At 38.1% G+C, this 72,089-nt stretch overlaps 3 protein-coding genes across 4 annotated transcripts in view; 1 reads left to right on the top strand and 2 right to left on the bottom strand.

Annotated features, from left to right (window-relative positions):
- LOC107779294 (early nodulin-like protein 18) overlaps positions 1-420 on the bottom strand; it is a 4,105-nt gene extending 3,685 nt beyond the window's left edge. The window contains exon 1 of the mRNA XM_016599686.2: positions 139-420. Coding sequence (XP_016455172.1) covers positions 139-343 — 205 coding nt within the window. The 5' untranslated portion in view covers positions 344-420. The remainder of the gene's footprint in view (positions 1-138) is intronic.
- An 18,104-nt stretch (positions 421-18,524) lies between these two features.
- LOC107794315 (BEACH domain-containing protein C2) lies at positions 18,525-49,940 on the top strand. The gene is made up of 31 exons (XM_016616797.2): positions 18,525-20,779; positions 21,350-22,134; positions 22,615-23,319; positions 24,011-24,145; positions 24,856-24,960; positions 25,320-25,433; positions 26,367-26,443; positions 27,313-27,394; positions 28,362-28,679; positions 29,311-29,933; positions 36,547-36,631; positions 36,786-36,980; positions 37,418-37,963; positions 38,074-38,217; positions 38,298-38,774; positions 39,435-39,580; positions 40,293-40,362; positions 40,453-40,536; positions 40,775-40,831; positions 41,875-41,943; positions 42,017-42,103; positions 42,182-42,298; positions 43,743-43,892; positions 44,308-44,392; positions 44,485-44,605; positions 44,799-44,895; positions 44,983-45,096; positions 45,918-46,287; positions 47,047-47,828; positions 48,099-48,221; positions 49,378-49,940. Exons 1-31 carry the CDS (start codon positions 18,877-18,879, stop codon positions 49,450-49,452), a joined length of 8,841 nt encoding a protein of 2,946 aa, XP_016472283.2. The 5' UTR covers positions 18,525-18,876; the 3' UTR covers positions 49,453-49,940.
- Positions 49,941-50,245: 305 nt separating this feature from the next.
- LOC107794316 (cytochrome P450 704C1-like) lies at positions 50,246-53,166 on the bottom strand. Of its 2 annotated transcripts, none has more exons than XM_016616798.2 (6): positions 52,727-53,159; positions 51,892-52,107; positions 51,514-51,804; positions 51,111-51,440; positions 50,818-51,021; positions 50,246-50,729 (listed from the first exon to the last, which is right to left on the bottom strand). In XM_016616798.2, exons 1-6 carry the CDS (start codon positions 53,063-53,065, stop codon positions 50,550-50,552), a joined length of 1,560 nt encoding a protein of 519 aa, XP_016472284.2. In that variant the 5' UTR covers positions 53,066-53,159; the 3' UTR covers positions 50,246-50,549. The 2 variants fall into 2 exon arrangements, with proteins under 2 accessions (XP_016472284.2, XP_016472285.2); XM_016616799.2 differs by having other exon boundaries at positions 50,310-50,729; positions 51,111-51,434; positions 52,727-53,166.
- Positions 53,167-72,089: the final 18,923 nt, after the last annotated feature.

Raw genomic sequence — 72,089 nt, 5'->3', positions numbered from 1 at the left:
AAGTCAAAAGCAAAGCAGATCAAATATTTAAATTTCCATCCATCTCATCTCCCCACTGTTTCATACAGATTCGACTAAACCCATCAAACAAGAAACGGCAACGACCAAAAAGGGTGCTAAAAAATATCAAGAACTTACTCAGATAATCACCAAGATTAAAAGTCTGTTTAGCAGCCCAAGCAGAGTAATCAGCGGAAGTCTTTTTAGTGTTGATGTTGTAGAACCAACCAGCTGGACCACCAACTGTGTGGTTTGTGTATTTTGCAGTTGACTGTGAAGCTGCCAAATTGAAGAACAGAGCTACGGCTACAAAGAAGACCATGGAATCCACCGCCATGGCCATGTGCGAGAAATGGGCACAGTTGTGTTGGTACTCAGGTTTGACGATCTGGGATTAGTTGCATTTACTCGTGACATAGGTAAGGTATAATATAAAGAAGAAATAGCACCGGTAAGGGGTCACGTGATCCGTTAATACGGTATAAATCTTGTATATACATATAATATATATTTGTGCATATATATGACACCCCTTAAATATTTTAATTGTGTCCCCCTAAAATAAAGAGTACAATATAATTTATATTTAATAGCAAATTGATTTATCTTTTACTTTTATCCCTTTTTTTTCCAATACACAATAGTCATGTTGGATTTCATATGCCTAGGCCCACATTGGACTTTTGTTGGCACACGGTAGACCATTTGATTAGATCGAGTTTTTTATTTTTTGCGGTAATTCCCCATATAAAGTCCATTTGTACTTTATCAATATTTTTCAAGATTTAGTTTGGGAGAAAGGTGTATTGCATATAGTGGTTGGGGATTGAATTAAGGCATGATTGTGCTAGTGTGATTCTTTCTGCTATGTTAATAAACCTAGTCTTCTAGGAAGGCAGTCTTGCCCTCATTTTGTCTATAATAAAGTGGTATTCAGCGAGTATTGAAATTTTGGTTAGGATTGGGATCCCAAATAAATTCCAAAAGAGTCACTTTTTTTAACTCTCAAGTTGTTAGTATTATCCTTAATCATGTTTGGGGAGTAGTTGTTTGAGAAAAAGGATTTTTGATTTTGTAGTATTTATACATTGGCCTATAGGCTACAAAAATAGTTTAGACCTATTTTTATGGCTTGACATTATTTGTTATTTGCTTTGGCCATTAATGTTAGGTCATCCGCGAAAAACATGTGTGAGAAATGGGAGCTTCTTCTTCATGTAGCAATAGGATTCCAATTGTGTATATCTACTTGGTGATTAATAAATCTAAAGAATATCTCCATACAAAGTATAGCGATATATATGATCACCTTACCTAATTCCTCGACTTGGTTAAAAGAGATTGGAGATTGTACCATTAACTAGGACCGCTATTGAGCTAGTGGAGATACAGTTTAGTAAGATTTGAAGAATTTAGGGGGAAAATTAAAGTATATGAGTGTACTATAGATGAACGACCATTCAAGGCGATCAACGGTTTTTTCAAGATTGATTTATAAAATCATTTGACCATGTTTTCCTTTTAACTTCTTTAAATTGGAGACCAACTCCTAGATAATGATTGCATCATCGGAGGCTCTTCTATGTTTCATGAAGCTAATTTGGAAAGGACTAATAATATATTCTAGAAATGACTTGAGAGGATTTGCAAAGATTTTGGTAACCGTCTTATAGATAGTATTACAAAGGTTAATGGGCCTAATTTTTTTTTGATATTGTTAGCATTTAGAATTTTTGGAATTAGTAAAAGGTAGATTTTAGGATAACTGTCAGCTATGTGCATTTATAAGTAGCTCATTACAAAAATTGGTCAATTCATAAAATATTACTAATATTGGCCAATTAGCTATCTGTAGCCAAAAAATATCAAATTTTTGCTTTCTTTTGAGTGAATATTATTAGAATAGACTGGGTACAACTTAAGGAGCTTGAATCTCCATTTTGGGATGATTTGGTGAAGTTTTGAGGTGGTTTGAATTGAAAATTCGAAGTAAAAATTGAACATGAAAAAAGTGATGTGTGTATCACAACGTATATCATTTACGTATCACATATGTATCATATTTGTATCAATTGTGTATCACATGTATATCCATATATACATGTATGTGAGATACATGTGTCGCAAAAGAATTTTTGAACTCGATTTAATTGCGAATTTTGATATAAAACCAGTCCAAATTACGTTCAATCTTCCTCAAATTTGTATATTGACTTATCTATATGTTTTCAGTGAATTTCAACTATACCCATTGAAGTTCTTTTTTGCTTAGCTTTTTGGAATATTGTATATATATATTTTTTGTATTTCATCACCTTATTTGATACCTCATCCATGAAATTTCCTTTCCGTCTGGCATCTAATGTTACTAATCATGTTTAAAAATATGGAAAGTAACTTTTGCATATGATTGTTTGAGAGAAAGAACCTTATTTATTTGGTTTTTCAATTTTTATATGTACTTGGCTAGTTTTGGTAAGCCTATGACTAATGGCTAGAGATTGGTAAATTGAGACTTATTTGGGACATTTGTGTAAGTATCCCTAAATTTTATTAATGTCATTTGAGATTTGTTGAGTGTTAAAAATTCTATAAAGATTCTTGACAGATTGTCTAATAATATGTCACTACTTTTTGGGGGAAAAAAGGGATGAAGGCCATCCGGCCCAGGAGCTTTAAGAGGTTTAAAGGAGAATAGTGCCCTTGTAATTTCACTATCTAATAACGGTTTGTCTAATGTTGTTAGATCATACTTATAGTGACTATAGGGTTTGTTTTTATGCTATTCCAATCACTACTCAAGTGAGAGATAGTGAAAGTATAATTAAAATAATTGCAAACATGTGACATGATCACGTGCTGATCATTTAGCCACTTGCTAGCATCATCCTTAAAGTAGGTGATTTTATTTCTCCTCGTCCTATTTGATGCAGATATATGAAAAAATCTTGATTTGGCATCTCCTTTATTAAGCCACGTTATCCTAGACCTCATCTCCTCAATTCTAAGAATGTCATTATAATTTTTTTGAGACTATCCTCTAGTATATAAGGAAAATCGCTGTTAGGGTAATTTCTAGAGTTTTAGATCTCTTAAAGTCTTGCTAAAATTCTATTTTTCTTACCAAAAATATCTCCGAAAGTCTTGTCTTTCCACGATTTAATGCTAGTTGTGAAATTCTAACTAGCATTGCAATAGTCTATTCTATTCCCATTCTTACTAACTAGATTTTGGAAGTCAGGGTGTCTACACCAGAAAATTTCCAAACGAAAAGGTTGTCTATAATCTTGTCTACCTCTACGGATTAACTCTATAAAGGGTTATGGTATGAGTATGTTTTAGGTAGGTGGATTACTGAATATTTTGGAAATAGTTCAAGTCATTCCTCATTTCCTTAAATTTTGTTTAGTCGTTCCATGGTGAGCCCCTTTCTCCTCTTCCTATGATTTGACCACGTATATTTGCAACCCTTATAGCCAATGTCTATTAGATTGCAATTACTAATTTTTGACCAAAGAAAGTAAGCTCTATTACTGTTTATAGGCCTCTCCCCGAATTTTTCATTCGATCCCATAATATCATTAAAGTCACCTCCTACCATCCACGGGCCTTTATAGTTTTTGTAGATATTTTTTATGTTTTCCCATATAATATTCCTATTAAATTTGTCAGTGCTAGCATATATGGATGAAAATAACCAATATTTACGAATAAGAAATACCTCAATTGTTGCATATATTTCTTGGTTCCTACGGACAAAATTATGAATAGTGACCATATTATGATTCCATATTACCACCATACCGCCTGCTTGATCTTTTGCGGGTACTTCTATCATCTTTGAGAAACCAAAATTACTAAGCATTTGAGCATGGTTTGCCATCCTAGTTTTCAGTAGTGTAAACATGCATGGCCTATGAGTGTCAATCATCTCTTAGAGTCATCACTGTTTCTCCTAATCTCCTAGAGTCATCATTGTTTCCTCCCTTAATGTTCCAAATAATGAAGTTAGTTGGACGATTCATGGTTAGATTCAAATTCATGCTTGCTGGGTCCCCATTCTCCCTCACCCTCGGTAGAAAGTCAGGGATACTCCTTAGCGATGGATTAGAACCATGGATTGATTGCCCACCGTTGGGTCTTGGGTGGCCTGATGTCCAATAAGCACTTGTATAATGTTAGAGGGCAGTTGAGTACATGCCTCTTCTCTTGCATCTCCGTGAAGAGGTAAACCTTTACTTCATCTAGGTTTGAGAACTTCAGAACCTGTTCCAAGCCTAGGTTGGAGGGTTCTCTTATTTCCTCAATCGCTGACTCTTCTTGTTCTGGTTCCCACACCATCTGTGGCTGAGGTGGTGTTGGTTGTTTCTCCATCGGTGATGTTGTTTTATCCTAGGCTTGTTGTGGACTCCCCTATGGCATGAAGAAGGGCTTTAGTTGTGAGAGGATTTCTTATGAAAATAAGAGAATGTTCATAAGTAGATTTTGGGGTTGTACAAGATTGAAATGATGCGGCATGTTCCATTGATTCCCCATTGCATGCATCAAGTGTGGGTTCAGAGATGGTGCTAGTGGGTGTAAGATATTGTTCACCCATACTTGGTTTAGGTAGTTGTTCATTGCGAGCCTCGTCAATTCAGTTATCAACTGTGCTAGGTAGTGGGTGTTTTGGAGGATAACTATCGTCTCTTGACCATTTATTTGGAGATTGAACGAGATTTCATGTCCCAGCAGTCTTGTCTCCATCCATGAAAGGGGCCAGTAGTCTTGTGCATGAGGTGGTTGGACATTGATGATTGGTGAATTTTCCATTTGTGGGGGGAAAGGAGGTAAATTTTTCATATTTTGAGCTCTTTGATGCCTCAGAATCTGAATTAATCTATGTCTTCTCCTTAAAGTGGAGGGGATTCATGGCATTTTGTATTAGTTGGTGGTTTTTAAGGAGGTTAATGGCATGCGTGGCATTGGATTCACCAGTGGTAGAAAGAGTATTAGTAGCTAGGGCAATAATTGGGTTTTCAATTTGCTATCATTTGAATGGGCCGACGTATATTTTATAACTTGATCTTCTAAAGATTTGGCTTCCATTTCGTGTTGTAGAGGAGATGCCATTTGTTTGTTTGTCAATTAAGTTTTGGATGGACACTTGTAAAGCATGAACGGGGGTCCCTCTTCTAGACCTAAGAAAGATATCTTTTCTTTGATAATTTGGTTTCTAGGATAATTAGTGTATGAGGAATATTTTAATTTAGTTATTAGGAACGGTAGAGTCATAATTAGTTGGTGAGATAATCTTATTATTAGGGGTGCTTTTATGCATGCCACTATTTGTAAGATGTTAACCAATGACACGTTTATTTCTAACGTGTCCATATTATCCGAACAGGTATCCATGTGCTCATGTCTAGGAGAATAAATATTTTTATTTGGATTTTGATTTTCAGTGATTTCACACAAAATCATATGCTCGTTTTCTAAGAGAGAGAAGTTTTTTTGGACTGGGATAGTGGTATTTCCTGTGGACAAATTAACTAGAGCCTTTTCAATGATATTTCTTTGTTTTCTAATAAGATCTTTAGACTTGTATTGCAAGACTTGAGTATCCAGATACTTACATGTATTGACATTAAATAATTTTACAGTGATAACTGAGCTACTATGATTTTCCATTAATTTGTTGAAACTTTTCGAATTGCCCTTTAGAAGCTGCTTCTTCCCTTTGTTAAAAGATACAATTTCCACTCCCCATCAACATCTTCTATTATTGTGGTTGACTGATCATTATTTGGAGATATTTTGTCCCTATTTTCCTTTGAACATAAGTGCATTGGGCTTGTGTATAACCCAGTCTTCCATAGTTTTTTGCATAGGAAATTTTCGCCTTTGTAGTGAATGTATTGTTTATGGCGACCAATGTGGATAAACGGTTGGACTGGAAATTTTAATAGTAATTCAACACAAAGCCTAACATGACGACCGCGTACTGTGGTTGATGTGCATGCATCAATCTTTAATACACGCCCTATGGCATTCCCGATTTTTTCTAAAATTTTCCCATCGTAAAATTCAATCGACAGTTGTGATAATCTAATCCATACCGCTAAGATTGTTAATTTCTCATTGGTAGCTACAAAGTTTGGTTTCCATTTTATGATTAATAGATAGTGGTCGTTAATGAACCATGGCCCCCTATGAAGGGCCTTTTCCATTTTTTTTTCTTATTAAATTTGATGATGTAGTAGTCTTTATGAGAATGCCTTTGAGGGATGCCGCAACTCTTGGATCTTCCTTTTTAGATAATAATATAGTATACGCTTTCCGAAGAGTTTCACATTTATAGAGAATTTTCAAGGTTCATAAGTTCTCTGCCTGCCTTCCTCGGTTAGGGATATTATTTTAATTCCTCGTGCGTTAGACTCCATTAAATGTTCAAACGATCCATCTTTTGAGAAATTTTCTGCCAATGACATTTGAGATAGGTTCAGAGTACTTGTAAAATTCATTGGGTCTGAGATAGGTTTTTCCCTGCTCGAGATCAGATGATTTTAAAAGAATTGTGTTTGAAGGTTCAAAAAACTTTTTCCAACTTCGTAGAGTTAACTTTTTCTCTTTTCACATCTATGAAATATGAATGAGATACACATTGTTTTCCTTTTTTATAATCAGTTCAACGCAGCTTAATACACATCAATTTAAAAAAAGTTAATGTAAGTTACTATATCTTACTTACTCTACCATTGTCCAATCGCAACGTTGACTCTTTGAACTTTAACACTATTTTTATATAAATACTTTAGCAACAGCTCGTAAAAGATTGTGTTTACAAAAATCCTCTTGTAATAATCCATGAGAAAAAAATTAATGTGTGATACCAAAAATAGTGAATCTTGTTGGTGCATCTCAATGATTTATGAAATTCAAGATAAACCTTCAAAATTTTAAGTTAGATATCATTATTGTCAATACTGTTAATGTCACGACCCAAAATCCTTCAAAAGAAGTCGTGATGGCACCTAGTCTCTAAACTAGGTAAGCTTAGCTTTTACTGAAATAACATTAGCATTTACTGACTTCAAATTAAATATTTCTCAATAAATCATAATTCCCTAAAACCAGTGGTATAAGTCATGAGCCTTTCTAAGAGTAGTTATATAAAATAAATACAACACTATTCCAAAATGAAAAGGAATCAATGGAATGTAAATACAAACGAAAGTAACTCTGAGGCCTGCGAACGCAGCAACAGGTTACCGTGAGTCTCCACCGCGACCATCCGCACAATTACTATCGATCAATACCTGAATCTGTACACAAAAATGTACAGAAGTGTAGTATGAACACACCACGGCGGTGCCCAGTAAGTATCAAGACTAACCTCGGTGGGGTAGTGACGAGGAACAGTCCAGACACCTACTGGTCAAATGAAATAAACAAGATATGATAGTGAAATATCGAGATAAAGATAACGAGATAATATCAACAGCGGAGAGAAATCAAAATACAAATAGTAGAAACGATAAAGGGAATCATGGATGGAAACGAAATATAACCAAATAAATTAATAGCAACATAGCTGGAATACAAACAAGTAAAAAAATATACTTAAACAAGAAAGGTGATGTCAGCTCAATAAATCATATGATTTCTGATGCACAATTCCAGCGATCTCAAACTCGATCTCTCATATCATAATCTCAATTACCAAACCTTTAGCACACTCGGCACCTTGTGCCCACATATTACTATCTCTCTTTGTACAACAACGTTCTGATGTTACTCAGTACATAGGGTCCATAACCAATGCAATTAAGATGTTTAAGGAGTCTCATTTACATAACATAAATTAGAGTACAACTTCTAATCCAATTAGGAACTCAACAAGAAAAGATGAAGTTATTTTTAGAAATTATTTGAATAAAAAAGTATCATTTTCAATTAAAATACAACATCGAATGAATTATTACTTTTAACATGGGATTTAATAAATTACAACTTAGTAAAAAATTCTTTTTAAGTAGAATACAATCTCAGACGATTTAAGGAAATTTAATTGAAAAACTAATTGAAATTTGGTTTAAGAAAATTTAATTGAAAAACTAATTGCATAAAAAATGTAGAAATTATTGAAATTTGAGGTATTGAAATATATATATAAATACGGCGAGGTATTGACAACACTCTGGGTTCCACACAAAGAATCACATCAGTAAGGGGATCTAAACCGTTAGAACACTTGAATTGATAGTGCACCAAATAAACACATCAAACAGAAAGTGCACGACATCACCCTTCATGTATTTACACTCACAGAATATCGACAGGGGATCTTCCGGGATCCCGTCCTGTAGTCCCAAACGTAAATACTCGGGGATATCTTAGTATCCTCAGTATATGAGCTAGGGATCTCTTGGTATCCTCAATATATGTGCTAGGGATCTCTTGGTATCCCGAGGATCTGTTGGTATCCTCAATATATGTGCTGGGGACCTCTTGGTATCTAGAGAATCTCTTGGTATCCTCAATATATGTGCTGAGGGTCTCTTGGTATCCTCAATATATGTGATCGAGATCTCTTGGTATCCTCAATATATGTGATCGAGATCTCTTGGTATCCTCAATATATGTGCTGAGGATCTCTTGGTATCCTCAATATATGTGCTGAGGATCTCTTGGTATTCTCAATATATGTGTTGGGGATCTCTTGGTATCCCCACCCAAACAATAGAAACAATACATCCCGATAAGGGAATCAACAGTATGAACAATAATATTCCGGCAAGGGAATCAACAATATGAACAATAACATTCCGGCAAGGGAATCAACAACAATCCAACAATCCAATCATAAAGAAATTCCACCACCAAGAGTATGATTACATAACAACAAGAGAATCACGGAGAAACCCAGAAGCACAATAACCTTAACAAAACAACAAGACATAATAAACACGTGATAACGACACCGGTAACCACAACAATTGGACATGTAACATACTTGCACGAAAGTCATAGATGAACTCACAATCAAGAAGTATCAAAACAATAAGGAAGGCAATTACTTCAATTAAGGCAATTAAGGGTCAATGTAACACGTAAGAATTAGAGGAAAGCTAACAACGTCATATGGAGCCTATAGAGGCAATTTAAGCAATTAACAAATCCAATCATAATGTGATACTTTTTACATAATGGACATAAGGACCTAAGAACCCTAGAGCAAATTTCCCACAAATAAGTCTGAGCACACACTCGTTACCTCGCATGCACGGACTACAATTAGCATAGATGACTCAAATCCTAAGAGGAAGTCCCCACACAAGGTTAGACAAGATAATTACCTCAATCCGACCAATTCAATACTCAATTTAGCTTTTCTTTTACCGATTCATCAACGTTCGGCTCAATCTAGCCAAAAACGACTTGAATACATCAAACAATGCAAGAGAAAACGATTTTAATTGACAAAACTATGATTCTTATACAATTTACAAAAAGTCAACAAAAGTTAACTCCCCGGGACCGAACCTCAAAATTTGACAAAATTTACAAAAACTGGACACCCACTCCGCTACGAGTTCATCCATATAAAAATTATCTAATTCTGATACCATTTGGTCATTCCAATCATCATTTTATATTTTTGAAAGATTTCACACTTTTTCCTAAATTTTCCTTTAGATTCTCATGAATTTGATGTTAAATCTAATATATATAATCACAAAATATAGTTGAAAATTGATTAGAGTCACTTAGCCAATAATTTGGAGAAGTTTGGGACCTTGGAAAATCGTCTACGGAGGTGTAGGGTTTGAGAAAGTTGAAAAATGGGTGAAAAGCTCGTCTAAAATCTCACTTAACAAGCCTCAGATGTCGCATTTGCGACCCAGGGTTCGCAATTGCGAACTCTCGCAAATTGCGAACAAAGCAGGGCTGGCAGAAGTCGCATTTGCGACAAAAAGTTCGTATTTGCGATGAAAAAGTTCGCATTTGTGAACACACCAAAAACCAACAATTTGTCCGACACGAAAATGAGCATAACTTCCTCATACGATGTCCAAATTTGATAATTCTTTTTCCTATGGCTCCATAATTTCGATACGGAGCTAATGGTTTAAACAAAACTGATTTTGGATCTCATTTGCTCAATGTGGTATTATTTTTTCTTGAAGAAACGACGATGAAGCATCCAAAAACAAGCGCAACATAGCCTAAACCTATCTGAAATTCACCCAAGCCCTCGGGGCTCCAAACAAAATATGCACGCAAGTCTAAAAATATCATACAGACTTGCTCGTGCGATCAAATCATTAAAATAACATAAAAACTACGAATTTAACCTCAAAACTCATGATTTTCTAACTTTTCAACCAGACGTCCAAATCACGTCAAATCAATTCTGGTTCTCACCAAATTTTACATATAGGACTTAAATATCATAACAAACTTGTACCGGGCTCTGGAATTAAAATACGAGTCCGATACCAATAAGTTCAAACATTAATTTATTTCTTTATTTTCTTTAATAACCAGCACAACAATTTTCTTCAAAAATTATTTTCTAAGGTTAGAGACGTCGGAATTCAATTCCGGGTATATGCCCAAGTTTCATATTTTACCGTGGACCTCCCGGGATCATCGGGACACAAATCCGGGTCCGTTTACCAGAAATGTTGACTAAAGTCAACTAAAAACCAAATTTTAACTCTCGAAATTACTATATTTTTTTTATATTTTCACATAAAAGCTTTCCGGTTTCATGCCCAGACTGCACACGCAAATCGATAAACATAATATGAAGCTGCCCGTGATCTCAAACTGCCGAACCGGACGCAATTGCTCAAAACGACCAGTTGAGTTGTTACATCCTCCTCCACTTAAACATGCGTTCGTCCTCGAACGTCCCCGGAGTCGTTCCAAAGCCATCGAACCACTGCATGATCTCCTCATACATACACCCAGGGGTGATTCCCTATCATCCAACCTATGCATAATTGACGATGCAGCTTTACTAAAAGGTCTCATCTCCTCCTTAGTACATAACCTTAGAACAAAACCCAAACCTCAACATCCGAAATTCATCATAAGACCCGAATTCCACATCACCACACTGAACACACCCAAACAAGCTGAATCGAGCCAAAAATTCCAATCCAAAATACAATCACATGCTGTTCCACACAACTCACATACTCGAAGCAATAACCTCTGACAGTCTGACCACCATAGCTGCTCAGATAACATCTTGGATGCCGACAATATACTTCACATTGAATACAACCTTGTTCCGGACTTCCACAACACTACCCATGATAAAGAGACATACGGAAACTCACCCGCCCATGAAGTCAACAAGTCACGAAGCTCTCCTGCCCGCCAAGGGCAATTGCCCAAATCTTAGCAGAAACACCCTCTCACTTCCAAACACTCCCCACCCCCAATGCTATAGCACTAAACTCAGGGCTAAGAACCCCATCTCAGACAATACAAGTAATCCAGCTAACAACTCATCACGAAACCACACATATTCTTACACTACACAATTCGTACACCAAATCAGCAATAACTCAATTATGCAGCACAAATAAAAGAAAATAAAGTAGAATAATTATCTAACAAGTACAACATATGTGATAACAAAAGTATAGGTTTTTCATCAATCGTCCCACAGAGGGAAGACACGACACCAAATAAACACAAGGAAAGGGTATCCCACATAACATCCGTTGTGGCGTGCAGCCCACTCCCAAATACTCATCAAGCCAAAATGCTCGGGCTCACTGAACATATGAATACTGATATTAAGTACAACAGAGTGCACAAATATAACTGTGGTAAAAAATAAAAGTGCTAGAACATGAAAGAAACAAGCACAACTAAGGGGTAATGAACAAATCAACATCACGAGGGCTATCTTGCCCGTATTACCATAAGGTCTGAAGAGAATTACAACATGCGTGGGGAATAATCATACAACCTCACCGCCTAACACAACATAAAAGAGTAGCACATAACATAGGCTATGGGCACAAATAATATCCATTCTGCTCGGTAACATAACCATAATGACAATCTCACTGGAGCGCTCAAACTTGATCTGATACAAAATACATATTCTTATTGAGCTTTCAAATAGCCCCAACCCAAATCCTGATTATTTCCAGATAGGTAAATATCCTTTCCAAAAATCCACAGTGACCTATCAATCATGCATGTTATTAATTACCTCATCCTCAACGTTTCTTCACAATCCGCTAGTAGAAAATGGTCCACATATGAGGGCATCTAGCCCAAAACCTCAGGAATACCAAAACTTCCATACTCAAACTCCACTACGCAAATCAAATGGTTGATATAACACTTACACCATATCATTCTACTGAAGCACTAATATAGAGTTTTTGGCCGCATAACAAAACATTAACCTCGAAAGCCTCAAAACCCAATAATCATCATGCTACCAGCCATGCACCCACAAACTGAAACTCAAGGTCATTTCCAACAATGCACACCCTTCACATATGATAGCCAACAAGGTCAACACTCTATTAATTTTTGATACCTATTCAGGAGAAAGTCACAATGTACCACATATTCCTTACGCCCATAGCAGCTAGCCGACTCAAGTCATTGCCCAAACCATCAAGAACCCTCCGAGATCCACCCGCATGCAAGTAAGCCATCAGGACTGCATCTCCCCAACTCAACTGAGTCACACAATTTGTCCAATCCAAGAATGCTGGTACAAATGTCAGTAGAGAATTCCTAGTCAAAGGACCAATCACTTCATCGCTATGCTGACCCGACACCACAGAGCTAACCCATTTCTTCGAATAGTTGATATGAAATGATCCCAATTAAAGACCGAATATCGTCCCGTGCAAGATCTCAGACCTTAGTCACATACAAATTCCGGGAACCTACCAACACCACACCTATATATACCTCAGGCCGAAAATGACGCAAGTCTGACTATGCAATCTGAATGTCGTTGATGGACTCCTCCACTTGGTGCGAATCCATAGAAACAACGTCTGATGATCTGCAGAACTAACCTTCACAACTCGTACAACACAAATCACAAGGTACTCCAATACCACCAACTATACTCAATCAACACCCACCACACTTCTATTGCACCTCCATATAAACAACTGAATAGTCTCTTAATACCTCTGTATCTCCAGTCTGGACAACACGTTGAGAAAATGTCTGAACATCCCTGACTCCCTCGTAGCCTATCTGTAGCATCACGAACCACTAGCGCATAGCGGACACTAAGAGCGTAATATTACATACGAGTGAACGTAAAAGAACATAAGTTATATGCTTCGAGCTGAATCAATATCACACGATAAAGAATGAAGAATGTGAGATTACCCTAATAGTTCTATAGCCTCTCGAAGATAAGTACAGACGTCTCTGTACCGATTCGCAAGAGTCTACTAAACCTGCTTATGACTCGTAGCACCTATGAACCTAGAGCTCTGATACCAACTTGTCACGACCCGAAATCCCTCAAAAGGAGTCGTGATGGCACCTAGTTTCTAAACTAGGTAAACCTAGTATTTACTGAAATAACATTAGCATTTACTGACTTCAAATTAAATAACTCTCAATAAATCCCAATTCCCCAAAATCGGTGGTACAAGTCATGAGCCTTTCTAAGAGTAGTTATATAAAATAAATACAACACTGTTCCAGAACGAGAAGGAATTAATGGAACGTAAATACAAATGAAGGTGACTTCGAGGCCTGCGAACGCAGCAATAGGTTACTGTGAGTCTCCACTACGACCATCCGCATAGCCACTATCGATCAATACCTGGATCTGTACACAAAAATATACAGAAGTGTAGTATGAGCACACCACGGCGGTGCCCAGTAAGTATCAAGACTAACCTCGGTGGGGTAGTGACGAGGAACAGACCACACACCTACTGGTCAAATGAAATAAACAAGATATGATAGTAAAATATCGAGATAAAGATAACGAGTTAATATCAACAAAGGAGAGAAATCAAAATACAAATAGTAGAAACGATAAAGGGAATCATGGATGGAAACAAAAAATAACCAAATAAATTAATACCAACATAGCTGGAACACAAACAAGTAAAAAAATGTACTCAAATAAGAAAGGCGATGTCAACTCAATAAATCATATCATTTCTGATGCACAATTCCAGTCATCTCAAACTCGATGTCTCATATCATAATCTCAATTACCAAACCTCTAGCACACTCGGTACCTTGTGTCCACGTATTTCTATCTCTCTTTGCACAACATCGTTCTCATGTTACTCAGTACATAGGGTCCATAAGCAATGCAATTAAGATGCTCAAGGAATCTCATTTACATAACATAAAGTAGAGTACAACTTCTAAGCCAATTAGGAACTCAACAAGAAAAGATGAAGTTATTTTTAGAAATCATTTGAATAAAAAAAGTATCATTTTCAATTAAAATATAACATCGAATGAATTAGTACTTTTAACATGGGATTTAATAAATTACAACTTAGTAAAAATTCCCTTTTAAGTAGAATACAACCTCAGGACGATTTAAGGAAATTTAATTGAAAAACTAATTGAATCAAAAATGTAGAAATTATTGAGATTTGAGGTATTGAAATATATATATATATATATATAAATACGGCGAGGTATTGACAACACTATGGGTTCTAACACAAAGAATCACAACAGTAAGGGGATCTAAACCGTTAGAACACTTGAATTGATAGCAACAAATAAACACAGCAAACAGAAAGTGCACGACATCACCCTTCGTGTGTTTACACTCATAGAATATCGACGGGGGATCTCCCGGGATCCCGTCCTGTAGTCCCAAATGTAAATGCTCGGGGATCTCTTAGTATCCTCAGTATATGAGCTAGAGATCTCTTGGTATCCCGATGATCTCTTGGTATCCTCAATATATGTGCTGGGGAAATCTTGGTATCCTCAATATATGTGCTGGGGATCTTTTGGTATCCTCAATATATGTGCTGGAGATTTCTTGGTATCCCGAGGATCTCTTGGTATCCTCAATATATGTGCTGAGGATCTCTTAGTATCCTCAATATATGTGTTGGGGATCTCTTGGTATCTCCACCCAAACAATAGAAATAATACATCCCGGCAAGAGAATCAACAGTATGAACAATAACATCCCAGCAAGGGAATCAACAATATGAACAATAACATCCCGGAAAGGGAATCAACAACAATCCAATCATAAGGAAATTCCACCACCAAGAGTATGATTACATAGCAACAAGAGAATCACAGAGAAACCAAGAAGCACAATAACCTTAACAAAACAACAAGACATAATAAGCACGTGATAGCTACACCGGTAACTACAACAATTGGACATGTAACATACTTGCACGAAAGTCATAGATGAACTCACAATCAAGAAGTATCAAAATAATAAGGAAGACAATCACTTCAATTAAGGCAATTAAGGGTCAATGTAACATGTAAGAATTAGAGGAAAGCTAACAACGTCATACGGAGCATATAGAGGCAATTTAAGCAATTAACAAATCCAATCATAACGTGATACTTTTTACATAATGGACATAAGGACCTAAGAACCCTAGAGTAAATTTCCCACAAATAAGTCCGAGCACACACTCGTTACCTCGCATGCACAGACTACAATTAGCATAGATGACTCAAATCATAAGGGGAAGTCCCCCACACAAGGTTAGACAAGATACTTACCTCAATCCGACCAATTCAATACTCAATTTAGCTTTTCTTTTACCGATTCATCAACGCTCAGATCAATCTAGCCAAAAACGACTTGAATACATCAAACAATGCAAGAGAAAATGATTTCAATTGACAAAACTATGATTCTTATACAATTTGCAAAAAGTCAACAAAAGTTAACTCCCCGGGCCTGCACCTCGGAACTTGACAAAATTTACAAAAACCGAACACCCATTCCCCTACGAGTTCACCCATACAAAAATTATCTAATTTCGATACCATTTGATCATTCAAATCATCATTTTACATTTTTGAAAGATTTCACAATTTTCCCCAAATTTTCCTTTAGATTCTCATGAATTTGATGTTCAATCTAAGATATAATCACAAAATATAGTTGAAAATTGATTAGAGTCACTTACCCGATGATTTGGAGAAGTTTGAGATCTTGAAAAATCGCCTATGGAGGTGTAGGGTTTGATAAAGTTGAAAAATGGGTGAAAATCCCGTCTAAAATCTCACTTAAGAGGCCTCAAATGTCGCATTTGCGAATTACGAACCCTCGCAAATTGCGAACAAAGCAGACCTGGCAGAAGTCGCATTTACGAACTGGGCATCGCAAATGCGATGAAAAAGTTCGTATTTGCGAACACACTAGAAACCAACAATTTTTCCCGACACGAAAATGAGCATAACTTCCCCATACGATGTCCAAATTCGATGATTCTTTTTCCTATAGCTCCGTAATTTTGATACGGATCTAATAGTTTAAACAAAACTGAATTTGGATCTTATTTGCTCAATGTGGTGTTATTTTTGCTTGAAGAAACGACGATGAAGCATAAAAAAACAAGCGCAACATAGCCTAAACCTATCCGAAATTCACTCAAGCCCTCGGGGCTCCAAACTAAATATGCACGCAAGTCTAAAAATATCATACATACTTGCTCGTATGATCAAATCATTAAAATAACATAAAAACTACAAATTTAACATCAAATCTCATGATTTTCTAACTTTTCAACCGGATGTCCAAATCACGTCAAATCAATTCTGGTTCCCACCAAATTTTACAGATAGGACTTAAATATTATAACAAACTTGTACCGGAGTTCAAACATTAATTCATTTCTTTATTTCCTTTAAAAACCAGCACAACAATTTTTTTCAAAAATTATTTTCTAAGGCTAGAGACCTCGGAATTCAATTCCGTGCATACGCCAAGTCCCATATTTTACCGTCGACCTCCCGGGATCATCGGGACATAGATCCGAGTCCGTTTACCAAAAATGTTGACCAAAGTCAACTAAAAACCAAATTTTAACTCTAGAAATTACTATATTTTTCATATTTTCACATAAAAGCTTTTCGATTTCACGTCCGGACTGCACACGCAAGTCGATAAACATAATATGAAGCTGCTCGTGACCTCAAATTACCGAACCGGACGCAATTGCTCAAAACAACCAGTTGGGTCGTTACAGTTAAATCTCATACATTTCGATTAAGGATTTTATAAATATTATTTAAGCATACAAAAACAATGCTATCAAAAAAATAAGTGGCCAAGTTTTTAACTACTTGAATTTCAACTGTTTTATTTTGACCAGACAAGTTAGTTCAAGTTTGTTATGATTAATGCTCAATTAAGGGCATACAAATACGAGAAAATAAAAGATAAATAGGTGATAGTACGTTGCTAGCACCACTGTATTTTTTTTATGCACACGAGGAAGTTATATTTTTCAAGAAATTTCACTCCTCCCTAAGCGTTAGTGTTTAACTTTTGGCCTTGTTAAAATTTTTTGTGCGATACAACCTCGATGCTATACACTTGCCAGAACTTGGTCTCGTATTCTCCCGCTTCTTCCTTGTTCTCCTTCTTCTTCCTTGTTCTCCTTCTTCTTCTTACAATAAATTACGGACACACAACTAAATTTGTTGAGTTGGAAAAAAAAAGTTGTTAAGACGATAAGACAGATTTATTGATTTTTGAAGGCCTGAGTTAAAACTAATCATTCAATATTTTTAGGATTGGTATTAAAAGACGTGAATATCAAATTTTGAGAAAAAACGTATTTTATGTGCAATTTTTTGTGATTTTTCAAGACTTACGAACAATTTATTCTAAAGTTATAATACAATTTGGGCCAAAGTCCTAATGTTCGTTAGGACCTCTGCAAGGCGTGTATAAAATATTTTTGTCCATCCATCAGATTCTTGGTAATCTGTCAGGACATTTTTGCAATAAACTTTTGGTGATCCATCATGAGTTATGACAGATCAACTCTATCATAAATTCCTTGTATTCCGCTTACGATATTTTTAGACTAAATTCATAGTGATCCACCATGAATTGTAGCAAAGCAAGTATTCTTGTTATCCCTCAGGAATTTCAAACGCTATTATCATATACTCCATCTATCCTAATTTATGCGGCAGAGTTAGAATTTCGAGAGTCAAATTTTTTTTTCTTTGATCGTGATTATTTTATATGCCTTTTAGATATTTTGAATTATTAATTATCGTAACTTATAGTGCTTGTTAAGTAATTTTCAAATATATAAATTTTATGTTTAATTTATGATCAAAATTAAGAAATTGGTGTTTCGCCACATAAATTGGAGTAGAGGGAGTAACTTATTTAAGCGGGGTCTCCCTACTAGTGTTCCTCTCTTCGTTTTGGATGAGCTAATAAAATTTTGACCAATCAAAAAATTGAAGATATAAGGAATGTACAATTAGTCAAAGAAAAGAGAAAAGAAAAGAAAAAGAAAGGAAGCATAAAAGATTATGCAAATGGGCTGGATATTTGACTAGGCAAACCCTTGGATTAGCAAATGGGCTGTTTAAGCAAAACCCGTAACCATCATCACCAGCTTCAGTTGGCTGGCTCGGCCTTTTATCTCGCGCTCAACTCTCCTCCTATTTCGCTTCCATTCCCCCCACTCCTCGCTGATTCTTCATTTTCTTGATCCTTCAATTCCAGATATTGGATCAACTTTCTGAAAAAGGTAAAATCTTGATTACCATTTTTGTTTCCCCTTCTGCGTTTATTGAAAACAAAAAAATGTGCATGTCTCAAGTTTCCCCATCGTTATAGTTATGATACTATTTACAAGATTGTACTTTTGAGGCATTTGGGTTTTCAGAATGGAAGAGGAGAAACCCAAAAATGAAGTTGGTGGTGATAATGTAGATAATATTGTACATAATAATGTAGTCTTGAAAGGGGTTGATTCTCCTTCAGCTCCTATGGTAGATGATGAGCTATTTGACAATGTTTCATTGAAAGATCAAGATAAAATTGTTGGGGACTTAAGTCATTCTCCAAGATCTGATCATTTAAGATTGTCTGAGGACAAGTTTGAATTTTCTGTAGGAAAAATCCCATCTGGGGTTGATTCTGTTGACATTGAGGTGCACCATGATAGCCAATTTGATGAAACTAGACAGTCATCTTCTTCGGTTGATTCGGGTTTGTATTCTTATGGGGATAGTGCATATTCTCCATTTGGATCACCCCCTAAACCTAAGCCTAAACAGGCAGTGCCTAATGTGGAACCTGAACTCTTGCATTTAGTGGACTCTGCTATTATGGGAAAGCCTGAAGGCTTGGACAAGCTGAAAAATGTTGTGAGTGGTGTCGAGAGTTTTGGGAATGGAGAGGATGACGCTGATTCTATTGCATTCTTGGTAGTTGATTCACTTCTTGCCACCATGGGAGGGGTTGAGTCTTTTGAGGATGATGAGGATAATAATCCACCAAGCGTAATGTTGAACTCTAGGGCAGCCATTGTGGCGGCTGAACTCGTTCCTTGGCTTCCTTCCATTGGGGACATTGCAGGTCTCATGTCGCCCAGGACTCGCATGGTTAAGGGTTTGCTTGCTATCTTGCGTGCTTGCACTAGAAACCGAGCAATGTGCTCTACAGCTGGTTTGTTGCGTGTCCTGCTGCAATCGGCTGAAAAGATTTTTAGTCAGGATCTTGCTACTTCAGAGCCAACAATTTCAAGATGGGATGGGACTCCTTTATGTCTATGCATTCAACACTTATCTGCACATTCTCTTAGTGTAAGGGATCTGCATAGTTGGTTTCAAGTAGTCACAAAAACACTTGCAACTAAGTGGGCAGCTCGTTTATTGCTTTCCTTGGAGAAGGCCATGAGTGGGAAAGAGTCGAGCGGTCCAGCATGTACCTTTGAATTTGATGGTGAAAGCTCTGGCTTGCTGGGTCCAGGGGAGAGTCGCTGGCCTTTTACTAATGGATATGCATTTGCTACATGGATCTACATTGAGTCCTTTGCTGACACTTTAAATACAGCAACTGCTGCAGCTGCAATTGCTGCCGCTGCAGCTGCCACATCAGGAAAATCATCTGCAATGTCAGCTGCTGCTGCAGCCAGTGCACTGGCTGGAGAAGGCACAGCTCACATGCCACGGCTCTTCAGTTTCCTGTCAGCTGATAATCAAGGAATTGAAGCATATTTTCACGCCCAATTTTTGGTAGTTGAAAGCGGTAGTGGGAAAGGAAGGAAGTCTTCTTTGCATTTCACTCATGCGTTCAAGCCACAGTGTTGGTACTTTATTGGTCTTGAACACTCTTGTAAGCAAGGCCTCCTTGGGAAAGCAGAGAGTGAACTGAGGCTGTACATAGATGGATCCTTGTACGAGAGTCGACCATTTGACTTTCCCCGGATATCCAAGCCACTTGCATTCTGCTGTATTGGGACTAATCCACCCCCAACTATGGCTGGTTTACAACGTCGTCGTCGTCAGTGCCCTTTGTTTGCTGAGATGGGCCCTGTATACATTTTTAAGGAACCAATTGGGCCAGAGAAAATGGCACGTTTGGCGTCTAGGGGAGGAGATGTGCTTTCTTCTTTTGGTCATGGAGCTGGCTCGCCGTGGTTAGCAACAAATGACTATGTGCAAAAGTTGGCTGAAGAAAGTTCTCTTCTTGATGCTGAAATCTCTGGATACCTTCATCTCCTTTATCATCCTGGCTTGCTCAGTGGCCGTTTTTGTCCAGATGCTTCTCCTTCTGGTTCAGCAGGTTTGACAATTCTGTTACATTTACAGCACATATCAATTTGAATTCTGATGTCCATTATCTTCTAGATTATCACTACAACGCTTGATGCTTTAGAGTTTCTACCACTGATCCTATAAACTTTACACCTAGACCACCTTATGTATTTCCCTGCCTATGTTCATTTAACTATGCGTATATTTTAGATGGGGGTCAAAAGGTTTGGGCAGAGGTAGCAGTATCGTGTTGAGGGGAAATTCTTTGCGTGATTGTGTTGTTCACACTCATATCTTTCTCCTCCTACTAAATAATGGAAGTTTTAAGTTTCATATTCTAGAGCCTCCTATTTAATAATGGAACTTTTAAGTTTCATATTCTTATTTGATCATTTTGGACAGTGCTTGACAAATATTTTCTGTATACTAATTAAATATGTAACCCCCCTCCCCCTTCTCTGTCTTTCTTTTATTTGGTAAAAGATAAGTCAGGGAGCAAAGTTTGTCCTTCACATGTTTATTTTGTCTCTTTTTAATTGTAGCTTGAAGAATGTAACAGTTGTCAATCTGTTATTGTTAATAATTCTGAATTCTTCAGGTATGCTTCGAAGACCTGCAGAAATTCTTGGGCAAGTCCATGTTGCAACAAGAATGCGCCCAACGGAAGCTCTTTGGGCACTGGCATATGGAGGCCCCATGTCCTTACTTCCTTTGGCAGTGAGTAATGTGCAAGAGAATAGCTTGGAACCTCAGCAAGGCGACCTTTCTTTATCATTAGCCACAACTGCTCTTGCCGCTCCCATATTCAGAATTATCTCTAGAGCCGTTGAACATCCTGGAAACAATGAAGAGCTGAGCCGCAGAAAAGGGCCAGAAGTCCTGTCAAGAATCTTGAACTACCTTCTACAAACTTTGTCTTCCCTTGATGTTGCAAAGCGTGATGGAGTTGGGGATGAGGCACTTGTAGCAGCAGTTGTTTCATTGTGCCAATCACAAAAGCAAAACCACACACTCAAAGTGCAGCTTTTCAGTATGCTTCTACTGGATCTGAGGATTTGGAGCTTATGCAGTTATGGTCTTCAGAAGAAGCTTCTCTCTTCACTTGCAGATATGGTTTTCACTGAGTCATCTGTAATGCGAGATGCTAATGCCATTCAGATGCTTCTAGATGGCTGCAGGAGATGTTATTGGACTATTTGTGAAGGTGACTCTGCCGATACATTTATGAATGAGAAAACACGTCCTGTGGGTGAAGTAAATGCTTTGGTCGATGAACTCTTAGTTGTTATTGAACTCTTAGTTGTGGCTGCCCCTCCTTCGCTAGCTACAGATGATATCCGTTGTTTGCTTGGTTTCATGGTGGATTGTCCACAACCAAATCAGGTAATGTGCATGTTTTTCTTATACAAGTATAGTGAGTGTTGAGGAAATTTCTAGGCTAGTTAAGTTTCTTGTTGATCTTTAAAGGAAAGCTTAGATACCATTTCAAATACTCCCTGCAACTGCTCTATGTATCATCATGCTCAAAGCCTCCAACTAATATTGAAAACATGGGAGACAATGGATCCCCTTGTCTCAATCCTTTTATTCGACCTATTCATTTAACTTCCATTCATTTAGTTACAGTTCTTAGTGATGTTATGCTTTTTTTCCCTCCCTTACTGGATAGGTATCGATATTGGTATGAATCATAGGTTGTATGGCTTGAAAAATATGTCACATTTCTTCCTTTTGCTCACTGGGGAATGGAATCTTAGTCTTAAAAGAGAAATTTCTTGATACTTTCATTTTTTTAGTTGATATTTTCCATCAGATGTGCCAGACTTTCTACTTGAATCTACTAATATAATTTGGTTCTCTCAGGTTGCCAGGGTGCTACATCTCATGTACAGGTTGGTTGTACAGCCAAATATGTCCAGGGCTCAAACCTTTGCTGATGCTTTTTTATCTTCTGGTGGTATAGAAACACTTCTTGTCCTATTGCAGCGCGAAGTAAAGATTGGTGATTGTGATGATTTATCCTCTTTCGATCATGATGATACTGTTGCATCAGCCCAGGAAACTGAATTGGATACTGAGACGCATTGTCCCACAGAAAGTAGTCAAGTTGGTGAAACTGGATTAACAAAAGAAAGAGAGACAAATTTAAGTGAAATGGATTCTATATCTGAGTCCTCCAATGTTGCGGGTGCCACAATTTCTACTGGGTCTAATATCGAGAGGATGCAGTCCATCCCAGAGAATGGATTTCTAAAAAACCTGGGTGGTATAAGCTTTTCGATAAGTGCTGAAAATGCACGGAATAATGCATACAATGTTGACAAAAGTGATGAAATTGTGCTTGGAATTATTAACCTTTTGGGTGCTTTAGTTTCATCAGGCTATCTGAAATTTGGTACGCATGCTCCCCCAGATGTGACAAACAACCTTTTGGGGTTGCTGGAAGGAGGGGGTACCATGTTTGATGATAAGGTTTCCCTTCTACTTTTTGCGCTACAAAAGGCCTTCCAAGCAGCACCAAATAGACTCATGACTGGCAGAGTATACACAGCTTTATTGGGTGCCTCGGTATTAATATGCTTTTCCTCTTGATTTGCTGCTTCCTCAGAAACTCTGTTCCTGCACTTCTTCTATTCTGTTTTGGATAATTTCTTTTTGTGGAAATCCTCTTAGGATTTTTCTAGGAAAATTTCCTTTCTTTGCTGTGTTTCAATAAGATAGTTACTGCGTTCTCGTAGGATCTGATTCTCAAGTAAATGAAAGAAACTCAGTGCATTATCTTCTGACAGTTTATGTGCTGGAGTATCAATGTCACCAATAGGGTTTAAACAAAAAGAAATCAAATGAATATAATCTGCGTATCAATATTATACTATTCACCTCATGGGTAATAATTCCACATTTTTAATCACGCGATATTGATGTGAAAATTCAGTCTAGACCTTTCTTATTCGTACAATTAATAGTTTAAGTTTTTCTTTTCCGGGAAAACCAGTTTTAGGGTATCTAGACATGGTTTATGCTATGATCAGTATAGGTGTTCTTGAATATCTTGGTTGGGCTCATTTAATCCTTTTTATGATTAGTTTTGTTGAAAGCCTCATTGTTTGATTTTTTGAATTTCCTCTCTGTTACTTATTCAGATAGTCACTTTATCTATAGATGCTAGAGTGTTTGGGCTATACTATCTACTATTGAGTTTTCTGTGCTTAAGCAATGTATCACAGATAAATCTGAAGCCTTTTCGCTCCTGATGTAGATAAATGCCTCGTCAACAGATGATGGATTGAACTTCTATGATTCTGGGCATCGGTTTGAGCATATCCAACTTTTATTGATTCTTTTACGGTCACTTCCATATGCACCAAAGCAATTGCAAAGCCGAGCACTGCAGGTACTGAATTGTGCCCCGTTTTTCCTAACAGCTTATTGTGCCTTATCTTCTTTGTGCTGAAATGGGTGTAGGCTCTTGGCACTTCATTACCATGGGATGCGGTGTTTTAATTTTTTTTTTACTGGTTTTAGATGATTTTTAAAGTGAGGACTTGGTTATCGGTTGGTTCCAAGTTCTTAATTGAATATTTAACATCAAACTTCTACATCGGAACTATTTCTGTAGAATAAGGCAAATATAACATTGGTTCTGACACTTCTAGATGAACAAGGATCTTTGTGAGTGGTGAGGCAATTAGGTTATAGGCTGTCATATTGAGTTTCACAGTTAGGACAACAACTATGCCTCAAGTAAGTTTCACAGTTATTTATATAAAAATTGTTGCATGGTTAGTTAAATGTACAAGTTCTGTTTTGATGGAAGAATCAATGCAATCAGCTAATAAGTGTTTTTTTATAAAGTAAAATTTTACTAAATGAAGGGCAAACGGACGCCCGTATACAAGATGTAAACCAAAAAGTAGAAAACCTTACAGAAAGATATGGTTTTCTACGAACAACACCCCAATCTTCTATACAAACAGGAATGGGTGCACCAAAAAGAAATAAGGATACGACGCTTCATGTCAATTTATTGCTTTCTTATATTGTCCTTGTTGTTTCTCTTCCTCTCCTACCTCTCTCTCACTTCAATTTTCTGTTTGGTTTCAGGATCTTCTGATTATGGCATGCAGTCATCCCGAAAACAGAATCAATCTAACCAAAATGGATGAATGGCCTGAGTGGATATTGGAGATCCTGATATCTAACTATGAGGTCGATTTCTTATGCTATTTCACAAAGAATTACTTTGCTTTCTTTCTGGAAGTCATGTGAAGAGTGATACAAATACATTTCGGTTTTGTTTTTCATTTTGATACTTTTTGTGCATGTTGCCACCTCGTTTTGCATTTCTTCTCATGCATCTGTATACGGGATTAGTTTTCCATGTGGTCACTGGTAGACTTTTTACCCTTCGCTAACTTGAAAGTGAGGCTCGTAGGTGGAGCTACTAAATGTCTTTTCTGATACGTCTTTTCCCTGTGATGTAGTAGTTAGAGTGAACTTTTCATTGTCAGCAGAGGCTAAAAGAAATGTAAATTCTGACTTTAATTCTTATGATCATTCTATGACAGACAGGAGCAAGTAAGAATGCAAACCCAGGAAGCTTGAGAGATATAGAAGACCTCATACACAACTTTCTTATAATTGTGTTAGAGCACTCAATGCGTCAGAAGGATGGATGGCAGGTAAATTTTGTGAACCAGTCTCCTTTCTCATGTGACATCATTCTGCTCGGTTTGTGCTGCATTTTAAAAAAACATTGAGGACATAAGTGTAGCACCAGTAAGATGCTAACTAACAGAGTGTATTCACTAAGATGGAGAAGAATGGAGTGAATGATTCTATCTGAGAGGTGAGCTAGCAACTAATAATAATGATTGTAGGAATAAGATGTCTTATTGAGAGCTGAATGGATTTGTTGTAGTCTTGGAATGATTGTGTCAGTCCTTGATTCTTCAGACATTTTTTGTTCTTTCTAGTTATATTTATAGTACTGCACTAATTTCATTTTTTATCAACTCACATGCTTGTTCAAATTAAGACAGCTAACTTGGGATATAGAGAAGATGGGGAATTGGCACAAGTGAGAGGTATTAGTACTGTCAAAATATTAGAGATGATAAGAACATGTAAAACGATATGGAGAAGCAGCATGCGTAATGCCAAAATTGCTTTCCTTGTGCAAACTAGAGGAGTTTTGCTTGGAACAGGCACAAACCCCTTTTTATCACTCGAAAACCAAACCCCTCATGTGGGTTCTTGACTTGCTTATACTCACTAATCTATCCACTTACATAAATGAATATCTAACACCTTCATATTTGCAATACCACAATGAGCAAATGGGATTGACTACTTTGAAATCAATAAGTACTTGATGACTGCTCTTTCTGATTTTTGATTATGAGTCATCTCCTGGCCTGATTTCCTTTTGTTTTAGGTGTTAGATTTCTTGGTGTTTTATGTCATTTGCTGATTGACCTAAGAAGAATGAGGAGGCTTCAGTAACTTATTATAACTATTTTTCATATTGCTCTTTCTTTTGTCCCTTGCACTGATCGTTCTTCTATTTTAATATTTTGCATCGAACATTTCTTTTGATAAATTTTTTTGGACAGGATATTGAAGCTACAATTCATTGTGCAGAATGGCTCTCGATGGTGGGTGGTTCTAGCACAGGAGACCAGAGAATCAGGTACTAGACTTGACAAGTTTATTGAGTAGCTCTCAGTGTTTGGTTTTTCTCTAGTGATTTTTCTCTTGAAAAGGTCATTTCTTTCAAAATGCTATATGTTTTGTGTAGACTATCCCCTTTTTCCTGCATAAATCTACTCTATATTGAATTATTTAGTATGTTATTAGATGTGCTTCATGCATTAAGTTGCTCTGGTTATTGCAATTTTCAATCAGTTTAAATGAAGTACATGGAAATTTTGGTTTTTTGGCTTATTTCACTGCTGCTTACTGGATATCATATATGGTTTAGCTTTCTATTCCTTTCGGTTTTCATCAATATCTCGATGTTTCCATTGTCAGAAATTCTGCATCGACAATACATATTTGAAAACAAGCGTTTTGTAAAAATTGTATAAAATTTGCTTTCCAATTATATCCTGGCCTAAGTTCTAGTACCTGCCATACTGTAAGACAGACTAAATTAAAAGAAAATAGCATGCTTGGCTGTTAATAACAGCGTCATGTTGACGTGCATGGTGAAGTTTATTCTAGTTGTTAAAAAAAAAAACGTGACTTCGTACAGACCTAATCTTCGGAGAGCTGAAAAGCATTATGTCTTCAGGACCTTGACTATGATCTTTAGAGAATGGAAACTTGGCTGTATCGACTTTTTTGACTTTCAGTGTGTTTGTCCCATCTATGATTAGCTTAAGTTGTTACTAAATCAGGGAACATAGCCTGTCTAGGCTATATTTCCTTTGAAGGACCATTTCAATTTTCATGTGTCTTGTGTGGTGAGTGGTGTCTAAAGACAACATCTTATGTTCTATCAAAAGCAATTTTGGGGTTCTCATTAGTTTTCAATTTTGCTCATCTATTCGTCCCAAGACGTGAAGAGTCACTGCCCATTTTCAAAAGAAGGCTGTTGGGCAGCTTGCTGGATTTTGCTGCACGGGAGTTGCAGGTTCAGGTAACCTTGTTCTTCAAGCTTTGCTCTCTATGGTGAAAACTGAAGATGGAACTTAATATTCCTTTTGTCTTTTTGCTAATGATTTTCTATCTTCCATATGATATCAGAAATACCTGCTGCAGTGTGATTTTTGAACAGGGTAAAAGCAAGTTACTACTCGAGGCCAAGTTTGTGCTACTTGAGATGTTAATAGAAATGTGCTAGTGTTGTCTGTTTCAAAATTTCTGGCTTTTATTGTATATTCTTACATTTGTGCCCAGAGAGACTTTTCTTTTTGTTTTAATTTCTTGGATTAACTGGGTGATACCCGTGTGTTCTTCATTTTTATTTGTAGATTTTTGTTTGAGAACAACCAGAAAAGCACCAGCAGAGTTGGGGGAGGGGTGTGGGAAAAAGGGGGGATGCATGTTGAGCTCTCTATATTTTTTAATTGAAGTCTGAATTTCGCACAAATTTGGTTTCCTTTGTAGTTAGCTTGGGCATTGGTGTCACCTTGATCCTTTCGAAATGTTTTTATTTCAAAATCAACTTTGTTTTCATTCCTTGGTGGCAGTCCCGATTTTTGTTAAATTCTGAGTAATTTTCTGTTTGATAAGTAAGGGTAACTATACTAATGATGCACAACGAGAAACACAGGAAACCTCTAAGAAGAATTTGTTTGGGCGGAGAGAGAGCATTTGCATGTCCAGCTCTCTCTATATGCTTTAATGTAAAGTATGAATATAGCACAAATATGGTTGCTTGCTTGTTAGCTTGGTGTCACTGTGCTCCTTTCTAAAATTATTACTATAGCAAAATTTGTTTTAGCCCCTTGACGACAGTTAAATTTTGTGTTATTTTCGGAGTAAATTCATCCTAAACTTTTCCTTTGACAAGTCAAAGTAACTTTTTAATTGCATCCTAATGTTGACGTTAACATTTGCGGAAACTACAACAATGTCTACATCCAGCTTTTCTTTTTCCACAGACTCAAGTTATTGCGGCAGCAGCCGCTGGTGTGGCAGCTGAAGGGTTGTCCGCTAAGGATGCTAAGATGGGAGCAGAAAATGCGGCTCAACTTTCTGTTGCCTTGGTGGAGAATGCCATTGTGATTTTAATGCTTGTTGAAGACCATCTGAGGCTGCAGAGCAAACTTTACAGGACTTCACGTGTTCCTGCTGGTTCTGTTTCCCCTCTGTCAAATGTTGTGCCTGTAGGTAGTCAGTCTGCAAGTGCTGTTGGTGGAGATCCTCCTGAAACTGTAGCTGAACGTAAATCCAATGGCTCTGGGAGACTTTCACTCGATGTATGTACTTATTGACTTATGCTTGAGTGTGAATAATTCCTCTTCTTCTAGTACTACGTGTTCATATCAGTCCGCAGATCTTCTATTTTTCTTTTTCCACCGCCTGTAATGTGCATATTTTCCTGGCAGTCCTGTTGGAGTTATTCTGCTTCTATGTGTCTGTATCTCTAGATGTTCTCTATTTCCTGCGTCTTCTATAAACTATTATCAGTTGTGACTGTGGTTGCTGCATTTTCACTTACACTACATGTAATTATTTCGGAAAACGCCAGTCTCACTGGTAATTGGGTTAAGAATGCAGGCGTAGTCCTCAGTCATGCTTATAAGGCTCTCTAGCTTATTTGTCGGGAGACCATGTTAGGTGTTTGTAACAGTTTACGATATTATATTTGGTTTCTTCTTCATTGGACTTAGCCACTGTATTTCTTGTTCCACTGTATTTCTTTTTAAATACTGCTGTAACTGTGCTTTGCTTGAGCTGAGGGGCTATTGGAACAGCCTCTTTACCTTCTCTAGGGGTAAGGTTGCGTGCACACTACTCTCCCCAGACCTCACTTGTGGGATTACACTGGGTTTGTTGTTGTTGTCTTCATTGGACTTAGTTTACTGAGTAATTGCTGATCTCTACTAGGTTCTTGCATCAATGGCCGATCCTAATGGACAGATATCTGCAACTGTGATGGAACGACTCGCTGCAGCAGCAGCTGCTGAACCTTATGAATCTGTTTCTTGTGCATTTGTGTCTTATGGCAGCTGTGCCTTGGATTTAGCTGAGGGGTGGAAATACAGGAGTCGATTATGGTATGGAGTTGGCCTTCCCTCAAACACCTCAGTAATTGGTGGTGGTGGCAGTGGTTGGGAAGCTTGGAATTTTGCATTGGAAAAAGATGCTGATGGAAACTGGATTGAACTTCCTTTAATAAAGAAGTCGGTTGCAATGCTAGAAGCACTGTTGTTAGATGAGTCTGGACTGGGTGGTGGTCTTGGTATTGGAGGAGGATCAGGTACTGGAATGGGAGGCATGGCAGCACTATACCAATTGTTAGACAGTGACCAGCCTTTTCTTTGCATGCTGCGCATGGTGCTTGTCTCATTAAGGGAAGAAGATGATGGTGTAAATCAGATGTTAATGAGGCATGGAAACACGGAAGATGGGAAATCAGAGGGTTTCCGTAGACAGACTAGCAATCTTTCTATTTTAGACGTTAATGCTCGTATACCATCAAGAAAACCACGATCCTCATTGTTGTGGAGGTATGCATATGCTGACCCTTTTTGAGAGCTACTCAATTCTCCTCTTCTTTCTTTTTGGTTTTGTTTCTCTTTTTAATTATTTATTATTTTTTGCATATGCACAAGACTTCTGGTAATGGTACTGTATAGAAAGAAATATTAGTACTGATATATTCTTCATAAAAAAAAAGTAAAAGTACTGAAATATTCTGAGAACAAGGGAGGAGCTAGGTATAAGTAAAGGGGTTCAATTGAATCCACTTCGAAGGAATATTAAACTTGGAAATTGGTTATATATAAACGGTTGAATCCCCTTGAAAAAAGGGAAGATTCTAGTGAAGTGGTAATGGGGTTCAAAAGTTGCTTTAGGTCACAAGTTCAGATCCCAACTGTGACGTTTTAGAATTTTTTGAATCCCCTTATATCAACTTCTTGCTCAGCCACCACTGAGAACATATTTTCTTATTTTCTTGCTTCTGTCCAATTCAGAGCACTTGGGTAGAAACAATATCATGTCACTTTGATCATTTCTATATTTTTTTCCAGCCCTCAGTTATATCTGTGAGAATATACGGGAGAAAATATGATTGATATTATTCACATATGTTAAACATGATACAATGAGCCCTATATATATATACATAACATATCCTACTCCTAATACATATGGGATTAGGGTTACATAACTATTCTAAAACTCCCCCTCAAGCTGGTGCATATAAATCATATGTACCGAGCTTGTTACATATGTAGTTAATACGAGGACCAGTGAGAGGTTTGGTGAAAATATCTGCAAGCTAATCATTCGACTTCATAAACTTTGTAGCAATATCTCCCGAGAGTATCTTTTCTCTAACAAAGTGACAGTCAATCTCAATGGGTTTAGTTCTCTCATGGAACACTGGATTTGACGCAATATGAAGAGCAACTTGATTATCACACACAAGTTCCATTTGACTAATCTCACCAAATTTCAACTCCTTGAGCAACTGTTTGATCCAAATTAGCTCACATGTCGCCATAGCCATTGCTCGATATTCTGCTTCTGTACTAGACCGAGCAACCACATTTTGTTTCTTGCCCTTCCAAGATACCAAATTTCCTCCTACTAAGACACAATATCCAGAAGTAGAACGTCTATCAGAAGGTGATCCTGCCCAATCAGCATCTGAGTATCCAACGATCTGCTCATGACCTCGATCCTCAAACAATAAACCTTTGCCTGGAGTTGATTTTATATACCGAAGAATGCGAACAACTGCATCCCAATGACTATCACACGGAGAATCCATAAACTGACTCACAACACTCACAGGAAAGGAAATGTCAGGTCTTGTCACTGTAAGGTAATTTAATTTACCAACCAACCGCCTATATCTTGCAGAATCGCTAAGAGGCTCCCCTTGTCCTGGTAGAAGTTTAGAATTCGGATCCATCGGAGTGTCAACAGGTCTACAACCTGTCATTCCTGTCTCCTCAAGAATATCTAAGGCATACTTTCGTTGTGAGATCACAATACCTGAGCTAGACTGAGCGACCTCAATACCCAGAAAATACTTTAGTTTGCCCAGATCCTTAGTCTGAAAGTGTTGAAAGAGATGTTGCTTCAATTTAGTAATACCATCCTAGTCATTGCCGGTAATAACAATGTCGTCAACATAGACCACCAGATAAATACAGAGACTCGAAGCAAAATGCCGATAGAATACAGAGTGATCAGCTTCACTCCGAATCATGCCAAATTTCTGGATAACTGTGCTGAACTTACCAAACCAGGCTCGAGGAGACTGCTTTAGACCATAAAGTGACCGGCGCAAGCGACATACAAGGCCACGAGACTCCCCCTGAGCAACAAACCCAGGTGGTTGCTCCATATAAACTTTATCCTCAAGGCCACCGTGTAAAAAGGCATTCTTAATGTCCAGCTGATAGAGGGGCCAATGGCGAACAACAACCATGGATAGAAAAAGGCGGACTGATGCTATCTTAGCCACGGGAGAGAAGGTATCACTGTAATCGTGCCCAAATATCTGAGTATATCCCCTGGCAACAAGACGAGCCTTAAGACGATCAACCTTACCATCTGGACCAACCTTGACTGCATACACCCAACGACAACCAACAGTAGATTTACCTGAAGAAAGAGGGACGAGCTCCCAAGTACCACTCGTATGTAAAGCAGACATCTCGTCAATCATAGCCTGTCGCCATCCTGGATGAGACAATGCTTCACCTGTAGACTTAGGGATGGAAACAAAGGACAAAGAATATAGAAAAGCATAATAAGATGATGACAAACGATGATAACTTAAACCAACATAATGGGGATTAGGATTAAGGGTGGTCCGTATACCTTTCCGAAGTGCAATCGGTATACTAGGAAGAGACAAGTCCGCAGTAGGAGCAGGGTCAGGTGCAGGACGTGAATCAGCTGGGCCTGATGCTGGGTGCGGACGACGATGATATGTCAAGAGTGGTGTTCCTGTGGCAGGGAGTCTAGGAGGAGCCACACTAGACTCTCCAACGGTAGGAATGGGTAAGACTTCTGTAGCGGAAGGTGAAGGAGGAGCTATAGTAGACTCGGGTAAGACTTCTGTGGCGGAAGGTGAAGGAGGAGCTATAGTAGACTCCTTAAAAGTTGGTATAGGTAAGACCTCAGATATATCAAGGTGGTCAGAATGGTCATAAGAGGTAAAGAAAGGTTTAGACTCAAAAAATGTGACGTCAGAGGACATAAAGTACCTACGAAGATCAGGTGAGTAACAACGATATCCCTTCTAAACTCGAGAATAACCAAGGAAGACACACTTGAGAGCATGAAGAGCTAACTTATCCTTCCCAGGGGCTAAGTTATGAACGAAACAAGTACTCCCAAAAGCACGAGGGGGAACATAGTATAAGGGTGACTGGGGAAACAATATTGCATACGGAATCTGATTCTGGATGGGAGATGAAGGCATCCGATTAACCAAATAACAAGCTGTGAGAACTGCATCGCCCCAAAAACGCAACGGAACATGAGATTCAATGAGAAGTGTGCGAGCAGTCTCAATGATGTGCCTATTCTTTCTCTCTGCAACCCCATTTTGCTGAGGGGTATAAGGACAAGAGGTCTGATGAATAATTTCTTGAGAAGTCATAAACTGCTGAAATTGAGAGGATAAATATTCTAAGGCATTATCACTGCGAAAAGTGCGAATGGTAACACCAAATTGATTTTTAATTTCAGCACAAAAATTCTGGAATATAGAAAACAACTCCGAATGATCTTTCATTAAGAAAATCCAAGTACATCTTGAATGATCGTCAATGAAACTAACAAAATAACGAAATCCCAAGGTTGAATTGACTCTACTAGGACCCCATATATCAGAATGAACTAAAGAAAAAACAGACTCTGCATGACTCTCAATACTACGAGGAAAGGAGGCTCGGGTATGTTTCCCGAGCTGACATGACTCACATTCTAATGTAGATAAACTAGACAAACTAGGCACCATCTTTTGAAGCTTGGATAAACTTGGATGTCCTAAACGTCTGTGAATTAGGTCCGGAGGATCTGTAACTAGACATGCTTCAGAGGAATTGAGTGGGTTAAGGTAGTAAAGGCCTTCTGATTCAAGTCCTGTTCCAATCGTCTGTCCCGTACTGCGGTCCTGCATAATAAAAGAATCATCAATAAAATATATACCACAATGGAGGGCACGAGTCAAACGACTAACAGATGCAAGATTAAAAGGACAGCCAGGGACATAAAGAACAGAATCTAGAGTGACAGAGGGTAGGGGATTCGCTTGTCCAACACCTTTTGCTTTAGTTTGAGACCCATTGGCTAAAGTAACAGTGGGAAGAGACTGTGAATACGCAATATTTGACAAAAGTGATTTATTACCAGAGATATGATCAGAAACGGATGAGTCCACGACCCATTGTCCAAGAGTACTAGACTGAGAAACACAAGCAAAAGAATTACCAGCAACAGAAGTATCAGTCTGAGCAACAGATGCTACTTGTGGAGATGTCTGCTTACTTGCTCGATATTGAAGGAACTCATTATACTCCCCTTCAGATAAAGAAAATCCCTGTTTACCTGTAGTCTCGGTCTGACCAACATAAGCATTTTTGGGTGGGCGACCATGTAAAGAATAGCACACGTCACGAGTGTGTCCAAGTTTATGATAATAAGAGCACTTGGGTCTAGATCTTCCAAAACGACCTCCTCCTCGTCTATTCTCCATAGTTTGAGATGCCCGATTGTCCACTGACTGGGATACGAGGACAGATGAGTCAAGTGTCTGTGATGAGCTCACTAGGGGACTTGGTGCTGCAGCAAGGCGAAGTAATCGAGAAAATAATTCATCAACTGTGGGGACAGTCGGACTAGCCAAAATCTGGTCACGTACTGAATCAAGGTCATTAGGGAGTCCAGCGAGTGTAAGAACTAGAAACATCTTCTGTCGTTGCTCTTGTTGCTTTTCAATACTAGCAGAAACTGGCATCAACGTCTCAAATTCTTCCATGACTGCCTGTACTTGTCCCAAGTACGTAGACATATCCAATTCCTATTTCTTCAAGCTTGTCATTCGCGATATTACATCATAGAAACGGGATATATTATTAGTGTATAAATTACGAGCCTTTTCCCAAACTAAATAACATGTCTGGAATGGACGGAACAAGAGCATCAATTTGGAATCAATCGATCGCAACAGGATACTACATAACTGAGCATCGACCTTCTCCCAAAGTGTTTTGGCCTTTTCATCACCTTCGCTAGCCTTTTTTGTTAAATGATGTTGAACTCCTTGACCTTTACACCACAACTCGACAGACGAAGCCCAAGGTAAGTAGTTTGAACCTCCCATTAAAGGTTCTGAGGTAATCATAACACCGGAACTGCCAGAACCCAGGTTTTTAGACCCGAAAGCATTGACTCCCAAAGACATCATTGGATTATCACCAAATAACAGAAAGAATTAACTGACAACTCGCTGAAACAGATGAAGGAAACACTGTTTTTGCCGGAAAATTACTGTAGCTGACGGAAAAAGTCAGTGTAGTCACCGGAAAAAGGTAGTGGTCGGACTCAAACGAAAAAGGTATCAAACGAAAAAGGTATGGATAGACTCGGAATTACTAGGCAATCCGACTGTCCAACTGGAAGATTTTCAAAAAATGGCCGGAACAGTGTTCACGCGCCGGCGCGTGGGGTGTGTATGTCGGATCTCGCCGGGAAGTTCTGGCGTGTGAGGGCGCGTGTAAGGGAGTTTTCCGGTGGGGTTTGGTCGCCGGAGCCTGAGGAGTCTTGTGGTGGTGTTGGTTTTTTACATACACCAACAGAAATTGATGTGATTACGGGCAGCCTTCTAAGTCGCCGGAAAATTGCACGGCGACGAGGTGTTTCTTCCCGGAAGTTGCTGGAATGATGCACAACGATAGGTTTCTCACTAAAGCTCAATACACGGGAGAAAATATGATATTATTCACATATGTTAAACATGATACAATGAGCCCTATATATATACATAACATATCCTACTCCTAATACATATGGGATTATGGTTACATAACTATTCTAACAATATCCATCTATTCAGAACATTGCATTCTTAATAAAGGTTGTTAGCGTGTTAAAGAGTTTAACGTTAATGTTGAGTTGCGTTCTTACAGAAATGTTCGAATGTCAAGTGTTAGCATGAAGTTAGTTCTTCATTGGTTAATTATGAGATGCAAGTGTATCTCACACCTATAAATAGGTGTATCTTTATTTCATTATAACCAGTGTTAACTTCATTTCTTCACATGGTATCAAAGTCTACGATTTTGGTAGAACCCGCTCAATGTTTTCGTCTCTCCGGTGACATCAGCTCCTATCTCCGATGAGTGGCTGCTCTATCTTTCTAGTGGCCATTCCGACAGCGCCACGGCTCTCTCGGCAGCACTCTAGTGTCCTTTCTGTTGACCTTTTGGTCCATGACCATTCCAGCGGCGCACGCCTCTGGCCAATTTTTTTGACAATCCAGAAGTTTTTTCTATCAACCCCAATACTTGTTGGCTTCTCTAATGTCAGAAAAAACCTTCTGGATTGCCATTTATCTATGTCAATACTCATTGGCATTAGCTTCTAGCTTTTGGTAATGTCAACATGTTAGTATTTTTCTTTTGGTTTTTCTTTTTTTGCTGGTGTCCATTGCCAATTTTAAGTTTCTCCGACAAGATTGGCATCCACTTTACTTGATATTCTCCTTTTGTATTAGCCTATTTCTTGAGTGGTGTTGTGTCGGTACTTATGGCCGTGTGATTATATTTCTTCATCATAGTTAGACTAACATTTTGGGCACCATAGGGTGTGGCCTAATAGTCAATGAAATAGGTCAAAACCATAGAGACCAGGGTTCAAATTCCAACAGAGACAAAGGACAAAGAACACTAGGTGATTTCTTCCCATCTGCCTAAGCCTTGGTGGACATAGTTACCCTTACCCGTGACTACATGTTACAAAAAATTAGTAAATTAGATTATCTTTTATGCTAGCTGTCAGCGCGACCAGATGTTTGTTTAGTAGTATTATTTTATTCTAACTTCCCAGTTTATGCTAATTGGTATCCCACTCATACTCATTTTCTCTGGACAGTGTGCTTTCACCAATTCTCAACATGCCTATTTCTGAGTCCAAAAGACAGAGAGTGTTGGTTGCCTCCTGTGTTATGTTCTCTGAGGTTAGTATTATATCTATCTAGAATACCTGTCTGAGTCAACAATTTATACAGATGTTTAAGATAGAACTCTGTCGTTCTTATAGTTTAGCTGTACACTTTTGTTTCTGGTGCTTTCAGTATTTTGATTCATGTTTCTGTCACCTGTATGTTGCAGGTCTGGCATGCTGTTGGTAGGGATCGAACTCCTCTAAGGAAGCAATATCTAGAGGTTATCTTACCACCTTTTATTGCAGCCTTAAGGAGGTGGCGACCCCTCTTGGCAGGAATTCATGAACTGGCAACTGCAGATGGTTCAAATCCTTTTGTTGTTGATGACCGAGCATTGGCTGCAGATGCCTTGCCCCTTGAGGTAGATATATTAGACTTCCATGTGCATAGTGATGGAATTTCAGCTCTAGATTTTACTGTAATCTTTTTGTGGAGTTGGAGTTTTTAGAATGAATGTTGAATAAAATGACATGGTCGTTACAGCTATCCATAATTGTTCATGTATTTTCTTAATTGATTAGGATCTTTTCACATCCAGCTTAAGGCTTTGTGGTTGGCTTTCTGTTCTGTCGCTATCCATGTCTGCAGTTTCTATTTTGTCCGTCACATAAATTAATCTCTTTTATTTCTGTAACCGCAGATTAATAAATTCCACTTTCGTTTATACAGTCTCTCTCTCTTCAGCCAAAGAAACATTTTGCAAATGCTGCTGCATTTTGTTAGTCAGTTGCATCTATGAACTTACTAAAGTCTTCTGTATATGTTAATCTCCAAGAACTTAGATATTCTTTTATCCAGGCTGCTCTTTCTATGATCTCCCCTAGCTGGGCTGCTGCTTTTGCATCTCCACCTGCTGCTATGGCACTGGCAATGCTAGCTGCTGGCGCTGCTGGAGGAGAAGCTCCAGCACCAGCAACAACCACACATCTCAAGCGGGATTCTTCATTGCTAGAGCGCAAAGCGGCTAGACTTCATACATTTTCAAGTTTTCAGAAACCGATAGAGGCACCTAGCAAATCTCCAGCTATTCCCAAGGACAAGGCGGCAGCAAAAGCAGCGGCATTGGCTGCTGCACGAGACCTTGAACGCAATGCAAAGATAGGATCAGGAAGAGGTCTCAGCGCAGTGGCAATGGCTACATCTGCACAGCGACGGAGTAGAAGCGACATGGAACGCGTGAAGAGATGGAATGTTTCTGAAGCCATGGGAACAGCCTGGATGGAATGTTTGCAGTCAGTTGATACTAAATCAGTCTATGGGAAAGATTTTAATGCTCTGTCTTACAAATTCATTGCTGTCCTTGTTGGAAGTTTAGCTTTAGCGAGAAACATGCAAAGATCAGAGGTCCTCTTCATATATATGCCACTAGTTTTTTTCTTTGATAGGTCCATACAACTGTCATTATCATTGTTGAGGTTCATTATATGATTCCTTGTGTGGCTATGTGGTTATAGGTTGAGAGGCGGACACAAGTGAACGTAATTGCTCAGCATCGCTTGTATACTGGAATACGCCAATGGAGAAAACTTATCCGTAGCTTGATAGAGATTAAAAGTCTTTTTGGCCCATTTAGTGATTGTCTGTACAATCCTCAGCGTGTATGTAACTTGCTGCTTTGTTGTACTTGTCTGATCAATGGTTGTACAACTTAGGATTTAATGACTATCTTTTCGAGTAGGTTTACTGGAAGCTGGATAACATGGAAACATCTGCAAGAATGCGGAGATGTTTGAGAAGGAACTATGGAGGATCAGATCATTTTGGTTCTGCTGCAGATTATGCTGATCAAACTGGATTAAAAGAGGGGGAAGATCAAACAATCAGTCCATCAAAAGCCTCTCTTTTGGCAGCAGATGCTATTTCCATTGAGCCAGTGCACGAGGATTATGAACAGGAAGATGATCCCAACTTGGACAGTAAAGTAGGTGACATGGAACATCATGGTGACATTCAGAACAGAATATCTGGAACAGAGCAGCCACGGCGGACATCTTCAGAATCTGGAGACCCTCCAGTTACTAACCACCAAGACATGGTGCAGAGTCCTTCAGCAGTTGCCCCTGGTTATGTTCCTAGTGAACATGATGAAAGGATTGTCCTTGAGCTTCCATCATCAATGGTCAGGCCGTTGAAGGTTTCTAGAGGAACTTTCCAAGTAAGTTCGCAGATAAAAAATATGCTTTTTACGAAATATTTCCTTAACTAATAAGGTTATTGGCTGATTACGTATAAGCTGCTAATTTTCTAATGACTGGCATTCTGAAGTGCACACATCTTTTGAAACTCAATTGCCTCAAAGAGAATAGGATGACTGGAAGATTAGTGAATTGAAGAAGTTGTACATACTACGTCAGCATGTTGGTGCTGCCTTCTGTGAATAAAATTTGCATATTACTGATTAAAAAAAAAGAGATTAGTGAATTGAAGAAGGGTTTGAATGTCAACTGAGTAACTGCAATCTGGTGAAAGTATTTGAAATCAAAGGTTTCCCTGCGCCCCTGCAAATGGGCATCAGCTGCCGTTGCATTTGGGGACGGGGATCATTTCTAGTCCAATTAGATTCTAAGTTTCAGATTATAACCGTGCGTCGCTGGCCCTCGGGGATTTCTCGGTCATAAAAAAAAATACATTGTCTCCTTGGTAAAAAAGCTGTTTGAATGGTGTCCTTTAAAGTTTTGACTGTCTTTGTTTGGATTGTAAAGTTGTAGTTGTAGGGGACAGGTTATCTTTTTGTAAGTTAGGACACAAGATTGCCTAATCTTCTTCTTAACTATAAGTGAAAGTTATAAACAGGTGAAATGATTTCTTGTTTCAGATTACTACGAGGAGAATAAATTTTATTGTTGATAACATTGGGACCAATGTTGTTGGGGATGGTCTTAATTGCAGCAGTGAAGAGAAAGTTCAAGAAAAGGATCGAAGCTGGTTGATCTCTTCCCTTCATCAGATATATAGCAGAAGGTGAGAGTAATGATGTTTCTGTTTTAGATCTATTAAGACATCGCAAGGACAAAGTTATTTGAAAACCCCCTCATTTGATTGCAGCTGTGGTACAATTTGAGATGCTCATTCCCATTTATTGATTTGTAGTTTTTCTTTGACCTTCTCCACTGCTGGGTGCGGAGAGATTCAGTTACTGTTTCATAGTAGAGTTGAGAATCTTCTAGTTGGTTGAGACTATGATACTGTTATATTTTTAAACAAAGAGTAGAATAGATATCCAAAGCATAACAAATGGAGAATAGAATTCTGATATTTATAAACGTAGATAGGATTACATAAATATATCAAGAATGTCAAGAAACATATTTTTATGTGGTATGTCTTTCATTCAGTTGGAAGCTTGAAAGGAGATTTTCACTCTTTCAAATGTTGGTCGCATTTCAAGCTGGAAAAAGGACTTGCCAGCTCTCTTACACATTTCAGTCACATTTCACATGCTGCTCACTTTGTTGAAATAATTAGTCCCTTTGCTAGATTCTTGCTTTCTCTTATGTGATTTTTCCAGGAGGGTTCACTTATGGACCCCATGTGTGTTGTGAAGTGATTATTTCACTAATCAGTCTAAATTTTCTAAGGTAGAAACACACCATTTTGCTTTAGTTGACATTTTGTTTATTTAGAAAGTTTTCTTTCTTTAGCGGCCACATTACCTGACTTTTTGTCTTTACAGATATCTTCTAAGGAGAAGTGCATTGGAATTATTTATGGTCGACCGGTCAAACTTCTTCTTTGACTTTGGGGTATTACCTTCTACTACATTGTTATGATATCATGCTCTTATTTTTATATTACTTCAACAATTAGGTTAATTTCCTTGATTTTTGCAACAGAGTACTGAGGCAAGAAGAGATGCATATCGAGCTATCGTTCAAACTCGTCCCTCTCATTTGAACAATATCTACCTCGCAACTCAGGTTTCTACTTCTCTGTTGCTTAATCATTGGTCTATAGCAGATGAACAAACTTGGTTTTTAGTTAGTTTGCAATAATATGTGTGAGCCGTGCTTGACATATTGTACTTGTATCCGTATCCATACAAAATTACACTGCAGAAAGACTTGAATCTTCATGGTCAAACAAGAGTTTCTGCTTTCTTTAACATCGACCAATCTTCTATCCGGTTATATGTTTATGCCACTTCTCCTCTTGCAGAGACCTGAACAACTTCTTAAAAGAACTCAACTCATGGAACGTTGGGCTCGCTGGGAGGTATGTTTGAAAATTGAAATTTCACTACTATCTATTTCGGGGAAAGGGGAAGAAGAAAATGAAAATTCAGTGTATGTGTGTGTGTGTGAGAGTGAGAGGGAGGGAGAGGGAGAGGGAGAGGGGGAGGAAGAGAGAGAGAGAGCATGCAACCCACATTCTAAAGGCAATCGGTGGAAAGAGAGAATGCAAACCACATTCTAAAGGCAATCGGTGGAATGGGTAGGGTAGTCAGAACATTAAAAGCTTTTGCCAACCCTTAACCTTATACAGCCAATGTGGAACAAATGCATTTTAAACTCCCACCCATACCCTACACGCGAATTGATGATTTCTCTCTTCTTTTGCATTTTTTCCGGCTTTGTTCTCTCTCTCTCTCTCTCTCTCTCTCTCTCTCTTTCTTTCTCTTTCTCTTTGTTGAGAAGACGAACTAGCTCAACAGGCTGAAGAATGCTCAGCAGGTTGAAATGGGGGTCTGGAGAGAGAGAGAGAGAGATTAGTCTCAATAGGTTAAAGATTGGGCTTGGAGTAAAGTTAGTAGCTCAATGGGCTGAGTATAGAGAAGCTCAGTGTGATAGTATAGGTATAGAGAAAATGGTTGTAGAAAAACAGAGGCTCAACATTTGACTCTAATACCATGAGAAAAAATCTAAGCGTCCAACCTAAAAAATTAAAGCAATTTACTATTTCTTTTCTCCCCCCAAAAAAAGAAAAAGAAAAAAAGAGTCTTGAAGCAGTGAGTGGAATAGCACAAACCCTCTGCAAACCATACGAGCCAAATGATGGTTACCATGCGAAAGAGTGGTTTTGGTACCATGTGAAAGAATCTTTGGTACCATGTGAAAGAATCTAAACATCTGACCAATATCTTAAGACGATGGTTGGATTAGCTCAGGACCTTAAAAACCCCTTGGAAATGCTTACAGAGCCAATTACGGGCAAGCGCATTATCTAACAATATATATCCACATCCTTTAGTTTCAACTTCAAGTGCTCATTTTCCTTTGTCACACAGATTCATAATTTGCTAATCTGTATCTTTTCAGATCAGCAACTTTGAGTATCTAATGCATCTTAACACACTGGCCGGACGTAGCTACAATGATATTACTCAGGTACCATTTTCTCATTGTGAGGACTCGAGAAGAATCACTTGCTAAGTTGACCAGTTTTCCGTCGGTTTTGCAGTATCCTGTATTCCCCTGGGTCATATCTGATTATACATCAACCAACTTGGATCTTGCTAATCCATCTTCTTACCGAGACCTCTCAAAGGTTGGCATATATCATATTTCACGTGTCAAATCATCACCAGGTTGTTATATGGCTGACATATGAAATGTGTACGTGCAGCCAGTTGGAGCATTGAATCCTGATCGGTTGAGGAAGTTTCAAGAGAGATACTCTAGCTTTGATGATCCTGTCATCCCAAAGTTCCACTATGGCTCACATTATTCAAGTGCAGGAACAGTAAGTTCTTTCTCTTACTTGCATTTGGTTGTCCCAAGTCATTTTTAAACTATTGGGAGGGATGACTATACCTCTCTATATTGTTGGATGTCCTGAATAATTCAACATATTAGTTGACAAGTCTGTCAGCATTCAATGCATACTCTACCAAGCAATAATCCAGTGTTTTTGAGAGCGCGAAGCGCAAAAAAGCGACCTCGCCTCGCTTCAAAAGCGAAGCGCACGCTTCGTTGAAGTGAAGCGCAATTCTTAAAATACATATAATATATATAATAATTAATTTATAAACTGAAATACATATTAAAAAAATCAAATAAACTAAAATATAACTAAAATATAACATATATATATATATATAATAATTAATTTTCTAAAGTGAAATACATATAAAATTAATCAAATAAACTGAAAAATATAACATATATAAATAATAATTAACTTTATATACTGAAATATACATTAAAAAATCAAATAAACTAAAATATAACATATATATATAATAATTAATTTTCTAAAATGAAATACATATAAAATTAATCAAATAAACTGAAAATATAACATATATAAATAATAATTAATATTATATACTGAAATATGCATTAAAAAATCAAATAAACTTTATAAACTGAAATACACATTAAAAAATCAAATAAACTGAAAGATATAACACATATATATAATAAGTAATTTTATAAATTAAAATACATATTAAAATTAAGAAGAATAAAAGGGAGGGAAAAAAGAAAACCAACGCCTGCCCTAGCTGTGCAGACACTGGAGGAGAAAAAGTGAAAAAGAGAAGAGAAGAAGAAGAAGGAAGAAAGAAGGAAAAAGAAAGAAAAAAAAGAGCAGAATCTGGACGGGAACAAGAAGAAGAAAGAAAGAAGAAAGAAAAAAATGAGAAGAAGAAAGGAGAAGAAGAAACTTACCTGGAAACCCTAGTTAGAAGAGAGAAGGGGTCTCTGTTTTGTCAAGCAATTACAGAAACGAGGTTAGGGGTTTGTTTTGTATAAATTAAAAACAGACCCAATTTTTTTTTTTTTTTTTTTTTTTAAAAGGCCCAGCTGCGATTTTTGAACAAAAGCGATTGATTCGTCGCTTCGCTCACCTCGTCGATTTTTCCTCTGAAGCGTGTGCTTCAACTGTTCGCGTCGCCTTAGGCACAGAAAAGCGATGCTCTGTCGCTTCGCGCTTTAAGCGACGAAGCGCGCGCTTTTCCAAACACTGCAATAATCTCCTTCGAGATGCTTGCATTTTCATTCATCTCTTGACCTTCTGACACTTTTGGTTATTTGCTTGTTCTGGCTCGGTTTGATTCATAGATAATTCTGTCTCTGTTCTTTGTTATAAATGTTGAATATGCATTACTTGTGTGTGAACATAGGCTGCAATGATTTTAAGATTCTGTTCTAAGCCTTTGGTATGAATTTTAATGTTACACCAGGTGTTGTATTATCTAATCAGGATGGAGCCCTTCACTACTCTATCTATTCAGCTCCAAGGTGGCAAATTTGATCACGCAGACAGGATGTTCTCAGATATTCCTGCCACTTGGAAAAGTGTTCTTGAGGAGATGAGTGATGTTAAGGAGTTGGTATGAACTATATATTACTTCTACCTCAATACTTTTACAATTTGAGTTTCACTAATTAACTTTACTCAATTCTTTAGAGAAAAGTAGATTAGAATAATTTCTTCAAGTTGGATAGTCAACTAGGATTGTTTTATATCAAGTGGGTCCTAAAGTGAAATGATAGATTAATTGTTGTTCTTTTTCGTGACATCTAAAGTGACAAAGTATTCCGTTTTGGACATTAATTTGGTGTCCTAGAAAGGGAAGTAACATTCAATTGGAAACAGAGGGAGCAGATAATGCTTTCAGCTTCTAATAGATTTGGGATTCTATGATATGTTTTCTTTTGTTGTTTCTAGAGTCAGTTAAATCTTTTGCACCATGTTTTCCTAAATTCAATACGTCATATCTTTATTTCATCTTTCTTAATACCTAGGTTCCGGAGCTATTTTATCTTCCGGAGATGCTAACAAATGAGAATTCAATTGATTTTGGTACGACACAGTTGGGAGAAAAGCTTGGTATGCAGTACAATTTAATTGAATATAGATGCAATACAAAGCTAAATTTTGTCGTGGCACTGTCATATCATTTGCTTCTCATCTCTGTTCAGACTCTGTGCGGCTTCCACCTTGGGCTGAGAACACAGTTGATTTTATTCATAAGAATCGGATGACACTTGAGAGTGAGCATGTCTCTGCTCATTTACATGAATGGGTTGATCTTATTTTTGGGTAGGTTCTGTCTGTCTTTCACTTGAGAAGATCATTTACACAATCTGGTTTGCCTATGTACTGTGTTACTCTCCTTGAGATTTTCGAAGTGTGAGGAGTTGTTTTGGATGCATCAAAAGTGGCTTTCCCCTTAAATGTTGTCTCTTCTTTTTCCTTCTCTTTCCTTTTTAAAAGATATTCTTTGCATACTCAGGTATAAGCAACGAGGAAAAGAAGCTATACAGGCAAATAATGTTTTCTTTTACTTGACGTATGAAGGAACAGTGGATATTGACAAGATAACTGATCCAGTATGCTTCACTTCCTGTTCTTTTTGCTTTAATTATCCCACATAACTTGAATACTAGTAACTTTTATATCTTAAATCTTGTCAAAAGGTCCAGCAGCGTGCTATGCAAGATCAGATTGCGTACTTTGGACAAACTCCATCTCAACTTCTTACTGTCCCACACATGAAAAGGATGCCACTGGCAGATGTTCTCCAGCTACAGGTAAGTTCATTGCATACATAGGTTCTCCCTTTTTAAGGTTTTCAAAGTCAAGTGTAACATATATATGAGTAAAATTGGTTCTTTGATAGTTCTTTTTTTGTACATTTGAGCTGATATCTTCCTCTGTTCTGTAACCTTGCATCTTCTTGATGCCTTTATTTGTATTATTCAACTTACTTCATCAAAAAATATATACAAGTAAAATTGAAATTGGCTAAAGTGAGCAGTAGTAATTTTCTTTTTGATTAATTTAGATCAGGGAAGTGTAAGCCTAGAACTGTCTGTCTTTTGCTCATATAGAGGGGTGAAATATTTAATTGTTGTAGGTTGATGTTAATTTCACCCCTTTAGGAAAAGAAAAGGAACTCAACGGGTCGGTTGTAGAACACAATGATTTCTTTGTCATTTTCTGCCTGATTTATGAGTCGATTTACCCTTTCACCTTGGTGGCAGAAGATCACCAATGTCTTATTTGCTTATGTGGCACTGTATTGCCAATTCTGAGCCTCTGTATTGTACTTTGTCAAACTTTCAAGTCTCACTTTTCCCTTGGGCCCTTCTTTGGAGACCCCGATTTATTTTTTGTTTGTGTTGCTGTATCCTATTCTTTTGAGCAAGTTCGTCGTATGAATCTAGAGAATTTGTTTGTTAAGCCTGGATGTTCCTTTCTGCGTGGAGGTCTGAGTGTATCTTGTTTCTAAGACAATTTATGATTCAGTTTTGAGCGGATGGTGCAGCTCATTTTCAGTTACTAAGTATTATATTATCATAATAGGTGGAATCAAATTTAACCTTGGGACTTTCTCATTTAATTTTGACAGACCATCTTCCGGAATCCTAAAGATGCTAAACCGTATATGGTTCCCCACCCAGAGCGCTGTAACCTACCTGCTGCAGCAATGCAGGCATCTTCTGATTCACTTGTAATTGTTGATATGAATGCTCCAGCTGCTCATGTAGCTCAGCATAAATGGCAACCAAACACACCAGATGGCCAGGGAACACCTTTCCTCTTTCAACACGGAAAACCTGGTGCTAGCTCCGCTGGTGGAACATTCATGCGTATGTTCAAGGGGCCGACTGGCTCTGAATCAGAGGAATGGCATTTCCCTCAAGCCCTAGCATTTGCAGCTTCTGGAATAAGAGGCTCATCCATAGTTGCAATTACCTGTGACAAAGAAATTCTTACAGGCAAGCAGTATATATATTCTATTTATTTAAATCTCAAAAAATTTTAGTTATCGAATTGTCGTTGTGAAAGTATCATATTTGAGTTCATTAACCCATTTATATGTAAGCTTGCTTTGTAACCTTTTTTTTGTGGGTTTTCTGTTCAAGTGAATGGTTAGCATTCTTCATCCTGTAACAATACTTTGATGGTCAAAACTCACTTATCTTAGACAAATTTCCTCAGCCAATATACTGCTTTTGATGTTTTGCAAATGAAGTTAGGAATTACTCCCTATGCTCCATATCATGTGGCATGCATCCCTTTCTAGTCCGTTCCTAAAAGAATGACCTTACTGTATTTGGAAACAATTTAACTATAAACTTCCCATTTAATCCTCAATGACATGCTTTTATAGCCAAAAATGTCATGGAATATTGAGAACACAAGTTCCAAAAGTCTTTCTTTCTTTCTTAAACTCCATTCCAAGTTAGAACCACCACATACGATGAGCTTGGAGGGGGGGGGTGGGGTTTATATACTAGTGCTCATTTTGTAATTTTCTTCATTCATCTCAAATTATCTACTAGAGGGCAGAAACCCCTTACTTCATTTCCTCTGATTCAATTTTGAGAGAGTGCCAGTGGATTCCTTAGTTGGGCGGAAAAAAAAAGTGATTGAATGCAAGACCTTTCAATGAAGCGAGATTAGCATTGCATGCTTTATGTTGTTGCTGAATCCTAAACATACTGACTAATAGAAGTTCCTGGACTTGTATCTAGGTGGCCATGTAGACAACAGTGTGCGGCTGATATCATCAGATGGGGCAAAAACTTTAGAAGTAGCCAGAGGACATTGTGCCCCCGTGACATGCCTGGCTTTATCTCCAGATAGCAATTATCTTGTTACAGGATCTAAAGATGCAACAGTGCTTCTCTGGAGAATAAATAGGGCATCAATGCCGCGCATCGGCAGCACGGCAGAGGCTTCCACTGGTTCAAGCACACCTTCAACCAGTAGTACTACACCAAACAGCTTGAGAGAGAAAAGTAAGAGGCATCGAATTGAGGGTCCCATACATGTCCTTAGGGGCCATCTTGGGGAAATATTATGCTGCTGTGTGAGTTCAGATCTTGGGATCGTGGTTTCATGCTCCAGCTCGTCAGATGTCTTGCTACATACTATAAGAAGGGGTCGATTGGTCAGAAGGCTGGTTGGAATGGAGGCACATTCTGTCTGTCTGTCATCTGATGGAATTATAATGGCTTGGAATAAATCATATAAAACACTAAGCACCTTTACTCTTAATGGAATTCTTATTGCAAGAATACAGTTTCCTCTCTATTCCACCATTAGTTGCATGGAGGTTTCTGTTGATGGACAAAATGCATTGCTTGGAGTAAATCCATCTGCTGAAAATGATGGACCGTCAGACAATAAGTCTATGAAGTGGCAAAAGCCAGGACCTGGGGATTCTGATGTCGAATCAGATGAAAATGGCAAAGGAAATATATTAGATATCTCTGTGCCTTCGATCTGCTTCGTTGACATGTATACTTTAAAGGTAGAGTTAAGACTTCTTTTGGACCTTATTTTTTTTCTCTTTTCCTGTCCACGTCAAAATTGGCATCACTGAGTGAGGAACTGTAAGGCAGACCATCTAGTTTGTTTGCTGCTTTGCCAAGTCTGGGTTGTCTATGCTGCTTCTTAGCACCTTTTAACCCATGCAACTTGAAATTCAATTTTCTTAGTTGCTTGATGATAGGAAGTACGCTCATTTCTCACCTTGTTTCGCTTGTGTGTATGAAGCAGAAGCTGATGTTTTGACTTGCAGGTTTTTCACATTATGAAGCTTGGAGAGGGTCAAGATATTACGGCTCTGGCTCTGAACAAGGATAATACTAATCTCTTGCTATCGACAGCTGATAAGCAGTTGATAATCTTCACAGATCCCGCCGTAAGTTGAATACTCTTTTTTTATGTTAAGAGGTTTTTGCTCCTTATCAAAAAAACGTTGAGAGTTTTTTGCTAATGCTAATTTTTGGGTTCTATCTTTTGGTTTCCATCCCTATCTTCTTCCTTTCATAAAATATCTCCAAGTGACTAGATATATGAAATGCTAATATCTATAAACGCCATGTTTAGCATCTAGTGATCGAAAGAAGCATATGTTACAACTTTTCATTGAAGGCTAGTGCATTTTTGTTCGCTCTTTATGCCCCCACACACCTTAATTTCTTGTCAACTTGCATTTTTGTGGATACCCTTGGGCCCTGAAATATCTCTTAATTAGATAATTATGTTAAAAGTTCTCTCTGGAATAGCATTTCCGTGTTTGAATGTTTCTATTAATGAGAAAGATGTGAGTGCTATAACCATTAAACAATACATTATAAAAGGTGAATTCTAATCTACCATATCCTCACTTGTCTGTGCCACACTCTTAACTCTTTCATAAAATTCCTTCTCTTCCCTACGGCCACCTGGCCAGCCCCACAAAAAAGGAAGAAGAAGAGAGAAACGAACAAAAGAAACAACCAAATTCCATTCTCTTATAAGGTAGAAGAAAATTTACTGTATTAAATACTGGAAAATGACTGCAAAGGCCCTGTTGGCATGAGTTCCATGGTGAGAAGCGCTTCCCACTTTAGTTAGAGATTCCTTGTTGCACAACCACAATAGTAAGTTTGACACTTAAATTTAAATGGAGTTTGTTCCTATAACTGCAAAAAGAAGCTTTAGGCAATTAGGCTTATACAGTTGGAACTTAGTTATCTACGACGAATTAGCTCCTAGCTTCACTTATGTCATTTTGTGCTAGACTGTGCAAACATCACTGTGGAAATTAGTGATTAATAAATTTTATGAATATCAAAATGGATTTCTTTTGAAAATTCACTGTTAATGTCATTCTTCTAAATTAAGAGTTTATCCTGATTTCCCCGGGCTTTAGTCAATGGCAAACAAGGCAAGATGTGTGGTATGTGCATATCACGAGTTTGAACCTAATTTGTGGACCGAGCCCTGTATTTAAGTGTGGAGAATGGTGAGAGGGGAGGGTTATAGCTTATAAACATCTTAGTTGACTTTCTTTCTATCCATATCATATGCAGTTGAGCTTGAAGGTAGTGGATCAAATGCTTAAGCTGGGTTGGGAAGGTGATGGACTCAGCCCTCTTATAAAGTGAAAGTTTCAGGAAATTGGACTTTGATTCACCAAGGGTTAACCAAAGTTTCTCCTGGTAAAAATCCCATTCATATCTTACAAGATGAAAAGTGCTATGCATCAAATACTAAAATTTTGGATGCATAACTGACACGCAGCGGCTCCTTCTCTTGACTGTATCATAGTCACTGTGCAACGAGGATAACGTTTTACATTGACATGTAACATGAGTGTACTGTAATAGGTATACCACAGGGCTGTCCAGTAGTTTTTTTACTGGGTTCAGCATTTTTATTTTTATTGTTTTGATCGATATAGTTGTACATGCTGTCCAATTGTTTGATGTTAGAGTATAGGAAATTTAGCCATTTGATCTTTTCTTCCCCGTCCTCAATCACTGTATTGGGACTTCAGTGTCATGGAATCACAGTCAAGATACTCCCTTGTAAATGTTCTCTTGTAAGATGTGCTTTTTTACATGTTTATTTAGCTACTTCTCTCTGTTCGTCATTATTTTTGCCTTACAATTCTTTTCTTATTTTGGTATTGAGATGTAGTTGAGACACACGTGTCACACAGTTGTGTGTAAATGTATATGTATATATAATTTCCCTACGAACCTTAGTTGCTATACTGAATCCTGCTGGTCATTGGGACCGAGAAGTAGGTTAAAGATGCAAGTGTAGTGCCCACAACTTTAGGGCAAAATGACTAATAGAAGTTTTTTCATAGGAAATTTGTTAGTTTTACTTCTAACTGTACTTTTTCAGATGCCTGTTTATTACTCGTGAACAGTGAACAGTGTACAGCGATGAGGAGTTAAAGTCGATGCAACTTCTAGCCGCGTTTCAGTCTTTGAAGATAGAGAATAGAATTGAATTTTGCTACAATTTTCTCCTGACCTGAGGTCGGGCAAGGGGGGCAGTGGTTATTCCAATGAAAAACTCAAACTGACTTAAAACAAGGAAAATGTGAATGTGAAGCAATGATACCTTTCTTAGAGTTCAGGCCTAAATCTTCAGTCTGGTCGATGTTATTTGGTAGGCTTATTTTGGATAGTCTCTAGTATACAGAACTCAGTGAGGAGATCTAAAATATCTATGGCTCTCTTTATTGGCCCTATCTATGAAAGAAATGTACGTGCAGTCCGCCGTCGATGTGAAGATTAATCATTGTCCTGTAGTTGACAGTCTTCTTGTCATCACTCAATTTGAAAGCAAAGTAACGTAATAGCACAGCAGAGAATATCTTCATTTGCCTGTAAGCAAACTCCTTGCCCAGACAGATTCTTGGCCCGGCCTGTTTTACCAGCACAGTAATGTATAGACAATTCATGTTCAATTCTTTGACAAATGATTTTAAAAACTGATAAGGAGCTTTAACCAACCTGGAAAGCTGTAAATTTGAAGGGACTCTCTTGTCTGAAGAAACCATTCCCATCAAGCCATCTCTCTGGTTTATATTCTTCTGCATCATCACCCCATATAAATCTCATTCTTCCCATCGCGTATGGTTGGTAAGACACCATGTCCCCTTTGTTCACACTAAATCCATCTGGTAAGGTATCATCCGAAAAGCTTAGTTTTGCATCCTACAATGTGAGCGCAAGAAACAAAATTAACATCTGAAAGCATACATCTACTTAGCGACTTCTGTATGATACAAGAAGATCCTTATTACCACTGGAACTGCAGGATAGAGCCTAAGAGTCTCTGTCAATGCTGCATGAAGATATTGCATCTTTTCAAGGGCATCTTCACTCACATTGGCAGCAAAATCCGTTATGTCCATTGCATCTTGTTTCTCAGTTACTGCTTCTTTAATCTCTTGTGCTACTTTCTCCTGTACTTGAGGGTACTTGCAAAGCATATATATAAACCAAGAAAGGGTGGTTGCTGTTGTATCTTTGCCTGCTATAATGAAGCTCAATATTATATCACGCAGAAACTTTGGATCTATTCCTGTTATTTGCAGAAACCTTGACAAAATGTCTTCTTTCTTCCACTGCAACTGGGAAATGATTATAATGTGAAAACATCTATCGTCATTAATAAAAGTAGAAGCTAAAAAGTGATTCACCTACAGATAAATTAGCTTCTGGTTTACTCATCTGCTCGGTTTTTCTGTGGATCAGCTTATAAACAAACGCATCAATAGTTCTTATATTGTCCTTTAACTTGGCTTCTGATCCGATATTGAGAGCTTTTTTAATCTTCCAGAAGATATCAACATATCTCCAAAGTGTCATTTCACTTGCATTGTCAAATGCATCGCCAAATTCTCTGCCTTCATCGTTTGAACCACACATGCTGTCTAGCTCAACTCCAAAGGCAACTCTGAATATAGAATCTAGAGTTGCTTTCATGAATAGATCCTGCATTCATGAAAAAATATATGTTTTCTCGTCTGGTCAAAACAAAGAAGGGTTGTTCAATGAAGTCTAGTCATGGAAACAAAATACTTGGATATCAACTATCTTGCTGGAATTGGCAGCTTCGGACAACATATGGGCAAGCTTTGCCACATTTTTTCTGAAGATCACACTGCTGAAATCCCTCAAAACCCTCGTCGAGAACTCGTGGCTTGACAATTTCCTCTGTTCCCTCCACTTATCACCATCAACTGTGAATATCCCATCCCCTAACAGGTCCGTTAAAATGCTGTGATGATACCTTCCCTGTAGATTATACAAAATACTCAAGTCGCAACACGAGTATCATTCTATCATTTGTTACAGTAGACTGGTAGATTCATAGCTGACTGCAACTAATTTAGAAATTGAGGCATAGCGGATCGATTGATAGAACAATAGCAGATTTACAGTTGCATGATGCAGATACTGAAAATCATTATGCAGATACTGAAAATTAGATTCAATGAACTGCAACTAGATATATTGACTTTTCAGCCAGATTGGAAAGTCAACTAATTTCTAATTTCCAACTCCAGCTGCTTAGAATTTACACAAGATTTTGTACTACTATAGCAGCTGTGATAAAAAATAATCAGATCTGATTTACATCAAGCAAAGTGATTTACAAAATTCTCATTTATCAGATTAAAACTGCAGCCCAGCTCTGTTGATCTGTCCCAAACATGGAATAAGAAACTTTGAATTTTTTAATGTACAAAAACTGTGCTCATATTTTCAAAAGCAGAGAACACTACTTGTCCATCATTTCTTTCATTATTGATGCTTCTACTCAACTTCAATGGAGTTTAGTCATGAGTGAATAAGTTACTAAATAAAGGGGTTTAAAGAAAAAGCTATTTGGGATTTGAAGAAAATGACATACCCTGCCGTAGTTGTCAAAGTTTGTTTTGAGAATGTACTCAACATTAACAGGATCAGCAGTATAAATCTCATTCCTGAAAGGGCTAATCAATCTGTAAGTCCTGTATTTGCCAGCAAGATCAGTCATGTAATGGTGCAACCTGTGGAAGTTGAGAAGCTGATTGAAAATGGTGCCACCAATTGGATGGTATAATCTCTTTTTGCCATGTTTCCCTAGTATTTTTCTGGTCAAAATATGAACTATGAACCCACAAAAAATAAGTGAGAGAATGGTTGCTGGTATGTAGATCATGGAGCTCTGAAGAATATCCATGGAAACAACTAACCTGTCTTTGTTCATATCTGGCTTATAATAATGTATCAAATAATATGCGTCATAGTAGTTGAAGATGGTCCACCTAAGCTCAGAAGGTTGGCTCGTTCTTTGTTTTACATTAGTTTTTAGGTAATCTCTTTTGTCTCTCTCTTACTTCCTGTTTGTCCTTTTGCCTCTCTTCCTCCCCCCCGCCACCCCCAACTCTTTGGCAAAAGATAAGTGTGAAGTTGATGTTAGGTTCCCTATGAGTTAGGCAGCTGCTAAGCCGTCAAAATATCAAGTAGGGTGGAAAATCGACAAAGTGTATCAAATCGAATTATAGTTTGGTGTTGGAAAAAAGAAGCCGATCATAATTGATTGGTTTGGTTTTAACCAAAAAAAGTTTAACTAAAATTAAATCAACCCGGCATTATATGTATACAAGTTTTAAAATATTTTATACATAAAAATATTTATTGTAATGTAATTTATGAATATTTCTTAGATTTTTTTATATTACTCTCTTTTAACGTATTATTTCAAGCATGGACTTAAACCTTTTGAATTGTCCACTATGTTATAACCCATAATTGTTAGTAACTCAAATAAAGCTCAAAACAAAACCAAATCAATATCAATGTTCACAAAAAAAATTCAATTCAATACTAGGAAAGACAATTATATATATATATATATATATATATATATATATATATATATATATATATATATATATATATAGAGAGAGAGAGAGAGAGAGAGAGAGAGAGAGAGAGAGAGAGAGAGAGAGAGATAGATAGAGAGTCTTCTCTATAACAGCCTCATTTGTTCATATATTTTTTTTGGCTTTTATAGTGAATGGTTGTTATACACCTATAACAACATCTGACTTTTAAATATTTTTTGGCTGTTATAAATAAAAATTATCCAAAAAATAATTATTTTTCCTTTTTTAATGTTATATATAAATATAAGAAAACTACTCAAATTTATCAAAAGATATGCATATTTCACTAATTAAATATTGAAGAAAGCTAATACATTAATAAATTCATGACTAAACGCATAAAGATTTAAACTCTAAGGAAGACATTTTAAAGCTACCTAGAAAAATAAATTCTTTCAAAGATTGATGGAAGAACTTTGTAATTGTAGCTTGTTTTGTAGATTTATTCTCTTACTAACGATATAACACTTGAATTGACGAAGATTCGTGTCCAAATTTTCAGCAAAAAAATATCCAATAACTTTCCCTTGAAGACAATCTAAGAGTTTAATAGTCAAATTTTTTATCTATATATTTTCAGATTTTGTCCAATGGAAAAGATATCATGTGCAAATCTTCAAATCTTATATCTTATGCAAGATAGAAACTATGTTTAATGGAAAAGATTATGTGCATATTTTTAAAGCTATTATTAGTAATCTTAAAGATTCTATATGGCTGTTATAGAGGGGTAATTTTACAAAGAGCTTTATGCTATAAATATGGCCGTTGTTGTTATAGGTAAAAAGCTGTTATAGAGATGTAAAATATATCGGTTCTGGGGACAACTTGGTTTTTTTGTGAATGATTGTTATATAAGGATGTTGTTATAGAGATGTCTGACTTTATTAGTTTTTCATTGGTTTAAGACAGTGAAAATACATAACTTTTTGTTATTGTCTAGTCATATAATTAATACTTAGTACTTAATAATCGTACTTATTTTATCAAGACTTAGTACTTTTAGATTATATTCATTTTCATTGTGGCTTATTAATTAACAATATTTATTTTTATGCAATTTTATTATCTTTATTGTTGAATATCTTAGTATAATGCCTTGACTCATCTCACATTAGTTTGTGTTATTTTCTTGAGTAACACCTTATATAATTGTATCCAACTAGTACCAACTACCAAATAAATTTTTGGAGCACAAGTTATATGTTTTGCTATGACGATTTTACCGGGAAAAAAATCCGAAAAACCCAAGAAAACAGAAAAAAACCAAGATTTAAAAATTCAATTTTTTTTGGTTTGGTTTGGTTTCGTTTATAGATTTAAAAACCTGATACAATTGGTTTGGTTTGATAATTGAAAAACCCAAATCAACCCGACCTATATACATCCATAATGTCAAGAATCCAGTATTTCTAAAGCCATGTTTGTACAACCTGTTATTGGGTAGCATCTGATTTAGTCCATTAACTTTTTGGTTAGGTAACATTATAATTTCTTGACTTAATCATCACGTGCCAGAAGAGAATTTAGAATCTAGCGTCAGTGAGTTCAGAATGAGTTTGATCCTATAATATATACATACTGATAGTCGGCTATATAGACACTATTTACACTCTAAATGTACCATACTTTATTGTTGTTTTAAAGGCAAAACGATAACAAAATACTCTAATTGGTGGTCTTTCGCTTTGCAGGAACTAATCCAAGTTAGGAAGAGACTATGGAGTGTTTTGGAGTAAATAATGTAGATATAAGGCCAATCAAGAAGAACCCAAACGAAAATAAGCAAGAAAGAGGCAAAGGAGGACTGGACAAGAGGCCACCGTGACCGCGGTCGATCGCGACTGGAACGCGGTAGGCCAAACGATTGAGGTAGGATAGTTGCATTTCACCGGAGTCGCATCGCATTCTGCCGCAGCCACGATCGACTGTGTAATCGCCCAGAAATTTTGGGACTAAAATGTAAATTGGAGGAAACTTATCCTAACCCTTTATAAACTCAACAAACTCGCCCAAGTAAAGATTAAGCTTGTTTATAGACTGAATTGGAGGCAAGAACAAGTGTGAGAAGAGCAATCAACCATTAGAGTTTTTCAATCTTCTCTTTGTTATCTTTATTTGCACATTATGAATACTTCTGTGGTTTTATCTTGCTTTGCTATGAGTAGCTAATTACTTAGTCTAGGGTTTTGATGGAACCTGTTGAGGATGAACTTCTTATTCTATTTATATAGTTTGACCGGTTCAATATCTATTTGTTCAACTACGTTCTTGTTGTAGTTAATTGATAGGATCCTCAATTAGCGGTGCCTATTTAGTATGTATTACTCGGGAGAGAGTGCATATTTAGGTAATTGTTGAACAACACCACTCCCAAAGTATATGAGGAATCAATAACCAAGGGTTTAAAGGCGGGATTAGGGATAGCGAAGCCTTGGGTGCGATCTAAGTGAGTTGTAACTAGAGCCAGCTAGCGTAACTCAGGATAGTATGTCCAGTAAATTGCCGTAATTACTCAGAAGAGATTTACGGTAGTAAGAGTGCTCATGATCGATAAAGATGATTATGCAAATCTGTATGAAACATAACAGGAAGGGATTCCATCAATAGGGGAACAACCTTAGATCCTTCTCTTAATTGTTTACAACTCAATCATAGTTAGTTTTTAATTTACTTAATTTCGTTCAGTTATAGTTAGTAAGATATCATCAATTCTTATTCAAAATATTCGGGAAGTTAATTACGTAGAATTTAGTGAGTCTAGCAAGAGTAATTGATAGGTTAATTCCCTGTAGATTCGAAACTAGGCTAAATGCTCAGATATTTACGGCGACCGCTTTGTCCTTTTTATAAGGCATAGTTGGGCGTGATCAAATTTTGGCACCGTTGACGGGGAACTAACGGTGTTATCAATTACAGTTGAAAGAAATACAAAAATTCTTAGTGTAGTCAGTCTTCTTTATTTTCAATCTAGACATTGAAATTTTAACGTTTGTTGACTTGGTTGTACAGGTGCATGCCTAGAAACTCATCGAGAACTGAAGTATTTGAAGCATTATCAGATCCTGAGAAAGTTTTCAAGGCATTGAATCGGGCCAACCGGAAAAACAAACAACAATAATCAACTGAACAACTCGAACCAGACATGGGGGATAACGTGTTTGACCCAACTGCGCCGGTAGCGCCAGTAGCACCTCTTGTGCCAGAGACTGCTATTTATGACTGGTCACAACCCACAACAGAGAATTTGGCCAAAGCGATATTAGTCCCGCAGATACATGCCGAGTCATTTCAAATTACGAACAACATGCTGTACTTATTGCAAAATAAGGGACTATTTTCGGGGTCATACATTGAGGATCCGCAACAGCACTTGAAGAATTTCCTGTCAATCTGCAAAACTCAAAGGCATCCAAACGTAACTCAGGAAGCAATAAAGTTGTTGTTGTTTCCATTCTCAGTGACAGGAGCTGCCCAAACTTGGCTAAACTCACTCCCCATTAATTCCATCATGACTTGGGAGGAGTTAGTCAAGCAATTCGTGAATAAGTTTCATCCACCCAACAAGACTGCTTAGCAAATTGATGAAATTTTAGCTTCAAACAAAAATCAATGGAGACACTGCAAGAAACGTGGGAACGACTCAAAGGGATATTGGTTATATGTCCGCACCACGGTATTTCAGATTTGATGTTGGGGAAACGGTTTTTTATGGAGTTGACAGATAGCGTGAAGGCTAATGTTGATGCTTCAGCTAGTAGAGCATTCTTGAGCAAAACATGGAGAGAAAGCCAGAGCTTTCTTGACAAGATAGCACAGAATTCGGGGTGGACAACCAGGAATGCACCTATCACTACAGTAGTTCACTTAGTACCCTTAGATCCGTCTAACACTCTTGCTGAAAACATGTCCACCTTAATGACACAAATGAGTATACTCACCAAAAAGGTGGAAGAGTCAGGGCAGAAGCAACAGGTGCACATTATAGATACTACCAATGGGAGCTTATACACATCTTGCATTACTCAGCCAATTGGTAATCAATGGAATGCAGAAAATGATCATCATCATTACCCTAAAGACATGAATTATGTGTCTAATTATGGAGTCCAGAGACAGGGTAGTTAGAATTGGGGCCTACAGAATCAACCATACAGGCCAGTCCAACCACAACTCAACAATGGAAATATGAGAGGTATGAGACCTCACAATAATATGGCGCCTTACCAAAGGCCACATAGATACAACAATCAAAATCAACAACAGGGTTATCATCCTCCTCAGCAACAGCATGGGGGAAGACAAGAAGATGGGTTTGCCAGACTCGAGGCAATGATGCAGCAGGTTATTGGGTCAAATGCGAAAATGAGTGAAAGGGTAGATGCACATGAGTCGGCTATAAAGAATATTGAAGTGCAGATGGGCCATATTTCGATGTCTTTTAATAATCGTCCTCATGGGACATTGCCTGCAGACACTCAGATAAATCCAAAAGATCAAGGCCCGAAGCAGTTGATGGCAGTGAGTCTACGTAATGGCAGAGACTTAGACTTGGAGAAAGAGAGGGCTCGAGAGAGCAGACAGATTGATACACTTGTACCAGTGCCCATTGAGCTAGATGATTCAACGAAACTGGCAAAGGTGATAGTACAACCTGCCCATGAAGAAATCAAAAGACAGATTGAGGCTGATAAAGAAGCTGAGAGTAGCCTGAGACAGCCCAGGAACCGGTAGTTGAGGTAGTATTTGACAAAGAGAATACCCATATCATTGGGAAGAAGAGACCTCTAGCAGCATTCCCACAGAGGCTGGCCAATTACCAGAAAGAGGAGCAATACAAGAAATTCTTGGAGATGCTGAAACAAATACATGTAAATATTCCATTGATTGATGCATTGAAAGAGATGCCTGGTTATGAAAAAATTATGAAGGACTTGATGTCCCAAAAATTCAATTTTCAAGACTTGGCCACAGTGACTCTAACTCAGACCTGCAATGCTGTGGTGACTAGATCAGTTGCTGAGAAGTTGTCTGACCCAGGGAGTTTCACAATTCCCTGCACCATTGGTAACTTTGCTTTTGCCAAGACACTTGGTGATTTGGGGGCTAGCATAAATCTTATGCCCCTGGCGATCTATAAGAGGTTGGGGATTGGAAGAGCTAGACCCACTTCTCTGTTATTGCAGCTGGCTGACAGAACCGTGAAAATACCCTCTAGTATCTTGGATGATGTGTTGATTCAGGTAGAAAATTTGTGTTCCTTGCAGATTTTGTGATTCTAGATTGAAAGGTGGAGGAAGAAATTCCCATAATTTTGGAAAGGCCGTTCTTGGCCACAGGGAGAGCTCTCATTGATTATGAAACTGGGGAGCTCAAGATGAGGTTGAACGATAAGGAGATAACATTCAATGTGCAAATATCTATGAGGTGACCAAGTGAATTCGCCAATTGTTCTCTTATTGATGCCGTGGATGTAATCGTAGAAGCAGATGATGAGAAGTTGACTATTGAGGACCCTCTTGCTGTATGTCTGGTAAATTTAGATGAGGTGAATGTGGAAGAATTGGCAGAATGGGTGTTGACTTTAGAGGGTAGAGGGTTTTGGGATAGAACACTTGAATTCGAGCCCATGCACTTATAAAACAGAGAAACTCCTCCAGCCAAGCCATCCATAGAAGAACCACCAAAGCTGGAGTTAAAGCCACTGCCCGCCCATCTCAGGTATGAGTTCCTTGGACCTAACTCCACATTACCTGTTATTATCTTATCTAGTTTGTTAGATATGCAAACACAACAAATTTTTGCAGGTACTCAAGAAGTGCAAGACTGCCACTGGGTGGACCATGGCAGACATTAAGGGGATCAGTCCGGCATATTGCATGCATAAAATTCTGCTGGAAGAGGGGCACAAACCTTCTAGGGAGCACAAAGAAGGCTGAACCCCAACATGAAGGAAGTGGTGAAGAAAGAGATGATTAAGTGGTTGGATGCGGGAATCATTTTCCCCATCTCTAACAACAACTAGGTTAACCCGGTGCAATGTGTTCCTAAGAAGGGTGGCATGACGGTGGTCAAAAATGATAACAATGAGCTGATCTCTACAAGAACCGTCACAGGCTGGAGAATTTGTATGGACTACAGGAAATTAAATCTGGCCACCCGGAAAGACCACTTCCCATTTCTCTTCATTGATTAGATGCTTGACAGATTGGTAGGGAGGTCCCACTTCTGTTTTCTAGATGGGTACTCAGGGTACAGTCAAATCTCCGTTGCACCAGAGGACAGAGAAAAAACCTCATTCACATGCCCATATGGAATTTATGCATTTAGGAGGATGCCCTTTGGCCTATGCAATGCACCCACCACATTCCAAAGGTGCATGATGGCCATATTCACTGACATGGTCGAAGACATAATGGAGATGTTCATTGATGATTTCTCAGTGGTGGGAAACTCATTCGACGAGTGCCTTATAAATCTGACCCAAGTGTTGAAAAGATGGATTGAGACTAACCTGGTACTTAATTGGGAGAAGTGCCATTTCATGGTACAAGAGGAAATAGTTTTGGGACACTGGGTATCAAGCAAGGGAATCGAGGTGGATCGTGCTAAAGTTGACGTGATAGAAAAGCTGTTGATAAGTTAGGATTTTAACGTGTTTATGCCTCTACTTGCCTACGCTTTGAATATAAATTCCTACAAAATAGTCCCAAAATGCTCACAAGTTGTGCTTGATTGCAGGTTTGATCGACAAAGTAACGAAATGTCAAAGATCGGCTCAAAAAGGAGTGAAACCTGCTCAAGTATCAAAGACTTAGAGAATTGAAGAAGAAATGGCCTAGTGCGGACCGCACAACAGTGACCGCGACCGCACTAGGAGGTTCAGAGATATGACATATTCAGGATTAAAGTCACGCAGCCGCGGTAGGATTTTCGCGGTCCGCGGTGAAGCTTCACGGCCACACTCTTGCTTTGTGCGGTCCGCGTTCGTAAGGTTCAGAGAGTTGGGCAAGGGACCAAAACCATGCCACGCGGACCAAAACCATGCCACGCGGTCCGCGTCCTGTTTGTGCCGACCGCACCAAACCCTCTACGCGGCCGCGCTGCACTTTCACGCGGTCTGCGTCTTCTAGTTCAGAGAACTTAAAGTTGAAGTCAAAAGAGCCAGTGCGGCCGCAGTTGCTTTTGTGTGGCCCGCACTGACCCCGCAGGGGTATTTTTGTTAAGTTTTTCCAGCCCACTATAAATAGGAAATTTTACCATTTTTAGGTTAAGTTTGGTATTCAGAAACGCAGCTAAGCTCGTGAGACCGATATCGTAGCCATGTTTTTGGCATTTTTGCTTCCCATTAACAATAGATTATTGTAGTTTCTTCTTAGTAATTAATTAATATGTTTAGTTCTTCATCTATTTCTTCAGTGTCTTCTTTAATTATATGTAGCTAAACCTATTAGCTAGGGTTGTGGCTCAACCCTAGTATGGGTAATTGATGGGTGTTGCCATCTAGGGTTGGATTGATACTGGGTTTTTGCTATTTGGGTTGATTTTATATTTTTATTCAAGAATTGGTGGTTGCAAACACTGAGTCAAACTTAGTGGGTTTAACTCTTCTCGGAAGAGAGAGTCTATGACCCCAAAATTGACCCAACAAGGAATTAGGATGGACCCATGAGAAATGGTAGTCCCAATTAACGGGTTAAATCTCGAGAGAGTAATCACCTCACTTGAACCCTAGTTGCTTGGTCTCATTGGCCTACCAAATTGATCTCGAGAGAGTCAATTGGGCAAAATCACTCTCTCTACCGAGAGGTGTGAGAGTGGGTGCAATTGTGCAACGGTTACAGCATAATCCCCAAATATGTCAATCTATCCTTAGTAACATCTACCTGTCAATTAGCCACCTAGGTGATGCTACGACCCTAGTGCTCTTCTTCCCATTAATTACAACCTAGCAATATTCTTTTAGCATAATTTAGCTTTAATCCTTAGTTTTATAATAGTAGTTATAAATACAAAAACTCAAAAAATGTTTGAAGTGACATTAGAAGCACAACCGCAACTCTAGGCTAGACAGAAAATACAACTCCACTACTAGCTCCCTATGGAAATTCGATCCCGGACCTCTATTCGGGTAAAAGCTATTGCGATCCGCTCTTCCTACCATAGTGTAGTGTCGAGTCGGCAGCGATCAACTTTTTGGCACCGTTGCCGGGGAGCTTACGGTGTTGACTATCTGTTTAGGAGATTCATAAACGATTTCTCAAAAATTACCAACTCTCTTTGTAAGTTGTTAGAAAAAGATCACCCTTTATTATTTTTTGATGATTGCAGGGTAGCATTCGAGGAGTTGAAAAAGAAGCTAGTCACATCACCCATCATTGTTGCCCCCGATTGGGAACAACCATTCGAACTCATGTGTGACGCTAATGACTATGCAGTGGGGGCAGTGCTGGGATAGCAGAAAGACAAGCTAATGCACCCAATTTACTATGCTAGTAGAACGTTGAGTGGAGCCCAGCTGAACTACACTGTGACTGAAAAAGAGATGCTGGCTGTGGTGTTTGCATTCGACAAGTTCAGATCATACCTGATTGGCTCTAAGGTAATTGTATATACTGATCATGAAGCTCTCAGGTACTTGATTGAGAAGAAGGAGTCCAAACCGCACCTGATTCGTTGGGTGCTGTTACTATAAGAGTCCGACCTGGAGATTCGTGACCATAAGGGTATAGAAAATCAAGTCGCTGATCATCTATCACGACTTGAAGGAGCTGAAAACTCAGTTAAGGTAGAGGACATTCTGGAAACCTTTCCAGACGAGCAGCTACTAGCTACAAGCCTTGAGGAAGTGCCATGGTATGCAGACTTTGCAAATTACCTGGCAAGCGGTATAGTTCCCTATGACCTTTCCTCTATGCAAAAGAAAATGTTTTATCGTGACCGCCGCATGTACTACTGGGATGAACCTTATCTATTTCGACTATGTGTTGACAATATGATCTGGAGGTGTGTCCCCGAGATAGAACAATCTTTTGTTTTGCAAGCATGTCACGTATCGACGTATGGCGGGCATTTTGGAGGAGTCAGGATGGCAGCGAAAGTGCTAGAAGCCGGGTTCTACTGGCCAACAATGTTTAAAGATGCCCATAAATTGGTGAAGGGCTATAATGAATGTCAGCAAACCAGGAACATTTCCCGTCGCCATGAGATGCCCATGAACCAAATTCAAGAGGTTGAAGTGTTCGATGTCTGGGGGATAGACTTCATGGGCCCCTTTGTCAGCTCCTTTGACAATAAGTACATACTTGTTGCTGTCGATTATGTGTCCAAATGGGTGAAAGCTGCAGCACTTTCCACCAATGATGCAAGAGTGGTGGCGGGGTTTTTGAAGAAGAATATATTCACCCGTTTCGGGACCCCGAGAGCTATTATCAGCGATGGATGCACTCACTTTTGCAATTGAGCCTTCAAGAAATTGTTAGCAAAGTACGTTGTACGCCACAAGGTGGCAACCCCGTATCATCCTCAGACCAGTGGATAGGTCAAAATGTCGAATAGAGAGATAAAGAGTGTACTGACCAAGACTGTGAATGCCACAAGAACTGATTGGGCGAAAAAGCTAGATGATGCACTCTGGGCCTACAGAACTGCTTTTAAAACACTAATTGGTATGTCACCATATAAGCTGGTGTTCAGGAAGGCCTGTCACTTGTCAGTGGAACTAGAACATAGAGCTTGGTGGGCAATGAAATAGTTGAATTTGGACATTAAGGCTGCGAGCACAACTAGAGTCATAGAATTGCATGAGCTCAACGAGTTCCGATATCTTGCTTTCGGGAGCACGAGGCTGTATAAGGAGATAATGAAAAGGCTGCATGACAAGAACATTGTTGAGCAAAATTTCAATCCCGGAGACATGGTATTGCTTTATAACTCAAGATTAAGGCTATTTTCGGGTAAATTCAATCACGATGGTCTGGACCATTTCGAGTGGTCGAAGTATTCCTTTCAGGTGCCGTAGAGATTGCCTCAGAGAAAGACTCTCATACATTTAGAGTCAATGGGCAGAGATTGACACTATATGTGGGCATGAATGAACCAAAGGAAGTGTCAGAGATCCATCTGAATGAACCTTAGAGGTCGAGCGAGCCTTAAATGGGCTCATCTGAGTCGTGCCGCGATGTTAAATCAGGCGTTGTATGGGAGGCAACCCATCATTTCTTTTATTTTCTTTTGTACCAGATGTGTAGGAAACTAGCATCCTAAAAAAAAAAACTCGTGACCGCAACCACGGTGAAACACGAACATTCTGTTTTGCGCCCCCTCACTCACCGTGGCCGCGGTGGGACCACAGTGATTTTCAATAGGTCTATCGCCCAGGTAAGTCACGTTTTAAAAAGATTTTTTTTATTATTTTCTTTTCTTATACTCTTAAACACTAAAACCACCCGCCCCACCCTCACTTTCCCCATTCTTCTCTCACTCTTCAAACCCTACCCAACATCTCCCTCTTTCTTCTTCTTCTTCTTCTTCTTCTTCTTCTTCTTCTCCTCAAGACATAACCCCTTCTTCTCACACACATCCACACCCACATCCCTACAAGACTCCATCTTCCATCAATCTCAATTTGGAGTAATACATAAGGAGACACCTAAAGTTGGCACGATCTTTCACTTAGACATTTAAACTAGGCCTCTTTCCAATTATACACGTTTCTTAGGCAATTCTCATACCAATTAGACACTTTTTTTGCTGGTGGCATATAGCGTGACTTCGAACCTATTTAGGTGCGTGAAGGATTCCAATAAATAATTTTTCCTTTCCCAATTAGACACATAACGGTAACATCGATTATCAATTATTATTTAAACCCTAATCCCTTTCCCAATTGTTAAAAAACCTATTTGTTCGCTTCTCTTCTTCTCAGATTTCTCCAGCAATTCTCCTTCTATTCTTGTCAATTCTTTTCTTCTCTTCTCTTCTTTCTCTCGTTTCTATTCTCTTCTTGGTATCAATTAATTTCTTCTCTTCTCTTCTTCTTCTTCTTCTTCTTCTCATTTCTGTTGTTGCCGTGTTTATTAATGTCGGACTTTTCGGAATCGGCGAACTCGTCAATGTCACCTTGCGTTGCCGCTCGAATCTGTAAGTGTGGCATTTCTCCAAAGTTTAATACTTCTTGGACCCAATTAAACCCTGGCCGTAGTTTTTTTGCTTGCAAAATCGGAAAGGTAAATTGTTTGTTCATAATTTGTAAATTCTGTTTTATGAATTTTGTTTTTGATAAAAATTGATTAAAAGTGTTTTGTGATACTTGTAGAAAAAGGGTGGATGTGATTATTTCTGTTGGTATGACGATGAGATGCCTACTCAAGCGAAAAATATAATTTGGGGTTTATTAAAAAGAGTCAAAGCTTTTGAAGAGGAGAAAGTTCGATCAAAAAGAAGATGGATCCTTTTGACGATTGTTATTGTATTGTTCGTTTTTTGGAAACTGTATGATTGATGTACTTTGGTTGTTTTAGGTGTTATTGGTTGTTTTAGGTGTTGTTGATTAATATGTAATGTTGGTGATGTTGCTTTAAACTTCTGTTTTGAAACCGTTGTTGTAATATTCAGCTGTTGTTGCTATAAACTTTTGTACAGCTGAATTTTGTTATAAACTTCTGAATTTTGAAAATGCTGTTGTAATATGCAGCTGCTGAATTTTGAAAGTGCTGTAATATACAACTTTTGTACAAGGCATAGAACCATAAGATGCAGTTTCAAAATTCAGAACATATAGACTGAAGTTGCTGCTAGACGAATTATTCAGAACATAGAGTAACTATTCTGCCGAAACAAACAAAATAAAGTTGAAGTTGCTGCTACATAACATATATCCAAAACAGAAAAGTAAGATTACACGACTGAATACAACCATTAATGTTTAGTTCTTTCAAAAACTAGATCCCAAAATATAATAGGTTGTTGCTACATAACATATAGAAAAAATAAGTTCCTAAGATACTACTTCTTGCTGAACTTTGCCTTCATCTGCTGCAACTGGGAAGTTGTGACAGCATCTTGACCCTTCCACCTCAAGCCTCTAGCTTTAAAATCAAGGTCAATTCCTGTTAGAGCTGCACTCTTATAAGTTGAACCACTTGCAATAACTCGTTGGCTTGACGTTCTAGGCTGCAGTTTGCCAAATAATGAACCACAATCAGTAAGTTATTTCTAAGTCATATTATAGATGAAATATGTATGAATATATACATTTAGTATTTGAGTTCCACTTGCAGCTGAGTAGATGCCAAATCCAATATTTTTGGACCTTTTTTGTGCTCCTTTTTCAACTTCTTCTTTACTTGCACCCCTTCCTCTCTTTTGGCTGGTAGTTGTTTTACCCTTTGGAGGAAGTTGACTACCTAATCCTCTTCTAGCAAGCCTGCTTGAATCTGCTGAACTTGGTGTTGGTTGGCTTGAGCTTCTAGCTTCATTAACCCTTCTAACCCTTGTTGTATCAAACCACACAGAGTTTGTAGGTTGGTTTGAGCTTCCAGCTACATCAGGTTGGCTAGCACCTTGTGAGCTTTGGCTACCTTGCTATGAAGGCATCCAATTTTCAACCTACATAACATTAAGCAACATATTACATAACAGTGATGGAAACAGATTACTAGATTCATATGAACAACAGGAAATATGTGATGACAACAGGAAATATTTGACAAGAAACATTTACCTTACAATATCTTTTGTTATGTCCTTGTTGATGGCACTTGGAACATATCATTTTCACTCCACACTTAGACAACTTTCCATATTTCTTTTTTGGTTCATCTTTGCCTTTTCTTCTGTTTCTCTGAGGTCTACCAGGCATGAGTTTAGGTTTGGGAGGCTCTATCTTAGGATTGTTGGTTTTAGGCCACATCTTCATATTTGTCATAGGCTGGATGAAATACTTGTATGCTTTTAAGAAGGTATCCCACTTACCAATGCTCCACTGCCTGTTCAGGTTCTTCATTTATGTGATAGTATGCAAGAACAACATGTTGACATGGAATACCCCTCAACTGCCAAGCTCTACAAGTGCAAACCTTATCAGTCAGATTAACTACATGCTTATGCAGTCCTTCTCCAATCTCAAATCCAACATCAGCATTCCAAAGGACAGTACATTTTCTAGCAAGCTCTTTGCTATCTTCTAACAATAACCTTGCCATAGGTGATATATAAGATATCCAAGTATCAGCAAATTTCAACATATCCACTTGCCTAGTCATTATTTTCCTTCTAATATCCTCCAACATAGTTATAATTAATTTATGCCTAGAAGCTAAAATCCATGAATTAAAGGTCTCACACATATTATTTTCAACAACATCACACTTGGAATGCACTTCAAAATAAGCTCTAACCCATGACCTTTTTTTGGATAATATAACAACTCCCTACAAATATCCTTACCAAGTTTGTTCATTTTCTCAAGCTCCTCTTTAAACTTAACTTCATAACTAGATTTAGAGCACCTCCAAAACTGTTTTCTCCTTTCCTCTCCTTTCCATTTCTTATGCCAATTAGACCAGATATGCCTGGCACACATCCTAAATTCAGCATTGGGTAAAACTTTATTCAAAGCTACAACAAATCCCTACATAATAATTAATTCAAATTACAGCAGCAGATTACTACAACAACAAAATACTTAATAGCAGAGTTACTTAACAACAGTAGAATACTAATGAACAACTAATTACTACAATAATTAATTACTTTCAGCAGCAGAATGCTAATTAACAGCTAATTACTACAACAGCTAGTTACTTAACAAAATAACATAATACTTAATTAATTAACAAAACCACAGAATAATTAAGTACTTAACAACTGAACATATCACATTAATGATTATCAAATACCAAAATTACTTAATAGACTACTTAAGAGACAACAGAATATAATACTTACCTTTTGCATATCTGCCATCACAGTCAATCCTTCTCTAGTTCCCAATTGCAAATCATCTTTTAAGTAGTTGATGAAAAAAATCCAGCTATGTTTTGTCTCCTGGTCCATAACTGCCCATGCTATAGGAAACATTTGTTGATTTCTATTCTTGCCAACAACAACTAGAAGCTCACCTTTACAAGCACCCTTTAAGAAACAACCATATCTTTGATTTACACTTAGCCCTCACCCTATGTGGTTTATTTGGTCTCAATTTAATCTGCACATTGTACTCGATTGCATAATTTGCTAATGCTTTCCGAAACTCTATAGCATTCTCAAAAATCATCCCAAGTTCAAATATAGCAACTTCACAATCAGGATCATACTTGACTTTTTTACTCCTCCTTCTTGCTGGTATATAAACACCAGGAATAACTTCAGGATCTAACTCTTCTGTGCTATCTTCACTATCAGCCTCTGAACTATCAATAAACTGCTCATCACCACCTAGTTTACCTACATATCTTGAAGTCTTATTTCTTCCAATATCCTCAAATCCTCTGTCAATACCTGCTTCTCCTAGTGGTATCTCATCTGTTTCAATTGGTTTTTTCCTCTTCTTACCCTACCTCTTGCTCCTCCTTTCAGCCCTTAAAGATCTCAATTCATCATCAACATCTGAATCATCTTCTTTAGGAAGAACATCTTCTTCTAATTCACTGCTCTCAACATCTGATTGCACTACATCTTCATTAACATTATGGTCTGGTGGTTCATCTCCATCAGCAACATTTACAGTTGGTTCAGAAGAATTATGAGTTGGTTCAGCATCATTCAAAGTTGGTTCAATAGGCTGCTCAATAAGTGGTTCAACAACATTGTGAGTTGGTTCAGTAGGAGGCTCAATAGGTTCTTCTGTATTTGTATTACTCCCAGGTGTTGCCCTAGCTTTAAATTGGTCATTACCACCCCCACCTACTTCTACCCCACATAAAAGACCAACATTTTCTTCGACTACTTTAGGCTGACTCACCCCATGACGCAAATAAACACCCAAAATATCACCATATTTTAAATCTTTCACAAATTCATATAACTGAAAATCAGAAATGACTTTGATAAAATCACCATCTTTTTCCTTTTGACAATAAAACCCTTCGACATCTGCATACCCAAGGTCTTTAGCATAAGCAGACAACTCGACAACACTAAAATGGTCTTTATCGATAGCAACAACAAATGCATCTAATTCCCCTTTGTATATTCGGACAAGTTGCTCGATAAATGTACCCCATGGTGAAAGCGAGTTAAAATATAGTCATCCTTCATAATATTTCCTTACATAAGACGACAAGGGACCAACACAAAGGAAAACCCCTAAAAAAACCCTAGCTTTATCAGCAACTTACAAATAAAAAACCCTAGCTGTAGCAATGGAAAATAAGGAGAGATTGGACCTTGAAGTGTTGTAAATACGGTGAGAAATCAGTGGAAATACTAGATTCCAACACCATTGACCAAAAGAAGAAGAAGCTTAACAGTGGTAGGACATTTCTTCGTTTTCATTGATGGTAAAAGGAACGGTGGTAATGTGTTTAGATCGTTTGTTTAGGGCTAGTTATTTGTATTTTAGTGGAAATAACACTATATAGATGAGGTGGACAGTGAAGTGGACAAAAAATGATGTGGCACGATTTATAATGGTTACTTTTGCCCCGTAGACAGAGATTGCAGAACACGCGCTTGGTTAATTAATAAGCCAGCAAAAAACGTGCCTAATTGGTATGAGAATTGCCTAAGAAACGTATCTAATTGGAAAGATGCCTAGTTTAAGTGTCTAAGTGAAAGATTATGCCAACTTTAGATGTCTCCGTATGTATTATGCCTCTCAATTTCTACAAATCCAGGTATGTCAAGTTTCTCCTCTCCCTTCTTGTGTTTCTTTATTTTGCAATTTTTATGTTGGAAGTGTGTAGTATTTATCTTTAGATTTTGTTTTGGTTTTATTTTTTGCTTTTTAGTGGGTTAGGTGCACAATGCTGTAGAGAAGAGTGTGGTTTTGTTGTGTAAAATTAATTATGCTGGGGTGGAATGGTACATGAGAATGGTTGATTTGGGGGATGAGTTTATGCTTCCATGGGCTAGGTGTGTTAGAATAGAGACCATGCTCACAAGGTGTTTGTGAAATTGCCTCAATGGAGTTGTAATGCTAATGTGACCATAGTGGTGGTGAAGTCTGAGTAACCACCCAAGGTTCACACAACTCAAACCCTCACTAATAGGAGCCTCTATTTTTGGCAGGTACAATGCATCAATCCAGGAAGAGACGAACCACAGGGTCCTCCGCTAGTGGACGTGGCAGTTCTTCTAGAGCTCGGGGTTAATCTAGTACGGAATAGTTTGACCGCACTAGGTTTGTCTCCAAACCAGCTGAGGACAAGTATAACGCCAAGGCATCGAAGAAATTATTACCTGAAGTACATATTGACCGGCAAGCCTTGCAAGTGGAATGCCCAAGTATCTTTATAGCGTTGAGTAGGTATCAGCTGGACATCTTCTTTGATGAACCGGAGGAGGCGAATGTACTAATAGTAAAGGAGTTTTACGCAAACTGCCCGAAAAATGTTGATCGGGTGGTCACAATACGAAACACATGGGTGAATGCGTCCCTTAAGGCCATCCGCCCAGTGTACCGGCTGACAGTATTCACTGGGGATACAGATTATTACCAGGCTTATCACTGCCTAACTATCTAATGGGCACCGATTCTTGAAGCAATATGTGTGGCCGATAGGGAGACAATATGGATAAAGCACCGAATTACACTGAACTCCCAGTCTCTCAATTGGGAAGCTAAGTGTCGGCTCATAATTATCAACAACTGTTTGTTGCCCTCCAACAACACTACCGATGTTAATGGGCCACGGGCAACAACTATCTACTAGTTTATGACTCACCATGATTTTGATGTCGCCAAGCTCCTTCATGATGAGATGTTCATTCGCTCCTCAGAAGTACTCAAAGGGTTTTACTTCCCTTCTTTGGTTACCAAGCTGTGCCGTACTGCACGAGTTCCTAAAAATCCCAGAGTAAATGGGAAGTTGCCATTGAAAGCCCCATTCCGGGATAGCAAAATCACAGTTGGGAGAGAACCGGTAGTGGTGGTTGATGATGAGGATAATGCTAGTAAGGATGCTGAGGATCGTGCTGCCCCACCATAGTCGAGTGCTGATGAGGTAGGGCCATCACAGGCCTACCGAAGTACCCGCATGACAGCCCTGCAGCAAGAAATGGCTAGCCTCCGCACTTTAATCACTGACCTGGGTACTAGAGTTGACAATTTGACTACTCAACATGCTAGGTCAGAGAAAAAGATCATGGGTTGGTTCCAAGCACTAGGACGAGCGTGTCACCTCGATCCTAGCACCGTCTCTGATCAGGATTGAGCACAGGGAAGTCCCCTTACCTTACTCTGCTTTACATTCTTTGACATGAGGACAAGCCAAAACTTTAAGTGTGTGGTGAGGGATGGTTGTTGTTGTATAAATTTGTATGGTGCTGTTTTTGTTTGGTATTATTGGTTTATGTTAGTTAACGTCGACTTGGACCAAAGACGGACACCTCTCGACGGGTCTCTTGAGGGATTTAAGTCGAACAAAAAAATCATTTTCGTTTGTTAGGTAGTGTATCAACTCCCCCTTGGTTTTTCTTTAAACCACGATTCTTTTCCAAGGGTTTCTATTTGAACCGGGTATAGTTAGTTTTTTTCTTTTTCTTTTAGTTTAGGAAGTATTGGGCGAGAAAAACAAAAATGAAAATATGGACCCTTAACTCTATGGTACCTTGAATAAAGATTGCTTTAGTGTGACACTTAAGCTCTTTAGTTGACTCAAAGAAAGCCTTAAATTGTGTGTTCCTAAATGGTTCAAGTACTTAGAACAGAGTGTCTGATGATCCTAATTGAATTGAATCATGTGCCATGTGTGAGTGAGGTTTTCTGTATTCTGTGTTAACATTCAATGCCTAGAACTTGCCCTGTGTGTGTACAAAGCGAAATGGTAGCCTTGTTTGGTCTCGAAAGTGATATAGGCATTTCTTTGCTTAACCTTTCTATGTATGCTTGTTCTCACCTAATTGTATATACCCTAGTCAACCCCGTTGAGCCTGTAAGCCTGTTTTCCTTGGCAACCACTTTACAAGCCTAACTCGAGTTAAATAGCCTATCTTGTTGAACCCTATCACCTCTTAGAAGTACTCAAAGTGTAACGGATATAGAAAAATATAAGTGTGGGGTGGTTGGTTGAGCTGTTAAGTGGAATTAAGGGGACATGAAAAAAAGAGAAGCCTCAAAGTGGTGACAACTATTAAAAGAAAAAGTGTGCTTAAAGAATTAACACAATAATGTAATGG

This window comes from Nicotiana tabacum, chromosome 7, assembly GCF_000715075.1.
Source record: "Nicotiana tabacum cultivar K326 chromosome 7, ASM71507v2, whole genome shotgun sequence".
Taxonomy (NCBI): Eukaryota; Viridiplantae; Streptophyta; class Magnoliopsida; order Solanales; family Solanaceae; genus Nicotiana; species Nicotiana tabacum.
The sequence above is the reverse complement of the archived record's forward strand: the minus strand, read 5'-3'. Positions and strand labels throughout refer to the sequence as shown.

Bases quoted from the DNA above. Each gene is read 5' to 3' on its own strand.
- LOC107794315 (XM_016616797.2), top strand. From the start codon at position 18,877: ATGGAAGAGGAGAAACCCAAAAATGAAGTTGGTGGTGATAATGTAGAT. The intron at 24,961-25,319 runs GTCGATTTCTTA...ATTCTATGACAG, and splicing joins TCCTGATATCTAACTATGAG to ACAGGAGCAAGTAAGAATGC. The intron at 44,606-44,798 runs GTAGGTTCTGTC...TTGCATACTCAG, and splicing joins TGGGTTGATCTTATTTTTGG to GTATAAGCAACGAGGAAAAG.
- LOC107794316 (XM_016616798.2), bottom strand. From the start codon at position 53,065: ATGAACAAAGACAGGTTAGTTGTTTCCATGGATATTCTTCAGAGCTCC. The intron at 52,108-52,726 runs GTATGTCATTTT...TATAATCTACAG, and splicing joins ACTTTGACAACTACGGCAGG to GGAAGGTATCATCACAGCAT. The intron at 51,805-51,891 runs GTATTTTGTTTC...TCATGAATGCAG, and splicing joins GCAAGATAGTTGATATCCAA to GATCTATTCATGAAAGCAAC.